At 42.3% G+C, this 72,089-nt stretch overlaps 1 protein-coding gene across 1 annotated transcript; it reads left to right on the forward strand.

Moving 5' to 3' along the window:
* Positions 1–9,746: 9,746 nt before the first annotated feature.
* REEP2 (receptor accessory protein 2) lies at positions 9,747–40,723 on the forward strand. The gene is made up of 8 exons (XM_061621971.1): positions 9,747–9,863; positions 10,496–10,568; positions 26,815–26,891; positions 27,951–28,071; positions 33,129–33,242; positions 33,530–33,677; positions 35,230–35,384; positions 39,443–40,723. The coding sequence occupies exons 1-8, from the start codon at positions 9,832–9,834 to the stop codon at positions 39,515–39,517; spliced, it is 795 nt and encodes a 264-aa protein (XP_061477955.1). The 5' UTR covers positions 9,747–9,831; the 3' UTR covers positions 39,518–40,723.
* Positions 40,724–72,089: the final 31,366 nt, after the last annotated feature.

Here is a 72,089-nt window from a genome sequence, read left to right on the forward strand (position 1 = left end):
TCCCCATCCCCCCTGACTTTGATGCCTATGTAGCAGAGATTTCAAAATTCTTGGGTTTTGAGATTGAAATATAAATGCCATCACTTTTTCTTTGCCATATTGTGAATTCAGGAAGGAGGATCCAGACTGGCAAAGTCTGGCAGAGGTATGTCAGCTTAGGCAGTGCCGTCATTTTGATTGCCGCTACACGGTCCATCAAGGACTTATTCAACTTTGCCCATCTGGTTAGATCACAACAGATCTGTTGCCATACTGGCCCATAATTTGCTAAAAAAGGACAGTTGAGGTTCTTAGTGACATTTATACCAAGGTATTGAAACGCTTTATGGCATCTGGGGATAGACAACTTCTCTGAGAGGGTTTTCTGAACTTTGGGGGGCATATGGATTCCCATGAATTCAGATTTTGTGAAATTCGCCTTTAGACCACTGTTGCTTGAAATGCTAATAGTTCAGCTTGCAAAGCTGAGACAGCATTTAGTGGGTTTGATAACATGAGTACTATGTCATCCACGTATAGACCAAGAAGGTATTCCTTTCCCCTCACAACTATGCCCTTGATCTGGGGGGTTGCCCTTAAGCGGCGTGCTAATGTTTCAATGCAAAGATGAAAACCAGTGGTAAGAGGGGGCATCCCTGTTTAATCCCCCTTTCCAAGGGGAATTGCATTGAGCCATATCCATTGAGCCTAACTTTGGCATGAGAAGCTTTATATATTTGATGCAAACTGCATTCAAGGTGCAGGCCAAGTTTCAAAGTTTTGAATAACTCTGCCAAGAAGTCCCACTCCGAACAACCAAAGGCCTTGATGATGTCTAAGGCCAGCACTGCTAAAGGAGACCCAGACAACTTACATTGCCTGAGAATGTTTAGGAGCTTACAAATAGGGTCCATTATCTGTCTATTGGGGAGGAAGCCAGCTTGGTCCTGGTGGATGTATTTGCCTATTGCACGTTTAAGTCAGGAAGTGAGAACAGCAGTAAACAGTTTATAATCTTGGTTCAATAAGGAGATTGGTCGATAAGATTCAACTAAAAGGGGGTCTTTGAAGGGTTTAGGAATAACGGTAATCCTATAACATCACCATGTTTCTGCAAGGGGGGAACCAAATAAAATATAATTATGAAGTTGGAGGAGGGGCAAGAGCAAAATATCACTATACTGTTTGCAAAAAATGCCTGTATACCCATCAGGACCAGGGCTTTGTTGCCTTTAACTTGCTTTATGGCCTCCAAAAATTCTTCCTGTAGTATTGGCTCATTTAAAAGCTGTCTTTCCTCATCAGTTATATGGATAACATGGGAATCAGCAAGATATTGTCGGACATGCCTGGAATCTGGTTGCTGAGACCTATACAGAGATGTATAAAACTACAAATTCCAAGCACACCCAAGATGCATCCCTAACTACCTCTCTGTTTTGTCTCTGAGTTCCAATTACTTTAGTGCCATCTCAATGCTTCTTCAATCGTCTTGCCAGCAGTCTAGAATTTTTGCCTCTGAACTCTTAAAAACACTGCTTAAGATACAATAGACATAATTGTTTTGTTAACCTCAAGTAAACCAAGTTCTCACCTTTTTACTTCTATCTCTTTATAAATTTGGGAGGAACCAGTAGATTTGTATTGCAGTAGTAAACTTTCCAGGTCAGTAGATAATTTAGCAGATTCTAATTTGCTTCTTTTTTTAATCCCCATTCCTCTTTCATGCAAATACCCCTAATAACTGCTTTTAGAGTTTCCCAGCGCAATGTACTAGAGATTTCAGGGGATTTATTTTCATTCAGATAATTAAAAATTGCTTCTTGAATCTTTCCCTTAATGTCAGTTTGAGTGATCAACACTGGGTTAAAATGCCAGGAGAAAGTGGAAGGAGAAGATTCCAATAAATTAAAAGAGGCCATGACAGGGGCGTGGTCGGTGATACAACTATCCCCCACATCCCCATATCAGAAGAAATGGCATGTTGCATGAGAACTGGGGACACAATGATGGAATCGAGTTTTGGATGTGATTGATGCCTGGAGGAGAAGAAGGTGTAACTAAAATCAGCTGGATGCACGTCTCCCCAGACATCAATCACTCCATGTTTTTGGAACAACTTATACAGCTTCAGTTTGGTTTGTATTTGATTCTTAATACCTGAATGATACAATTGGTACTCAGCTCCTTGTCCCTGTATGTCTTTCCACATGACCCCTCTGGTGTCCCAATTAAAATCCCCTCCCATTACCAATTCTCCTTTGGTAAAATGTCTTGCCTTTTGCAGGACTTTGTGTAAGAATTGTAATTTATTCTTATTCAGAGCATAGATTGAACAAAATGTTACTAGCTGTCTCCCTTCTAATGTGCCTTCCACAAAAATATACTGGCCATATCTGTCCTTCAAGACTCTGGTCACAGCAAATGCAAGATAGGCCTTAAGGACAATGGCTACCACATGAAATTTAGATGACCCTGGTGCAGTAAACTGCTTGCCAAACCACTTGTGATTCAGTAATACCTCTTTTTGAGAGGCCTTGTGCATTTCCTGGAGGAAAACTACACTAGGTTGCATGTCTCTGAAATACTTAGTAATACGCTGCCTCTTGACCACCTCCCGCAACCCCTTAATGTTTAGGGTAACTGCTTTAAATTCTGACAGTATAAAGCTGGGTACAGTTGTACAGGTCTCCCTGACTGCCTATACTTGCTTATTATGTTTAACATGCCCTTAGATTTGCCCAACCATAATAACAGAACATTACAATTATAAATCAATAACCCAAAACCATAAACATTGCCAGTATACTGGCTAAACTGCAGAACATAAAAACTCTGTGCACTACACCCGATTGCCACCCTATGGTGGCACATTCCCAAGCTATGGCGCCCAGGAGTCATGTAGTACTGTGACACCGGACTGTACAAGACACCCAGTGTGAGGGGAAGTAAGGTAAGTATATCAACATAAAGAGATACTCCTATTAAGAACGTTCATGTTGAGAAGTCAGGGCAAAGAATCCCGCTGGAATAAGCCAAGATTCTTTGTTTCTGAAGAGAGGGTGATACAGCTATGATATCAACGATGCTTCCATGAGGTGGAGCGAAATGCTCTGTCAGATGATTGGATTGGACCTCTTCTGAGTAACTGAGACGTCTGATGTTTCTGTTTCTTTCGATTCCTACTGATTTCCCAGCTGCCATCAGATGCTGTTTCCTCTTCACCATCAACCTCGGAACTCTGATCTGGATCCCGGGGGAGATTTGGGGGTTCAATGTTCTTTGCAGCTAAGAGCTCTGCAGCTTCATTTTTATTAGTGGCACTAAATAGGACATTGCCTCTTTGTACAATTAATCTAAAGGGAAAGCCCCATCAGTATTTCACTCCTGCATCCACCAGTTTATTGGTGAATGGTTTGAATTCCCTGTGTCGCCTTAAGGTTTCTGGTGATAGATTTTGTAATATCATCACAGGCTGGTTGTTGTATGTAATGTGCTCGAGGGCACGTAGTTGTTACCAGATAGCCTTTTTGGTAGCATATTGAGTAAAACAGAGAATAATATCCCATGGGGGGTGGGGGGTTCCCTTGGTCGAGTAACATAGTCCTGTGAGCACATTCTAAGTCTGTGGGAGAGATCTCTAAGCCAGGCAGCAATGTTTTAAACCATGCAGCTAGGAGTTCTTTCATATTGTCTCTTTCCTCCCCCTCATCAATTCCACAAACATGCAAATTCTGTTTACAGGTCCAATTTTCAATCTCCTCCTCCTTACTCTTGAGTAAATCATTGTCTTGTTTTAATCTCTTAAGTGCTTTGCTATGGTCCATACTTAAAGGCAGCAGTTGCTGTATCTGCAACTCCATCTACACATTTACTAACCTCATCCAGCTTAGCTTCTAGGGCCTGCATAACTTCTTTCCAGGTATCCGTGAGGACATTTTGCAAGGAGGTCAGTTGTAAATCAAATTCCTCATGGAGATTTACCCCATCAATGGTCAGGGGGAGGCCTGCAGACGCCATTGCAGAGGGCGGAGTCTGGGTAGCCGCCATTTGGTGTCCCATCAGCAGCTGCTGCTGCACGTCTCCATCACCCTGATCACGCAGGTGAAAAAATGCTGTTAGGCTTCTGTTTTTGGTTTTTCTGTGCCCTGCAAGCATTCCACCAACTTGGGGAGGAGAAAAACCATGAATATGGTCCCAAAAATAGGCCAGTGGGAAGGCCCTTGATCCACCCTAGCACGGAGCTCTCTTAGAAAGCGACCATTACCATTGCTCCCTGGCCACGCCCCCCAAGATAGTGTTTTTCTAAGATTTTTGCTTTAAGGGATTCCTTAAATCACGTACAACCCACTGAAAATAAATTTAGAATTTGCTGTATTTTATTGTAAATTTATATACTACAAACCCCTCAAAATCAGTCAGAGTATTTATCTGACTTTGTCCCAAAAAAGCTAGCTCCTACTCAATTGGCCCAGTTAAATGCCCGTGCTTCAGAAGAAGAAATCAGTTGGCTCAGTTATTTAATCTGATCTGGATTGGTGGCCGGTCCTAAACACATGGCATTTCCTGGATAATTGTTACCAGGAAAGGATAACATTCAAATGGGATCCTATTACTTTGTTGAACCAAGATAAAAAATCATTCACCTTGATCCATTTCAGTCGGGCTTCAGGCCTGGACATGGGACTTGGTCGCCTTGGTAGATGATATGAGGACGGCGTGGGATAGGGGCGAATGCACATTCCTTGTCCTCCTTGATCTCTCAGCGGCTTTCGATACCGTTGACCACGTTATCCTCCTGGACCGCCTGAAGAGGTTAGGCATGGGGGGCACTGTATTGCAGTGGTTCCATTCCTTTCTCTCTGGTAGGTACCAAAAAGTGGCATTGGAGGATGAGGTTTCGGATCCTTGGCCTCTCACTTGTGGGGTGCCACAGGGTTCCATCCTCTCCCCAATGCTGTTCAACATCTATATAAAGCCGCTGGGGGCAATCATCAGGAGATTTGGACTGCAATGTCATCAGTATGCGGATGACACGCAGCTCTATCTCTCATTTAAATCTTCACCGAGGTTGGCTGTAGAAACCCTGTCCAAGTGCCTGGAGTCGGTGAGTGGCTGGATGGGAAGGAATAAGCTGAAGCTGAACCCTGACAAAACCGAAGTACTGTTTGTGGGAGACAAGGGAAGGCTGGGGGATGTGGACCCGGTGTTCAATGGGGTACGTTTGCCCCTGAAAGACCAGGTCCGCAGCCTGGGGGTCATTCTTGACTCCCAGGTGACCATGGAGGCTCAAGTCTCGGCTGTGAGCCGGGCGGCGCTGTACCAACTCCATCTGATACGGAGGCTGCGCCCCTACCTTCCCAACCATCTGCTCCCACCGGTAGTACATGCCCTGGTCACCTCTCGCCTAGACTACTGTAATGCGCTCTACGTGGGGTTACCCTTGAAAACGGTCCGGAAGCTGCAACTGGTACAGAATGCGGCAGCTCGTCTGATTAAAGGCAGCCGCCGGCAAGATCACATCACTCCAGTGCTGAAGGAGTTGCACTGGCTACCGGTTGTTTACCAGGCCCAATTCAAGGTGTTGGTTTTGACCTTTAAAACCCTATGCGGTTTTAGCCCAGTCTATCTGAAGGAGCGCCTCCAGCATCATCAGGGATGCCGCTCAACAAGATCAGCCTCAGAAGACCTTCTCTCGATCCCACCGGTTAAAACAGCTAGACTGGTGAGGACTAGAGAGAGGGCTTTTTCAATAGTGGCCCCCACCCTGTGGAACTCTCTCCCAAATGATCTCCGCCATGCCCCTTCTATGATAAGCTTCCACCGGGCCTTGAAGACCTGGGTCTTCAGGCAGGCTTTTGGGGTGGGTTAGGTTTCTTACTGTTATGGTTTTAAATTTTAATGTTTTAATGTATTGTTTTATCTTGTACGTCGCCCAGAGTGGCTGGACAACCAGCCAGATGGGCGACTAATAAATTAAATAAATAATAATAATAAATAATCCTGGCTACCTGCTTAAATAAGGTGATTGTTGACATAGTGCATCTAGACCAAACAGGTTTCATCCCAGGATGGCATATATTGGACCCCATTCACAGGGTATTAAATGAGATCCATCATTCTGTACACTTTGGTCGATCATTCACTTCATTATCCTTAGACTTCTTTAAGGTGTTCGGTTGTTTAGAATGGTCTTATTTGTTGGAGGTTCTTCATCGTGGTCAGAATTTTATTTCAGCAGGTAATACGTTATATGCTCAGAATACTGTACGGCAATTGTCCAGACAAATAATTTAAATGCATCTCTGATCTCAATTGACAGAGGAATGAAGAAAGGTTGCCCATTGTCACCGCTGCTCTTCACCCTCTCCTTATTTTATTTAATATACTTCCATACTTTAAAAAAGTGTCGGGGGGGAGGTGCAAAATGATAGCTGGCCATGCCACCTCTCATGCTCTATTCCCTTCCCTGCTGGGCAAATTAAAAGAAAAATGTGGAGGTGGGCAGTTGCAAAAATGGTAGCTGCAGCTACCCTGCATCTCATGGTTCTCTCTGCTCATGGGGAAGGAGATCCTTCCTTTTCCCCACGAGCAGATTGTCTGGCTTCTCTGCCACACTGTGAGATAGGGGCTGCCTTTCTCACCACAATGCACATAAATGCTCCCCTCCCCAGTCTTTCTCCCTCTCCCAGCCCCTAGCCTCAGACTTTCTTCCTCCCTACTTGTCCGTTCATCCGTGTGTGTATGTGTGTGAAGGGTATGGAATTTTCTGTCCTGCCTGATCCTACTGCTCCACCTGATTAAATAGGCCTCAACTACCACTATGTAAGGATATTAACGGTGAAGTAAATGAAAGGAGATCAGAGTTCTTAGGAAGCATGTGGGTGTGCCAGGATACATGATTAACAATCTAGGGAAAGGCAAGGTTTTCAGTCCCTCTCATGAATGTCAAGAATTTATACTGTGGGAACCCTTTTAGTATGGTGTAATAGCAGATCACTGGAGAATGTGAGCAATCCACAGTGAAGAAAGCATAGGGAGATCACTGCAAGAGAAATGTGCCCATACAGGGCAAAATGCCTATTAATATTCCCTTGTCATTTTTCTTTATAGCCTTTGTATACCTTTTATACTGTCATTCCCTTTGTAAACCAGTCTATTGACTGGTTTGAGGCATTTAATATGTTCAAAGTTTGGTATGTTACCCTTTCCATAACTGTGATCTGTTTGATGGACCTGCAAAGATATATCTTAAAAAACACGATGACTATTGTAATCATAACAGTTGACAAAATGTCTAGCTATATATTACCTATACAGCCTGTTTTTCTTTTATTGGTCAAATTGATAGGGATAATACAAGATAAGTTTTAAAAAATGTTAGTATCAACTTATATGTTGTGGCTAAAAACAAGGCTAAAAACTGTTATTTTTTAAGTAACAGTTCTAGCTTTTGGACACCCAGTGGACACAAATGGAAACACAAAATGTAATAAATGAATTAAGTATCCAAGTCGCTCAAATGTGAATGCTTCATATTGTCAGTATCATGGGCTCCTGCTGGGAGGAAGAGCGGGATATAAATCAATCAATTAATTAATTAATTAAATTGTTTACATAACCTTACAAGCTATGGCACTGGATTCTTGGGAGAAAAGGAATGTTTGTTCCAGAGAGGGAGCTTGCAGTACCTCTTTCATCCATAGGGGCAGACTAGAGGCAAAATCTCTCTTTGCAGAGCACAATATTACTACTGCGGGGGAGCTCAGGGGAGAGACTTAATTTGCTAGTTGAGCAGCAGCACATTGAGCCTATAACTCACTTATGGCAGTGTTTCTCTTGGTCAGATATCTCTTTGATGGTAATCCTCCCAAATTGTAAAGGATTGTTTGTTTGACTAATGAGTTATTATCTAATCTGTGAAAAGAGGGCGGGAAAACACTATTCCACCCCATTCCCTATGCTGCTGCTTTTTCCTTTTGGGTTAGGGTTACTTTCTATGATATGGGAAGGGAATTTTGTATATGCTCAGAGGCCAGGCCTTAATTCCTAAGGAAAGTTTTAGAGCTCAAAAGTTTAACCTGCCTGAAGACCATTCCATCTGCCCTAGAACCCCAGCTCCTTAGATTGATCCAATGTATAAGTCTATGGCTATTTACCTGGGGGCAGGGGTGGTGTGGTGTGGGTGGGCGAGGACCTGCCCTCCAAAAATGCTTAGAAGGTCCAGATTTTATTTTATTATTAATGACTCTGCTTGGTATTTAAATCACGTTGCTCCAGGACTAAATTCCTGAAATTAGAGTTTTAGAGATGATGATGATGATGGTTTTGCTTTTTAATTTATATGTTTACTGGTGGGTGGGCAGGGTAGTGAGAATTTTGCTAGGCTAGTAACTTGTGTAAATGCATTTGTAAGGCTGTATTCGCTCCCTGTTGTTTTTAGTTTGAACCACTTTTGCCTCAATCCAAATGTCAGGGCTTGTACATGGTAGAGCGGTGTCCATGTGAGCGATTTGAGTGAAAAAAATGCACCCAGTAACAATTCCTTTAAAATGCCCTGGGAGAAAGAAACTACCAGCTTTAAGAGAATGGGACAGTAACACTTGGCAAAGGACTAACTAATAACATTTCATTACTTTTAAGATAATATGGGAAGGACAGGTTTAAAAAAGACCCAATGGGATAAGTATTAAATGTTGGAAGCAAAAGAATAGCAACATGTAAGAAAGGAGATGTCAGAAGTTATATAAAATAGTTGAATAGAAAAACCCAGTTTAAATTAATTTGATTTAATTACATGATATAATAAAATATGTACAGCAATATTCAGTTTGAATTATGATTGAAATGCTTCTGTTTGTTCATTTGGACTGTAGGCAGTTGCTGCTAATAACGTGGGGTGAAAAGGGCTTGGGTTTTGTTTGTTTCCTTTCTGGAAAGGACCAGAGAAGATGTAAAAACACCACAATCCCTTTACACTGTTTTAGGCGACAGGGGCTCCAGATAAGTCTGGAGTTGATGCTGAGAATAAGAAGAGAGCTGCAGGAGAACCAAGACTGGTGTTTCCCTATCCTTAATAGGGTTCTGAACAAGACTCTAGAATTTTAGGGATTCCAAACTGATAACAGTGGCAACGCTGTCAAAACCAACCCAAACCAACAGTATCTGCAAGAGATTTTTTTTTCTTTATTACAAACACTATTGGGTTCATATCTGTTATCAAGTGTTTAGGGAAGGGAGCTTTTCAGTTACTACCCCACCCCTGCCCTTTAATGGTTTCGACCATAACATATCTGGAGGCTTTTCTTGTGAAGAGCACTTGAGAGATGCGCTGACTGGGCCGGATGAATGGGGCCTTCATTCTATGCCAGGTTGAGTTGCCCAGGTTTGAGGGTGAAATCTGAACCCAGTTTACCCGAGAGTAAGCACCACACTGAATTCAACAGGGCTTACTTCTGAAGAGACATGGTTAGGATCGCCCTGTATAAAGTGCAGGGCCAGAGACAAGCGTTATTGCTGAGTTAGATCTCCTCTAGGACACACCCCACTCTGTTGGAAGAAGAATGCCCGTCACTTGACGTGATGCCTGGTGGTGGCCTGCCACTGAAAGGGAGGAATGGAAAGTCCGCCTATGTAAATGTACAACGTCCGCACCGGCGACGAGACCATTGTGATGTGGCCGCTGCTCTTTTCCCTCCGACAGCTGCCGGTGGCTCCTCCCCTTTAAGGAGCCGGGGCGGGGCCGCGCTTGCTGCAGAAACCTGCCCTTTAACAGCACTGTCTCTTTCCTCGCGGCTGCCGCTGCTGAAAACCAGGTCCCCAGTACCCACCGGCCGCTGGAGGAGCCTCGCCATGGTGTCCTGGATCATCTCCCGGCTGGTGGTGTAAGCGCGAGGCGGTGGAGGACGGGGAGGCCTTCTCCTTGTCCGTTGCTAGGCAACGGGAGGAAGATGGGGATGGGGGAGTCTGGTCGGGTGCTTCTCTCGAATTCCATCTTCGGACCTGCCCACCGCCTTGAGCCCTCTCCTGGGCTGTAGCGGCCTCTGAGGACTCGGCTCCACCACCCCTCTTCTCTGAGGCTTCTGGGTTATTGCAAGCGAGCGCCACGAGCCCCTGCTCCCCCCAGCTTAGCTTAGCCCTGACCCTGACAGGTGACAAGAACAGCCCCGGGGCGTTGCCTGAAGTGGATTCTTCTCCCTCCCTCCCCGCTGACCCCTTTGCTTATGTTGTTGCTCGCTTAACGGTCTCTGGGCTGGAGCAGTCTGGCTGGCCCTTGAGAGCGAGAAAGAGAAGTGTGGCTGTAGGTGGAGCGCAAAGCTCTTCCGATGCTGTGCCAGTTTAGCTGTAGCTGCTAGGCCTGCGTTGCGCTGGCAGCAGAAGGGAAAGAGGGTGGATGGGCGGGCTAGAAGTGACTAGGACTTTGCAGGTTTGGAACCGAGCCAAGATGAATGAAAAATCTCATGGCGTTTTCTTTGTTTTTTATTTTTTGTTTTTTTAAAAACCCACACAATTCCAGGCTGGTTTTTGGTACCCTGTACCCTGCATATTCTTCTTACAAAGCTGTGAAGACGAAAAATGTGAAGGAATATGTAAGTGCCAGGCGTTTACCATACCCTTACTTTAAAGTCCACCCTGTTTCCCTCAAGCACCACAGTTTGTCTCCTAGTGGTATAAAGATAGCAATGTAGTTTGGGCAAGAAATTGAAATTGTGCTTCACAAGAGTGTTGCAGTTCTAGCTATCTTTTTTACACAATGCTAAAAAGTGCATCTGAGCATCTTCTGTATTACTTGAGAGAATAATGGTAGAATAGAATAAAAAAACTCATTCTGCTCAATTTAGGTTTTTAAAATTGCATTATAGACTGATTTAAGCACCAAGTAATAAGTTTCACATGTGGAAATTCCTGAGGTGTCTTCACAATTGACTTGAAAAGCATTTCTTTATTACGTATGTATCCTTGATGCCACTTCACCACAGCTCCAACTGAATAGCATTACCTTCTTGTTTTTTTCTGCTACAAGGGTTACAGCTAGTGCAGTCCTCTTGCTTAGTCTGGAACAAGTGCTTCATAAACCACAAAATCCACCTTCCTGCCTTCAATCAACTTAAACTAGACTTTTGCACAAACTTTTTGTTTGTATCCCTTGCATGTTTGCCGAAAGCATAAAAGGTACTTTGCAGTGTCATTTGTGAAAACACAAATGTTCATTTCTGTTGGTACCTTCTGTTGACTCCAGTTAGCTTACCTAGCATTGCCATCTGGAATACTGAGACATTTTCATATGTGATACTAAAAATGCTTCTTAGTATGGGATGTACTGGTTGTGAAAATTATTGTGAAATTGAAAGTAGCAGAGAGAAATTTTTAAGCCAGTATGGGGTTTTTTTGGGGGGGGGGTTAAAATTCGAAGGCCATCCTTGGCCATTATTTGTGAAAATACTGATAGAATGAATTTAGGATACAATGTAGTTCAAGCAAAATTGTGTGTATTATGTATAATCAGTTGTGTAGTCATTGATTGAGGGAGATATATGGAACTGGAGCTGAAAGATGTGAGAGGGACTGAATCTAGTTGAGGGGCAATGCTTCTTTTACTTGTATACCTCATCTTTTGTTGCTCTGTGATGCACTTACAAAATGGATCAAATGTCTTTTTAAAGTTCTGTGATTGGGTCATTACGACAAATGTTCATAAAGTTTAGTTGTGGGGAAATCAACATATTGGTTGCATTTGAAACTACTTACGTCTGTTGCTGAAGCAGCTTCAGGAAGAAAAGCTCTTTTAGAGTTTTCAGGTTCCAATCTGCAGAATACTTCACTTAGAAGGCTTTTGAAAAGGATTAGAGAACATCCTGGAGGATAGTTGATCAGTGACTATTAGCCACGAAAACTGAATGGAACTTCCATGGCTCAGAATACCAGTTGCTTGGGAACAAATAGTGTGGAAGAGCTGGTGCCTTCATATTCTGCTTGTTGGCTTTCCAGAAGCATCCGGCAGTACTGTATTAGAAACAGGGTACTGGACTTAGAATGGACCCTTTGTCTGATCCGGTAAGGTGACTTACGATTGTTCCACCGCATTGGCCAAAAAGGGAGCTTTGACACAGACCTTCAGTTTCCCAACTCCCAGAGATCCATGGTGAGATTTTTCAGCAGAGATCTTGCTATTGCTTGTTTTAATGAAGTAGCTATTACAGACTTCCTCAATGAACATAACATACAGGCTTTGTAACCTATCTCAACATTTTACAGTTAACTGTGATGGATATGGGCTATGTGGGAAAATGGTAACATGGATAGTGTTGAGCTCCTTGTTTTTATCTTTGGATGTCAAAAGAAAATGTAATAAGAGCAAGTCCTGGATAACTGTTCTGTAAATTTAGTTTCAGTGGTAGCATTCAAGTCAGAATGAATGCAAGAAACGTTATCCACAAAAAAAAACTGTAACAGAACTGTTAAAGCAAGCAATGGCAAATTCTTATTCTCAGTGAAGAGTAGCCAGGTTGTAAGAGCCTCTTACCCTCTTGTAAAGGCTCAGCTAAATAAGATTCTGTGATGCAATGGTGGCAGAGATGCAGGATCATTTATCTGCCATCACTACCATAGAATAGACTTTCATATGAGTTCTTTTCCCCCCCCCCCACCTGTACTCCTGTGGTAGTTCAAACTGCTTGGAAGGGCCAAAAATCATTGGGAAGTCTATGGTGTTGCAAGAGGAAGACAGTTCCTAGAAGTTATTGTGTCAACCTACTGAGTAAACTCCCTATCCTAAAACCCATCTAGGGGTTTGGCAGACCAAGTGGCCAAAATCAGCTAAAGAATCCCCTAAGGCAGAGGTTCCCAAACTGTGGTCCATGAACTTCATTCTGGTGGTCCATGGCATGTCTGTATTAAATATTCATATTTATTTTTAATGGTATTTTTGTTTCTTTTATTTATTTTATATTGCATTTTATTGTATTACAGTTTGAATTCTATAGAATGCAAATTATAATACAATATAATATTTATTTATTTATTTATTAAATGTATTAGTCGCCCATCTGGCTGGCAATCCAGTCATTCTGGGCGATGTACAAAATTAAAACATATAGTTACATTAAAATATTTAAGCTACATTAACTATTTAAGTTACATTAAAATAATAAATCAGAGAAGCAATAAAAGTACAATTAAAAATCATATATTGCATCTAGCGCAGTGTATAACAGTTGCTGTCACAGGCAGAAGAACAATTAAGTGTTCCACCAAGACCATCAGCAATTTTCAAGTGGCCTGTGGGGAAAAAAAGTTTGGGAATTAGTGCCCTAAGGCAATTTGGAAACCTTCTAGTTCAGCCTTTCCCAACTAGTGGGCCACCAGATGTTGTTGGACCACAACTCCCATGAACCTCAGCCAGCATTGCCAATGGTCAGGAAAGATGGGAATTGTGATCCAACAACATCTGGTGGCCCACTAGTTGGGAAACGCTGTTCTATTTCCTTTATCCTTTGATGATGGACTATTCTGATGGATTAACCAATCATGTGGAGGCTAGAGTGGGGGTATCCAATGCTGTGCCCTCCTGATGTTGTTGGACTTCCATCTTCCATCACAGTAGCGTCACTAGGGTTGGTGTCACCGGGTGCGGTAACTCATGGTGTCACCCCTATGGACCTCCTCCCGTACCAGACCTAGGGTGCCTGGGGCGGGGCAGCTCTGGGTTAGGGTTGCCATAGTCCAGGATGTGGGCAAGGTGCTCTCGACTGTGAAGCCTACCACCTGTCTAAATGATCCTTGCCCATCGTGGCTCCTTGTGAGCTGCAAAGAGAAACTGGGCGAGGGGATCAAGGCGGTGGTCAATGCATCCTTGAAGGAGGGTGTAATGCCATTAGTACTCAAGGAGGCAATTGTAAAACCCATCTTAAAGAAGTCCTCCTTGGATCCCCAGGTTTTGAATAACTTTCGCCCAATTTCGAATTTACCATTTTTGGGCAAGGTCATTGAGCGAATGGTGGCTAATCAGTTGTCGACACACTTGGATGAAACGGATTATTTGGATCCATACCAATCGGGTTTCAGGACTGGACATGGAACTGAAACAGCCTTGGTCGCTCTGGTTGATGATATGAGGAGGGCATTAGATAGGGGAGAATTCACCTTTCTTGTCCTCCTCGATCTCTCAGCGGCTTTTGATACTGTTGACCACAGTATCCTTCTACAGCGCCTGGAGGGATTGGGAATAGGAGGCACTGTATTATGGTGGTTCCATTCCTTTCTCTCCGATAGACATCAACAAGTAGCATTGGGGGAGGAGGTTTCAGACCCTTGGCCTCTCAATTGTGGTGTGCCACAGGGCTCTATCCTCTCTCCCATGCTATTTAATATCTATATGAAGCCGCTGGGGACAATCATTAGGAGATTTGGGCTGCAGTGTCACCAATATGCAGATGACACTCAGCTCTATCTCTCATTTAAATCTTCACCAGAGTTGGCTGTGGAGACCATGTCCAAGTGCCTGGAATCCGTGAGTGGATGGATGGGAAGGAACAGTTTGAAGCTGAATCCCAATAAGACTGAGGTGCTACTTGTGGGTGACAAGGGAAGGTTGGGAGATGTTGACCTGATGTTCAATGGGGTGAGGTTACCCCTAAAGGACCAGGTCCGCAGCCTTGGGGTTGTTCTTGATTCCAAGCTGTCCATGGAGGCTCAGATTTCGGCAGTGAGCCGGGCAGCTTGGTATCAATTACACCTCATTCGTAGGCTGCAACCCTACCTGCCTGTTCATCAGCTCCCACTGGTAGTACATGCCCTGGTCACCTCTCGTTTAGACTACTGTAATGCGCTCTATGGGGGATTACCCTTGAAAATGGTCCGGAAATTGCAACTTATACAAAATGCTGTGGCTCGACTACTCACAAATTGTCGCCGCCGGGAACACATCACTCCAGTGTTGTTCGATCTGCACTGGCTTCCAGTTATTTTCCGGGCTCAATTCAAGGTGTTGGTATTAACCTTTAAATCCCTATACGGTTTCGGCCCAGTTTACCTGATGGAGCGCCTCCAGTGCCACCAATTATGCCACCTGACAAGATCAGCCACTCAGGACCTTCTCTCAGTCCCACCAACTAAAACAGCTAGGCTGGTGGGGACGAGAGAGAGGGCATTTTCAGTGGCGGCCCCCACTCTCTGGAACTCCCTCCCATACGATCTTTGGCATGCCCCTTCCCTGAACGTATTCCGCAAAGCCTTGAAGACCTGGCTCTTCAGACAGGCCTTTGGGACTTCCGGGGAGGGTTAATTTTTAGGACAAATTGCCTATTACTCTGAACTGTTACTATTTTACTGTCATGTTGTATTTTAATTGTATTTTATTGTGATGCATTATTGTAATTGAATTGTACATCGCCTAGAGTGGCCATCGGCCAGATAGGCGACACACAAATTAAATTATTATTATTATTATTATTATTATTATTACATTATTTGCATATTGTTTGCATATTAATATCTGGATTGTCCAGTTTTTTTGTTTTTGTGCCTAGGAATAACCACCAAAAACTGGGGAAAGATGTGAGAAATCTTTTTTAAACAAAACTTAACATTTTCAGCCTTAAATGCCTAGACTCTAGTTTCCAACACTATGGAATATTGATTGATTGATTAAGAGGATTTATATCCTGCCCTTCTGCTGTTAAAAACAGAGCTCAGCATAGCTTACAAATATAATAAAAACAATAAAAATGCACAATCAATATAAAAACATAATAAAAACACAAAATAGCAACAAACATAAAGTAAGTCAGGGCAGCAGTACGGTTAACCATTACATATACGATATATTTCAGAGATGTGGTGGGTATAGAAAAACAAGCCAAAATGTTAGGAAAAGGAGTCTTTCACGCCACATGCTCAGTTCTAAATACTGTTGCAGCAAGTTTTACAAGTTCCTCCAGTATTCCACTGGTGCAGACACTCAGACATTCAAAGTATCTGTATGTTTCTTAGGTTTTATAAAAGCAGAGCTTTGCTTAACTCAAAATTTCTTCTCCCTTTGATCAACCACATCTACACAGGTTCCACCTCCATACTCAAAATGAAACTGGGCCTGGAAGTGTGCAACAACCCCACACATACCTTGCTAATTAGATTACCAATGCCAGGATGTCTGTCTTATCGACTACTCTCCTGCTCCCTCTCCCCCGGGCATCATGAAAGACCCAGTCCTGGGCTCAGAAGGAAAATCAATATCTGGTCCTCTTCAAAGTACTGATAAGCCTCTTGTTTTAATTAAAATAATAATTATAAGTTCTTGCTCTTATCACTAATGGGAGTTAATTATCTTGCATATGCTGCTGTTGCTTCTATGGTTGTAACGGAGTGAGGTTAAAGATAAGTGAAATGCAAACAGGGGCAAAAACACAGAAGGCAGTAACACTTTCCTAAATGTAATACCATACCAACCACAACAAGATTCCTATGAGTAAGGCAGAAAACTAAGCATCTCACAACCAGTCAGGATTCCTAACCAAAAACCAAAAATATGTTAAATGAAGAAATATTTATATAAGCATGACTATCAAATATATTTATTATTTACACAAACTGTAAAGATATTTATAGTGCAATCCTAGGTTTATTTATTCAGAAGCAATCCCAGTGTATTCAGTGGAACTTACTCAAACAGGGACAGAACTGCAACCTCAAGTGATAAGCAACTTCATTCACACAACCTAAAATTCCGAATCATGCCACTTTACGCTGTTTTGCAACTGTTTATACTTGTTTTTATGGTTATTGGATTTTAAATGGCTTTATTTCTTGTTGTGAGCTGCCTTGGTTTCCAACCCTACCTCACAGGGTTGTTGGAAAGACTACACACAAACACACACTGCAGATGTATAAACACATATACAGCCCATATAATAGTTTATTGTCAAACCAGTTGGTCATTGCAGAAAAATCAGTATTAGTTTTAAAAAAATCAGTATTAGTTTCCTACAGAATAAAAACTGTAATACCTAAGTAAGCCCTGCCTACTTGCTTTAAAATAGGACTGGAGGGAGGGGGGGCAGAAAGAGAACACAAACACAATTCTTTTTTACATTCACTCCAAAGTCCCATTGATTTTCAGCACATTCATAACCATGTCTACTCCAAAGTAAATCCTGTTGAATTCAGTGGGATTTACTCTGGACATGTGGGATTAGCAATGCTTTTACCCCCACAAAAGCAAGTATTGGGAAGGTTTTCAAAACACTGCCCAGGATCTGACTCCTACACACAAGAGGGGAAAAAACTGAAATGTATATACTTACCAATTTATGAGATTTTCAGATAAACGGGGGGGGGGGGAACCACCATTTTCTGGCCTTGCAATGAGGTTTACTAGACACTGCCACAGGTCAACCAAACACTTCACTGATTGGCTTCAATCCTGAACGGGCGGGGTTAAAGCTACGAAGTGCTATACAGTAGTTTAAAAAAAGATTTAACGGGAGGGCTGACGTTTTTATGTATATCTCAAGAACTGGACCACCTAGAAACATAATTTTTTTAAAATTAAAGCTGAGAATCCGGGCCAGCTAAGGGGCTAAACAGGCGCCAAGTGGCATGCATAGAATCTGGGTAAAACCCGGCTAACCGGGCAATATGGCAACCCTACTCTGGGTGACACCCCCCTGTCATGGTGTCACCCTGGTGCGGTCCGCACTCCCCGCACCCGGCTAGTGATGCCGCTGTTCCATCAGTCCCAGCCAGCAGGGCCAGTGGTTACGGTCTTTGTAGTCCAACAACTTCGAGAGGGAATTGTGCTGGCTTACCCCTAGGCTGGAGAAATCTGAAAACCCAATTTTAATCTGGTGTTTTCTGATGTACTGCAAAAAAGTCACTAGTGAGTCCTCCATCCACTGTTTATCCTCAAGTTGCCCAGAATAAAAGATCAAATTCAGAGTGACCTGCTCTGTCTGTTGAGACATCCATTATTGCAGTGCAGGCCATGAAATGATAAACTATACTTGTTAAAGTGATATTTCCACATGAAACTGCTGAAATCTAGAGTTTTAGTGTTAATGAGACATGCTGCTGTTTCCCCTTTATATCTGCAGATGTGATGATGGATGTAATAGACTAGTGCCTAGCGTCTGTAATGGACTGGATGAGAGAGCCAATAAACTGAACTTTAATCCAGATAAGACTGAGGTGCTGTTAGTGGGTGTTTCCTTAGACCAGATGGGTGGGATTCAGCCTGTTCTACATGGGGTTGTACTATCCCATAAGTGCTAGGTGTGTGCCTGAGGGGTACTTCTGTATCCAATATTGTTACTCAAGACACAAATGGCCTTGGTGGCATGGAGTTCTTCCATCACATCTGGCTGGTTGCCCAACTGTGACCTTATCTGAACAGGAATAGCTTAATTTCAATGGTCTATGCTCTGATAACATCTGGTTTAGATTACTGCAACACATTGTCCATGGGGCTGCCTTTGAAGATGGTTTGGAAACTGCAGCTACACCTGAATTAGGTGCCAAATTGGTGATTTGGCTAAGGGCATCTGAGCACATAACACCAATTTTGGCACAACTACACTGGCTGCCAGTTAGTTTCTGGGCTCAATTCAGAGGGCTGGTTTTGACCTATAAAGCCTTATGTGGCTCAGGACCCCAAAACCTCAAGAAAATGCTCTCCCCATTTAAACCTACCTGGACAATATGTTCAGCAGAGGCCCTTCTTCTTGTGCCTCTGCCAAGGATGGCAACAGAAGAATGGGCCTTTTCAGTGGTAGCTCCCTGTTTGTGGAATGGGAGCCATGGAGAACTAGTGAAGAATGCCTGGTACCATCATTGTTTGCTTTTAGGCACCAGGCTAAAACATTTCTGTAGACCCAGGTCTTTGATTGTTAATCGGAAAAGTAGTGAGTTATGGGGTTTTTGGCCTTTTTAGTGCTCATCTTTTTGAAGGGTGGGTAGGATTTGTTCTTTTATACTGTATGAGCATGTTTTGATACTGTTTTATTTATTTTATTTTTTAGAGTTTTAATGTCTGGAACACTTCTATGTATGAAAAGTGATAAATATAATAAATAAATAATAAATAATAATCTTGACATGGAAATTGCCACCCTGGGCTCTTTTTAGAAGGAAAGGCGAGGTTAAATTTAATTACGTAATAAAATGTCACCCCGGATGTGGGGATTTCAACTCTATATCCACCAACTTAGAAAGTTTGTTATGTAACAGCATGGTTGGTACACCAGTTGACAACAGATATTCAAATGGATATGACCCAACATACAATCAATATTGGTCATATCTCAGGCCAGACTAGATGTGTGATGTTCAGTGTGTCTTTTCATTTAGTATGGTCTTTTTAAAAAAAAGAAAATTATATCCAGTGATGGGGCAGATAATTATTGGACCCGCAGCAGGTGTGGAGGGGGAAATTATCCTTTCGTTGTGCTCCTGAAGAAAGACCTTCCTCTGAAGCTTCTATTTGCTTCAAATTAGAGGTGAATCTGAGGAAATCCTGTATTGGGGCATCTGTTGATGATCTTAATGGATAGGTTCATATTGGAGAAAGCAGTCCCTCATGTATCCTGGTCCTAAATAATGTAAGACCTTAAAGGTTATACCAATACTTTGGATTTGGTCTGGAAACCAATTGGCAGCCAGTGCAGCTGTTTCAGCAATGATATAGCATGTGCCCGATATCCAACTCCAGTTAATAACCTAGCTTTCACCTTTTTGAACAAATTGGAAGCTTCTGAACACTCTTCAAAGGCAGCTGCACATGGAGCACATTGCAGTAGTCCAGATCTGATGTAAGCAAAAGGATACCATGGCTGATAGTTTTGAAAACTGCAGTGAAGTCCGTAGAACCAACAGGGATACACTCCCACATCCAATTCCCAGTGAAGAGCATCTACTGGGGCAACCAAGGCAATTTCTTTCTCATAATTAGGCCTGAACCTCAGTTGAAATAGATTCAGATAATATCCATTATACAGAAGACTCTAGAGCTGAGAAGCTACAGCATACTCAAATAATATTGCCCAAAAAGAGGAATATTAAAGACTGTCTGAAAATTATCAAATATGACACCAAGGAACAAGTTTTCCAAAAGTAGTTATACTAGTACGGCTTTTAAATTTTCTGGAATTACATCTTGACACATGTAGGCATTTATCATTCCCATCACCCACAGAGCTAGTTCATCTCTGGAGGCTTTGATTAGTAGAAAAGGCAAGAGCTAAGCATATAAGCAGTAGACCTCACCCCTCCAAGAATTCTGTTCAAATCCATAGATTGCACATGTAAGATACACCTGCCTCTGCCCTAACAATGACTAGTGTGCACCCCTGTTCTAGGGTGCATGGTTAGTTAATGTAGGGCAACACTGAGGGCCAAGAGTGTTGGCCACTGCCCTGCATAAGCAGTATGCACCTTAAAATACTTTCAGCATTTCAGTATAGCTGTGTATTAAAGGGGAAATTTGATAACAGTGAGCAAGCTGTTTTTTAGATTGTCTGCCATTACTGATAATCTTACTGAAGGACCCCTGGTGAGTTCATGAGGAATGCTAGGATTACTGGAGAACACTTTGGAGATAATTGCTTTAAAACAACAGCTGTACTTGCATTTGGTGTGTCTGGTGTTAATTGTATTGGTGCTGAAAGTGCACAAATGAATTATGTCAGTGTCAAGGAAAAGTCTGTTTGGATGTTCTCAAGTTTTAGTAAGACTAAAAGAAGAACATCAAATAATATTTTTCAAAGATCAATAAAGTGCAGACAGTATGAAATCCAGAAAGAAACATTGTTTTAACTATAATAAGAAGGGCTAAAAACTGGAACTGAAACTTCCTAATTTGATCATTGTGTAAGAATGAGAGTCACCCAGGCCTTCTGAAGGAGCTGCAAAACTGAAGTGGCTGTTCAGGAAGAAGCTGCTTTTCAACACCTTCTTCTAGCCATATTTGAAAACCAGCACCAACTTCAATGGCGAGATTTTTTAATATGATGCCTGGCATTTAATGGACAGCAGAGGGAGCTAGCCTCCCTTTCTTGTGCACAACAGATTGGTTAAATTGTTCAAACAAAGAGCATAACCTTGGCTACCAAAGTATTTGTACTAGTATTAAACTTTACTATAGCAAGTTTAACATGCTATTTTTGGTGTGGTGTTACATTGTATTACTTATTCGTTGTTGTTACATGCCTTCAAGTTGATTACAAGTTACAGCGACCCTATGAATCATCGACCTGCAATAGCATCTGTCGTGAACCACCCTGTTCAGATCTTGTAAGTTCAGGTCTGTGGCTTCATAAGAACATAAGAAGAGCCTGCTGGATCAGGCCAGTGGCCCATCTAGTCCAGCATCCTGTTCTCACAGTGGCCAACCAGGTGCCTGGGGGAAGCCCGCAAGCAGGACCCGAGTGCAAGAACACTCTCCCCTCCTGGGGCTTCCAGCAACTGGTTTTCAGAAGCATGCTGCCTCTGACTAGGGTGGCACAGCACAGCCATCATGGCTAGTAGCCATTGATAGCCCTGTCCTCCATGAATTTGTCTAATCTTCTTTTAAAGCCATCCAAGCTGGTGGCCATTACTGCATCTTGTGGGAGCAAATTCCATAGTTTAACTATGCGCTGAGTAAAGAAGTACTTCCTTTTGTCTGTCCTGAATCTTCCAACATTCAGCTTCTTTGAATGTCCACGAGTTCTAGTATTATGAGAGAGGGAGAAGAACTTTTCTCTATCCACTTTCTCAATGCCATGCATAATTTTATACACTTCTATCATGTCTCCTCTGACCCGCCTTTTCTCTAAACTAAAAAGCCCCAAATGCTGCAACCTTTCCTCGTAAGGGAGTCGCTCCATCCCCTTGATCATTCTGGTTGCCCTCTTCTGAACCTTTTCCAACTCTATAATATCCTTTTTGAGATGAGGCGACCAGAACTGTACACAGTATTCCAAATGCGGCCGCACCATAGATTTATACAATGGCATTATGATATCGGCTGTTTTATTTTCAATACCTTTCCTAGTTATCGCTAGCATGGAATTTGCCTTTTTCACAGCTGCCGCACACTGGGTCGACATTTTCATCGTGCTGTCCACTACAACCCCGAGGTCTCTCTCCTGGTCGGTCACTGCCAGTTCAGACCCCATGAGCGTATATGTGAAATTAAGATTTTTTGCTCCAATATGCATAATTTTACACTTGTTTATATTGAATTGCATTTGCCATTTTTCTGCCCATTTACTCAGTTTGGAGAGGTCTTTTTGGAGCTCTTCGCAATCCCTTTTTGTTTTAACAACCCTGAACAATTTCATGTCGTCAGCAAACTTGGCCACTTCACTGCTCACTCCTAATTCTAGGTCATTAATGAACAAGTTGAAAAGTACAGGTCCCAATACCGATCCTTGAGGGACTCCACTTTCTACAGCCCTCCATTGGGAGAACTGTCCGTTGATTCCTACTCTCTGCTTTCTGCTTCTTAACCAATTTCTTATCCACAAGAGGACCTCTCCTCTTATTCCATGACTGCTAAGCTTCCTCAGAAGCCTTTGGTGAGGTACCTTGTCAAACGCTTTTTGAAAGTCTAAGTACACTATGTCCACTGGATCACCTCTATCTATATGCTTGTTGACACTCTCAAAGAATTCTAATAGGTTACTGAGACAGGACTTTCCCTTGCTCTGCTTCAGCAAGGCTTGTTCTTCTATGTGCTTAGTTAATCTAGCTTTAATAATACTTTCTACCAGTTTTCCAGGGACAGAAGTTAAGCTAACTGGCCTGTAATTTCCGGGATCTCCTCTGGATCCCTTTTTGAAGATTGGCGTTACATCTGCCACTTTCCAGTCCTCAGGCATGGAGGAGGACCCAAGGGACAAGTTACATATTTTAGTTAGCAGATCAGCAATTTCACCTTTGAGTTCTTTGAGAACTCTCAGGTGGATGCCATCCGGGCCCGGTGATTTGTCAGTTTTTATATTGTCCATTAAGCTTAGAACTTCCTCTCTCGTTACCACTATTTGTCTCAGTTCCTCAGAATCCCTTCCTGCAAATGTTAGTTCAGGTTCAGGGATCTGCCCTATATCTTCCACTGTGAAGACAGATGCAAAGAATTCATTTAGCTTCTCTGCAATCTCCTTATCGTTCTTTAGTACACCTTTGACTCCCTTATCATCCAAGGGTCCAATCGTCTCCCTAGATGGTCTCCTGCTTTGAATGTATTTATAGAATTTTTTGTTGTTGGTTTTTATGTTCTTAGCAATGTGCTCCTCAAATTCTTTTTTAGCATCCCTTATTGTCTTCTTGCATTTCTTTTGCCAGAGTTTGTGTTCTTTTTTATTTTCTTCATTTGGACAAGACTTCCATTTTTTGAAGGAAGACTTTTTGCCTCTAAGAGCTTCCTTGACTTTGCTCGTTAACCATGCTGGCATCTTCTTGGCCCTGGCGGTACCTTTTCTGATCTGCGGTATGCACTCCAGTTGAGCTTCTAATATAGTGTTTTTAAACAACTTCCAAGCATTTTTGAGTGATGTGACCCTCTGGACTTTGTTTTTCAGCTTTCTTTTTACCAATCCCCTCATTTTTGTGAAGTTTCCTCTTTTGAAGTCAAATGTGACCGTGTTGGATTTTCTTGGCAATTGGCCAGTTACATGTATGTTTAATTTAATAGCACTGTGGTCACTGCTCCCAATCAGTTCAACAACACTTACATCTTGCACCAGGTCCCGGTCCCCACTGAGGATTAAGTCCAGGGTTGCCATCCCTCTGGTCGGTTCCATGACCAACTGGTCTAGGGAATAGTCATTTAGAATATCTAGAAACCTTGCTTCTTTGTCATGACTGGAACACATATGCAGCCAGTCTATGTCCGGGTAGTTGAAGTCACCCATTACTACCACATTTCCTAGTTTGGATGCTTCCTCAATTTCATATCTCATCTCAAGGTCTCCCTGAGCATTTTGATCAGGGGGACGATAGATCGTTCCCAGTATTAAGTCCCTCCTGGGGCATGGTATCACCACCCACAACGATTCTGTGGAGGAGTCTGCCTCTTTTGGGGTTTCGAGCTTGCTTGATTCAATGCCTTCTTTCACGTATAGAGCGACTCTGCCACCAATACGTCCTTCCCTGTCCTTCCGATATAGTTTATATCCAGGGATAACCATATCCCACTGGTTTTCTCCATTCCACCAGGTCTCCGTTATGCTCACTATATCAATGCTCTCCTCTAAGACCAAGCACTCCAGTTCTCCCATCTTGGTTCGCAGGCTCCTAGCATTAGCGTACAGGCACTTGTAAGCAGTGTCTCTCTTCAAGTGTCTTTGGCACTTGTGGTTAGGCCTGTGGTAATTTTGCTCTTCTGAATTTATATCCTGTGCCCCTGCTCTCACAATGCCTACTTCTAGGCCTACCCCTTTTAAAATTTCATCATTTCTTTGGTTTTTATACCAGGGGGGAGGTTTATTCCGAACCGGACCTTTCTCAGCTCCTGTCGGGTTTCCCCCCTCAGTCAGTTTAAAAGCTGCTCTGCCACCTTTTTAATTTTAAGTGCCAGCAGTCTGGTTCCATTCTGGTTCAAGTGGAGCCCGTCCCTTTTGTACAGGCCCGGCTTGTCCCAAAATGTTCCCCAGTGCCTAACAAATCCAAACCCTTCCACCCGACACCATCGTCTCATCCACGCATTGAGACTGCGAAGCTGGGCCTGTCTGGCTGGTCCTGCGCGTGGAACCGGTAGCATTTCAGAGAAAGCCACCTTGGAGGTCCTGGCTTTCAGCATCCTACCTAGCAACCTAAATTTTGCTTCCAGGACCTCACGGCTGCATTTCCCCATGTCGTTGGTGCCAACGTGCACCACGACCACTGACTCCTTCCCAGCACTGTCTACCAAACTATCTAAATGACGGGCGATATCCGCAACCTTCGCACCAGGCAGGCAAAACACCTTGCGGTCTACATGCCCATCACACACCCCACTGTCTATGTTCCTAATGATCGAATCACCCACTACAAGGATCCCTCCACCCCCTGGAGATATATCCTCGGCACGAGAGGATAGCTGTTCATCCCCCAAGGAATGGGTCCCTTCTAAGGGATCGTTTCCCTCTTCCTCAGCTGGATGCTCTCCTTCCCCGAGACCATCGTTGTCCATGATAGCAGGAGAGCTATCATCGTTGGAGTGGGACACAGCTATAACGTCCCTGAAGGCCTCCTCCACACACCTCTCTGCCTCTCTCAGCTTTTCCAGGTCCGCCACCTTGGCCTCAAGGAAATGAAGTCGTTCCCGGAGTGCCAGGAGCTCATTGCACCGAGAGCACACCCACGACTTCTGTCCAACAGGCAGATAGTCATACATGCTGCAGGCGGTGCAAAACACTGGAAAGCCCCCACACCCCTGCTGGCTTCTTACCTGCATAGTTTTGTTTAAGGTTTATTACGTCAATGGGTTGGAGACTGCGGTTTAGTTGAGGTCAGGGAACAGACGGGCAGAGTGGGGGGCCCTGACCTCCTCGCCCTGCTGCCGAACTCGCTCTGCTGCTTAACTCGCCTTGACGCTTTGTCAGCTGGGGCTCCCTCTAGCTCGTGGAGCTTCCTTTATGGAATCAATCCATCTCTTGTTTGGCATTACTTTTACTGCATGTCAATCAGGTGATCTGCTCTGATATTGGTAAGCCATCTTGTGTCAAAATTGCTTGTTTATTCTGGGCGAACTGGACAGTCTTTAAGGAAGCATAGACATGGTTTGGCTTTAGTCACTCCTGGGTTTTTCTTGCTGAGAACTGGGGGTTTGGAGTAGCAACATAATTTACTTATAAAAGACTTCTTTCTATTTCCTATGTTGTCTCTCATCATGGAAATTGTTGAGATATCCTAGTGAATATCAGAATTAAGCAGGAAACCCTTAAAGTTAAACGTTTAAAAGGGCAAGGGATAGGAAAATCAGACATGAAAGACTCTGGCCCAGGTCACACATCACAGTATAGCATAGTTAATGGCTTACTGTGAACATGCCAAGCTGGACTGTTTTGCTCCTCCTGGCTTATGTTTGGAGGAAACAAATCATGATTCTTGACAAACAAAGCAGGATCAATAAGCCATGAACAAAACATTAACTACAGATTGAGGGAAGTTTGAGAGTGAAACAAACCACAATCCCTGCTTCAGACTTAATGTAAAGCCTGGGATTGTGGTTTGTTTCCTCCTAGCATAAGTCAAGAGGAGGGGAATAAAGTGGGAGTGATTTCCTTCTCACAATAAGCCGTTACCGGGACATGTGAACAAGGTCTCTGTGTGCATAAGCACCAGTTGTAAATAGGATGCCCAAGATTTTTATATGTGCTGGTAGCGCAATCTGATAAAGAGGGGCAGTTATTCAGAATCTTTTGCAACTGCCCAGGTTCCTTGATGATTTCAGTGCAGTTGTTGGAGGTGCTAACTGTGCTCTATAGTGTGAACAAAACAGTTGAGCTATACGTTATAAGTATCTCAGATCTGCACAGATAGTTTATTAAGGATCAGTGCAAAGGTTCCAGCTCATTTGAATTGACAAAAAGTCTATTCATATAGCCAAGTAATGATAAGATTTAAGTGTAGAGAACAGGTATGGTTGTCTGAAATTCTTTATGAGAGAACACATGGCAGAATTTCTGCTTTGGGGACTTTTCTCTGAATTCTCTGCTAGTACACAGATCTGAGCAAGGCCAACTGTTTGCAACTCTGAATGGCTGATTCTTGGAGGTATAACTGTACTGAACTGCTTCAAAATGACTAGATTTGGTGCCAGTGAAGAATTTGTTTTAATCAGTGTTCAGTGGTGTTCTAATGGTGCTGGCTGTCTTGCAGGTCAAGTGGATGATGTATTGGATTGTGTTTGCCTTCTTCACCACAGCCGAGACACTCACAGACATCATCCTCTCTTGGTAAGTACCCTGCCACTGTTAAGAAGTAAGCAGGAAGCTTGCTGGATACCTCATTTCTTTTTCAGACACTCATCTAGAATTCAGTGTTGTGAGGGGATTCGGTAAGGTATTCAGCTTCCCATGGTTACCATATTCTTGAGAACTATGAACACTGTTTTGTTCAGGAGGCTAATTATTTGAAAAATTTATAGTAAACACTACATGCTATGACTGAATGTTGTGATGTTGCCAAAAATATATAGTCAATCTGCTTCTTGCCCCCAGCCTGGAAAGAGGTCCAGGGTCTTCCACAGAACAAAAAACAAATGAGGGATGGGATTCTAGTTTTAAGAATCTAATTTTTTTTTTAAGCTGAAACCTAATTAATGGAAACTACAGGAATAGTTGTGGAAGTCTTTATTCTAAGAGTAAACTATTGTGTACTGGGATTTTAATTCTGAATAAAATTTTAGCTTCTGGCATTGTTGCATGCCATGCATCCATATGTCTTGTGCTTTCCAAACAAATTTACAAAGATTTGTTCTCAACAGTGTCTTAGGAGAATACTGAGCCGTATTGTGCAGACTAATTTGTTTAGACTAGCACCAAGGACAGAGGTGATGTCCTAATCCTGCAGCCAATAGCTGCGCTGAAAACACCTAGCTGTCAATTTGTCTAAAAGTCTTAAATGGAGGTGGTAATCAGTCATTCTCAATCGGAGACATCAGTCATTCTTAGGCAGACTGTCAGTTCTGATGTAACTTCCCAATGTTACTTTATGGCTCTCTTAACGAATTCTTAAAGAGTGCAACTGCTGGGACATAACTCTGTGTTTGCAGAGTTGAGGGATAACCTTGGATATGGATTTATCAAGGATATGGAGAAAACTTAAAATGAGACTTCAGGAAGATACATCCCAGTAAGGGTATGCATGGTCTCATCAATAGCTGGCCTTGTCATGTTGATTCTGCATCTGTAGTTCTCTCTTCTTCCTTTTGCTTATCTTCTCTGTGCTGCTCTCTGGACTGTCATCCTTTGTTTCTAACCTGAGCTTGATTCTAGCTTTTCCATTTCTCTCAGGTTTCCCTTTTATTTCGAACTGAAAATCGCATTTGTGATCTGGCTGCTTTCTCCTTACACCAAGGGCTCCAGTGTGCTCTACAGGAAGTTTGTGCACCCAACGCTCTCCAGTAAGGAGAAGGTACTTCCTTCAGATTGCCCTGAATATCAGTCCTGAAAGTTGAGAGGCATTAGATCAAGTTAGACTGCAGAAAAGGTATTGATATTAGCCAAGCCTATACTTGGTATTAGTCATGCCTATGCCTGTTCATAACGGATACATGGCAACTGCTGCTTTTACAGAGGAAGGATGAAACCCTGCTTGGTAGCCTGATGAGAATTTGTTAACTCTAACCTGAATAGAATTGATTTGGAGTTCACAGCTCCTCACTGTGATCCAAAGGGCTGTGTATGGTGCTTGTGAGCCAAAGGATGGAGAGTTTGAAGGATGCTTTTGAACAACATTTGTTCAGGGTAGGGGGCTATAACCAGAAAGGAAACTAGAAACAGCTCCTGTGTGCATTCAGAGCCTCTTTTCATTTATGCATGAGGCAATTTGGATTCTGGCTAAGGTTTTCAGCAATTGTTGCTCCATTAATTGATTCTTTATTTTTCTGGAACTTTTACTCTGTGTAGGCCACACCGCAATTGGTGGTAGATGTGTAATCGCTCTCCGTCATCTCATGTAGGCACAATTGTTTGGTTTGAGCCTGTAGACAGGGGTGACTTTTTTTGTTACAACCCCCCTCCCCATTTTAAGTGGCTTATGTAGAGAGATGATGAGCATAGCCATAACAACCTTTGAGCCTTCTGAACAGTAGTATTCACTGGAGGTTGGAATATTGAATCTCTTCTTAAACCACTGTAACTCAGTGCTAGGCAACATGTTAGGAGGCTCAGACCACTTGCTTTGTACGTTCCATTCTCCTGTGCCATCTAATCTGTCATGATTTCCTGGATTTCTGTTTTTTTTTAGCAATAGTTTAGTATGTTTGGCATCATGGTGCTGGATGGACAAAGGGGTGAAGATTTTAGGTAGAAAGTGTCTCAAGAGTCAGAAAAATTATGTTGGATATATTGTTACAATGCTAGAAAACAGGAATGTGCTGGACAAGAAATGTGCTCTTGAAATTTCAATATACATGAAGTATACTTAATCCTTTCTTTGGAAATACCTCAGTGCTATAAAAGAAAGCTTGGCAGGCCATAGGAGTTCACAGGCCAAAGGCTGTCCAACTCTGTCTGAGGGCTACTGCTAATGATAACTTTTATAAACATATCAGTACATGTGCTTTGCATCCATTGTGAATGGTACATGTATGTTTAAACAATGTCTCTTCTTGGCAAAATAAATTAAGCTAATTCTCAAGGTTTTTGATAGGAATCATACTGGATTCCATTTAAGGCAAAAGGTATTCTGTCACCAAAATTCTCTCAGTATGTTTGTAGAAAAGCACTGTACAATCCTTACTTTTTCTGGGGCATGAATTGATGGTTTTCAATTACACTGGGTAGTATTTTACTAATGTGGCCCATCAGCACAAGGATAACTGCTAGTACAATGGGACTTTCATCATTCCTCCCACTGTGTGTGCCCCATGTCCTCCCCAAATCTACTCTGGAGGGTTGGAGAAACCTGATATTTTTTGAGAACCCAGGGCATGCACTTGGCAAGAATTCCTCTTAAATTTAACTCCCCATGTTTTTAACTACATGTTAGCTCTGTGCCAAGCAGGGGAACTCACTAGGATAGTCGGCAGTGGTCACTGGAAAGTATATGATGGATCTTCCACTAAATAATGTTGCATCCACCTGCTGGAGTGGAGAATGGACTATTCAGTTGCTACACCTCTAGGAACCATATTTGAATCTAAATTTTGAGCCTATTAAATTGTTATACAAATCCTTAGATGCTTGGAGGTGAAATGAAGAACTGTGAAAAAATCAAGGAGAGGGGACCATGTCTGTGTCCTCAGTATCTGGAGCAAGAGCTAAATGGTCATGATATATCAGCCTTCTCAAGAGTAGGAGAGGTCACTGTGTTGGTACTTCTAACAAACTGATGGGGAAATAATCTATTATACCTGCAACTATGCTGTCATGAAAGAAAATATATGGAGCATGTCATTTTTCAACTGTATGCTAAATTCCCATTTGGAAGCACTGAGAACAAGACTAAATAAATGCTTCTTTGCCCTATACTGAATGAAGAACTGGGTCCCGAATCCATCTGCTCTTAGAAGAGATTATATTCTTTGTCTCATTGTTAAAACAAAGAATAATAGTCCTGAAGTTTCTATTGTAATTGGGCAATATTTCATAAAATTTGGATATTTTAGGGCCAGATTAGGCATGACAGGGACAGCTATGTTTGCTTATTGACCTGCCTGCTCTGTTTATGTATGAAGTGGAGTGGGTGTGTGATTTTTTTTTTTCATCGACAGAGAGATGAGAGAAGCTGAAACCTCCCTTGCCTCACCTCCCTGGCTTCTGTCACTAACCTCAGGCCCATCCTGGCTCACTTCTGGTAGCTGAGCCAAACTGGAAGAAAAGCATCTGGAGTGACAGGGCACAGGGAGGTAAGGGGAGGAAGACTCCAACTCTTCTTACCTATGCACTCCTTTTGAAATAAAAATTAGACCTCTACCCTCTTTCACCACACACTTTATCATGCTAAAAATAAATGTGGGTACCCCCATCATATCTAGTTTGGCCTTTAATCGTGCATCTGCTGTGGACCAAATGTCAATAACTTAAATTAATTTGATGCACTTATATATCATTTGTTTCCTGTAGACAACCATACATCAGGGGGAAATAATGATGAACCGTCCAACCTAAATACCAAAGGTGAACAATGAGTTCCAAAATCCATAGAGATCAATAGAGTTAATGAAGATAGAGTGATCTGATAGCAATCAAATGACCACAAAACAGAAGCCACCTTGAACAATAGCTAGCCTATGCATTCAGCATCTATCAAGGCTTCATTCTTTCCAGTTTAGATGGACAAAAAAAACTCATTTAAATTAACCATAGACCAAAAAGCATATCAAATAGGGACACAATCTTCACCGGACTCATAATCCACATGACTTTAGTCCCTCCGATGTATACAAGTCATTGAAGCAGTGATGTGGGGTGGACAATTTTTCTGTGTGATTTTTGTTTGTGTATATGGTGTGTGTGAAAAAAATCCATTTCATAAGGTCATTAGTAACAATGAATAGATGCCAGTTTTAGGCAGGTTTGGAAGTTTAAAAGTTTTTGCTTCGTTTACTAAATACAAATAAAACAGAAAAATACCAGAAATTTTCCAATTCAGTCTTTACCAGGAATCCCACGTTGCTACTTACATTCAAGTTAACATCTACTCTTATGTCATGATTCCGTAAAACTGGCCTTTAGTATTTATGCCAGAACTAGTTTGTGAAATTCCTTTCTTCTATTCATGAAGAAAGTCACTGCTTGATCCTTGTCTTGCTTAAATATATTGTTCTTCCATGTGAATTATTTCTTAAACATGTGTTCCCCCAAGTTTTGCATCCTGTCCTATCAGGGTTACCTGTATTAAGATGTGTTGAGTTATTCTATAGTCATGATTCCCAAAAATGAGAGGTGTTGGTTTTTCTGTGACCTCGTCTTGCTGAATTATCTGTGTATTGAGTGAGCCAGAAGGCAGTATAGCTCATTGTTAATTAGTGCAGTTGTGTTTGTTTTGTTTTTATATATATGTCAATGATCCATACGTGCTTTTTTTCTCATTCTTGCATACAAACTACCCAGGGAAAGTGTAGTGTATTGGACCTTCAGGCTTGCCATATCAGGAACTGCTGAGTCTGCCCCAGGCTGTGGCAGTTTCAATTTCCAGTCCTGCCTTTTAAGCAGCACCATGTTATGGCCTTGTTCTCTTCATATCATTAGTCAGTAAAGTTCTTGTTGTTGTAGATCCTCTGTGTGGCCTTTTTCCTCATAATACTTTTCACTGGCGACGAAGGTGGGATATAAACCCACATGTGCAAAGCACAATGGATTAGCAAGTTTTGCTGGTGCTAGGAGGGCCTGGGCTAAGTCAAAGGTGTCTGCCCCACAGACACTGAGTAACACAGCACGCTTCTTCTCTGACTCTGTCATGTCATTTGCTGCCAAGTAAAACTCCAGCCTGGCTGCATAACTTTCCCACCTGCTGGGATATTCAGGGTTAAATTCTTCAAGATTCCCTTGGGTGGCCATATTCCACAAAAATACACACTGACCTGGAGTACTTTGTAGTGATTTCCACAAGGCCTAAACTGATGTCCTAATCCAGTCTAAAAAGAAATGTTCTCTCCCTTGAAGCCTCTAATCTATGAAGAAAAAACACTCTGTGCCTCACGACATCTCATCCTCGTCGCCAGTGAAAATATTATGAAGAAAAAGGCCACACAGAGGATCTACAACAACAAGAACTTTACTGACTAATGATATGAAGAGAACGAGGCCACAACAAAGAGAGGTTCACTATGATGAATTTGAGAACTTCTGTTTTATTGTTGTTGTTGTTGTTGTTATTATTATTATTATTATTATTATTTTATTTGTTAGGCACCTCATCGCTAGTGGTCTCTAGGCAACTTCCAACACATTTTAAAAACATACAATATGAAACAAATGTTAAAACTTAAAATATACAAAATTTAATCTCACCCCCAAAAAGGAGAAAAACAACATACCAAAGGCCTGAGTGAAAAGGAAGGTCTTTGACTGCCACCTAAAGATGGATAGTGCCTTTGGACAGCATTCCACAGCCGGGGTGCCACAACTGAAAAGGCCTATTCTCCCATGGAGGGGGCACATGAAGAAGGGGCTCAGATGATGAATGCAGGGTTAGCCATATCCTATTGATTTAATTTACTCTGGTTTAGGAACATAGGGTTATCTTATACCAGGTTGGGCCATAAGTCCATCTAGCTCAATATTGTGTACACTGACTGCCAGTGGCTTGCTAGGGTTTTAGACGGGGGACATTCCCAGCCTTACCTGCAGATGCTGGGAGTTGAACCTAGATATTCTGCATTCAAAGCAGATGCTCTACCACTGAGCTATGGCCCTTCCCCAGAAAGCTTCCCCTTAAAAGCTTTTGTGTGAGTGCATCTCATTCTCGAGGGCTGTAGTTATATGTTTTTTTTTAATGTGGCCTTCCCCCCAATTAAATCCTAGGAAATCGATGAGTATATCAGCCAGGCACGTGACAAGAGTTATGAAACTATGATGCGAGTTGGCAAGCGAGGATTAAATTTGGCAGCTAATGCAGCAGTTACTGCAGCTGCAAAGGTAACTCCTTATATACTTATGTCAACCCTATTCCCTTCTGCTGGACAGACATTTGGTGTCGTGCCTCCACCCCACTCACCCCTTCTTCCCTGCAGACATCTGCTATGTTGTTCCTTCAGGTTACACATAAGACAGGTTCATTTTCTTGCCTGGCCAAGCTATGTCCCTCTTGTTTTCCTACCATTGTGTTTTCTTTTCCATTGGAGGCTCTTCCAGTATGTTCTTGTAATGTGATCTGAATGGTGCAATGTTTGTGGATAGTTGTAAGCAGCTATTGTGTCTTAAAGGGCCAAGGAGTTTTGTCTGAAAAACTGCGGAGTTTCAGCATGCAAGACTTGACTTTGATTCGGGATGATGACACTGTACATTTGCGGAGCCCTGAGCCACACAAACGTACCTCTGCTACTGGCCTTCTTGAAACTGTTGACAATTCAGGTAACAGCAATCCACCTCTTCTATGGGGGCAGTTATCTAGGAATTGTGGGCTTGGGACCAAAGTTTAAGTGTCTAACCTCAGTGGTGGATAGCAATGCTTATGTTTTGCACTTGGAGTGCATGTCTTAACATTTTTTTCAAAATGACACAGAGTAGGAAAGCTTGTAAGTATCACTAGGAACACTGCAGATAACTTGCTAGCAGCTTACACTTTCATAACCACATTTCTTGTATTACAATTGCAATGGGTGTGCTGCTTAAATTCACATTTTCCCAACAACAAAATATTTGTTTGTTTGTTTGTTTTATTTAAAATATTTCTATCCCTCCCTTCTACCCTATAATAGGGCACTCAGGGCGGCTTACAATAAAATCAGGCACATACATAATAAAATTGTACACAATAAAGATCACAAAAACATAAAATACAATTAAAATGCATAAATTAGATAGAGAGATAGAGACAGAGATAGATATGGGAGTGGTACTGAAGGGACTAAAGAGGTAAAATTAAAATAGAAGGCTAAAATCAGTTCAGGTTCTACCTTCAGTCCCTCCCAAAGGCTCTCTGGAACAAGTTGGTTTTCAGAAGTCTCTGGAAAACCATCAGGGAGGGAGCAGAGTGGGCTTCTTGGGGTAGGGTATTCCAAATCTTGGGGGCCACAGCTGAAAAGGCTCTGTCCTGCGTACCTGTCAGTCTAACATCTTTCATTCCAGGCACACAGAGGAAACCAGAGGCAGATGATCTTAAATCCCAGGCAGGTACATATGGGCGTAAGTGGTCCCTCACTACATTCATGCAAGGCCATTTAGGGCTTTAAAAGTCAGAACCAGCACTTTGAATTGGGCCAGGAAACAAATTGGGAGCCTGTGGATTCGATAAAGCACGGGTGATATGTTCCCTGCGCTGTGCTCCAGTTAACATAATATTGTAGTTCAGGCCATGCTACATATGATAGCAGGAGACCCATGTGTTTAAATATGGGTTTTCCCCAGTCATATATCAATCAGGGAGTAGAAGCAGAAAAAGGGGCATTCCTGTTCGCATATACACAATTGCTTCTTCTGTTTTTCTGTTCTGTCCCTCTAGGTGATTTTCATCCAACCAGTGAACCTAGCTGGAAGATAAGCTCTTAGAGGCATGGAGTGGGAGATGGGACTGTGGACAGAGGAAGGGTTTGACCTACCCTGCAGATGGGCACCCCTTTTGCACTTTAAATTGAACCCCACCACCAAAATGGTTTGGGCAGAAGGGTTAAATTCCCTCTCCTCCTCACGATAATATCCTATAATCCCAGTCTAGATTGGGAGGTGAGTGGGATGCAACTTCTGTATATTACAAAAAAAGGAGATGAATCCAAGAATGGGATTCACAGAGGCATTTAACATCATGCCTGGTCTCAACTTGAAAGTTTAATTCTCTACTTGTGTAGAGAGAAGGCTCTAATTTCTCCTTGTCTTCAAAGCCTTGGCATCAGAGATAGCATTTTCATTTTCTGCTCCTCATTATTTCAAACTAAGAGACAGTCTTGCTGTTGGGTTTTCTCCTCAGGTACATCCTGTTATTCAGAGGAGATGACTGTGTCTCAAAGACATAATGGGGCCCATTCTGATGCCAGAACAGACCCACTGGATGACGATACAGGGGACAAAGTTCCCAAACGGACCCAGAGCCTTAAAGCTCCTAAGAAAGTCACAAAGACTGAGGTGAGGTGGATGTAATTGTTTGAAAGGGTTACAGTTGGATCCTGTAGCTCTTACAATGCCTTATATGCAACTTGTGTGCTTCGGTTTGGTACATAATCCCTTTTAATCGCTGCCCCTCCCTTCTGAGTGTGCTTTGCCCGCAAGCCAGCCTGCCAGTTAAGTTGCCTTTTGCCACCTTTTGAAGTATTGTTTCACATTCCCTCATCTATTCTGTCAACAATTTAAACGCATGTGCAGTAAGAACTTGAGGCATTACTAAGGGCAGAATGTAGATGTGGTGGCAGCAGCCACTTGGCTGTTCATTATCTGTTCCATTCATATGTCAAGCACAGGGGCGAGGTGGGTCTAATTTTTTAACATCAAAAGGAGAACAACAGGTATGGGCAAATGAACACTTATTCATTTGTTTCCTTACCTTTCCATGCTCTATTTTCTGAACACCACCCCCTGGAAGTGAGCTGATCTGTAAGAAAAGTGCCTGGGGTGATGGAACATGGGAAGGGAAGGCAGAGAAGAGATTCAGCTTCTTTCTCCTATGTATCTCTTTTGATGCCAAAATTGAACTGCTTTATTCGTGAACGAGTAGGCACATGAATGAACAAACAAATGTGGCTACCCTTGTCTCATCTTATTTGGCCCCCAGGATGCATCCAGGTAGCAGTCTTTCCATGATCTGTTGCTGACACAAGGAGGGGCATGGCCTGCAGGCATTCCTGTGAGCTGTCACTCTTTGAGCGCCCTTCTTGACTTTTCCCAGTACAAAATCTATTGCTTTTTGTCCCAGACCTCTGTGCTGTTGTTTTGTTTGGGGTGTGTGTGTCCCAGTGGATGTACAGCAATTGCATTCTCCAAGGTAATCCCTCACAGGTATTGAGATCTTGAAAGAATACTTCCTCCAAACTGGGTTGCTGATATTCCAGTATGCCTTCAGCATACAGCAATCAGTAGAAATAGGCACAGTTGTATAGATTTGACCATCAGAAATAAAATGGCTAGGTTGTGCTCAGATGAAAAAAATATGGATGTGGTGATGGAGACTGTGATGTTCCTATATTAATGTATATATGGTAAGTGTTGTTGTTTAGAAGATACATGGTAAGTGGAGTGAAAGAGGGGGAGTGAATGGGCAGTAGAATGCGAGATGATTGGCTGAGTGTTTAAAATGGCTGAATGTATAAAAGGAAGAGTGAGAGTGGAATCTGGGGGGGAGAAGAGAACTGAGTGGGTTGCTTGGTGGGGTTTAGAGAGTTGTTTGCCAGGAGGGAGGTGGAGTTCGGATTAGTATTGAGTAAAATCATATGCTTATGTGCCTTAAGAAGAAATCTTGTTAATCTTGTTAGCTTTGTTATCTGTAATAAATACTTAATTTGGTTTACCAAAGGCCTGATCCTTGGCTGGGGTTTCACAGACCAGAAGGGAGGGTAAGGTAATGACCAAGGCTGAAGGGGAACTGTAACAAATGGTGGCAGCGGTGAAGAGAATAACAATACCAGTATTCAGAGTCTCTGGGAATACTAGTATTGGGACGTTACTGGTGGTTGCCTAGCAGGGAGATCTGTTGAGATCTGTGCTAGAGCGGGGAGAGAAACAATAAAAAAGGACAGTCTGGACTGGTGGAGTCCCTGGTGGTGCCTAGTGACAGGCAGTAGCCACGCGCAGGTAGGAACCTGACAGGGAGAGCCAGGGAAGGACGCCTCACAGAGACCATCCACCCAAATGTCACCATACATATTACAAAACATCCCCTCAAAGATACACTAATGAGCTTCCACACCAGTGATGATCGTGGATATACAATGGGTTATTTTTATATAATGTATTTTTGACAGTAAGAGGAAATCTGGATTAAATGTTTTAAAGTACAGGCTGGTATTTTGACGATGACAATGTCATGCAGACTGTGCAAAAACTAGGGCTGTGCACCAGATTCAGCTGATGCCTAGGTACTGAGCCAAATTGGGCCCATTCGGGTGTTTTGGGGCATCAACCAAGTTAGGTTCTGACAGCCATGGATCACAGCTGGTTGGATTGGACTACCCAGAGCAACCTGGAGCTGTCGGGGTGGAGCATTAGGCAGGAAGAAGAGGCAGCTGTAGCTTTGCTCCCTGCCTGAGCTCAGCCCCACAGAATTGCTGCTTTTGCTCATCAGTTGATGAGCAGAGGCAGCAATCCTCCAGGGGTGCAGGTGCTGTTTTGCAAGGGGCTTTCCTGCAAGGGGCTTTCCTGCAGGAAAGCCCCTTGCAAACTGGCATCATGCAATATTGCTCTTTCTGCTCATCAGCTGTTGAGCTGAGGGAACAATCCTGTGGGTTTCATGGTGGTGTTTTGCAAGGGGCTTTCCTGCAGGAAAAGCCCTTGCAAAACCAACATTGCACAGGATCGCTCCCTTGGCTCAACAGCTGATGAACAGGGGAGCAGTCCTGTGCAGAACTAACCTTGCTTGCGGGAGGGAGGGAGGGAGGGAGGGAAAGGATATGCAGCTTCTCATTCCTCTGCCCCCACTGCCAGCCATATATTTAATTAGGGCTTTTTAACCCTAATTAAATATTAGCCCTGCCCCAAACTTATTCTGGCTTTGAGCTAGGATGGATGGTCCCTGGTTGACCCAGGGTGGTTGACCCCCCTGGTTTATTTTATTTATTTATTTTATTTGTTAAATTTTTATACCGCCCGACTAGCATAGCTCTCTGGGTGGTGTACAACAAAAAGTATATACAATAAAATCAAATAAATCAGTACAAAAACATATAAATAGAAATCCACAAATCTAAAACCAATTTAGACATATTTATACTAAAACGCCTGAGAAAATAGGAAGGTTTTAACTTGGCGCCGAAAAGATAGCAATGTCGGCGCCAAGCGCACCTCATCGGGAAGACTATTCCACAGTTCGGGGGCCACCACTGAGAAGGCCCTAGTTCTTGTAATCATCTTCCGAGCCTCTCTGTGAGTTGGAACTCGGAGGAGGCCCTTCGATGATGAACGTAGTGTACGGGCAGGTTCATATCGGGAGAGGCGTTCCAGAAGGTATTGTGGTCCCGCGCCGTATAAGGCTTTATAGGTTAAAACCAACACTTTGAATCTGGCCCGGAAGCATATAGGTAGCCAGTGCAAGCGGGCCAGAACAGGTGTTATATGTTCGGACCGCCTGGTCCTCGTTATCAGTCTGGCCGCCGCATTTTGCACGAGCTGTAGCTTCCGAACCGTCTTCAAAGGCAGACCTACGTAGAGCGCATTGCAGTAATCCAATCGAGAGGTTACCAGAGCATGGACATGGTTTGGAGCCATGGGGCAGATTGGGGAGGTCTGTACACAGCCCTAGCAAAATTTGTGTGTGAACAGTGCTAATTTCACAGTAAACATCTGGAAGCACTCCTTGTTAAAGAGGTAGAAGGTTTCGTGCAATTGGCATTGACTGACATTTTATGGTAGTCTTCTTGCTGGCCACATTCAGCACATCTGATCAGTTAGTGCTGGAAGCTTTTGCTGTCCTGGTCCGCTGCTAGATCATAGCTGATGACACACATCATTGGGTGACAAGAGTGAGTTAAGGCTGGCTTCCTACAGGACGTTTTGGGTTGTTCCTTGGACAAAGGTTTTCTACGCATCTGGACATGCCCTCAAGAGTAGCTGAAATGATGCTTATTATTCAGTATGATGGATTTAAAATGTTGTCATATGTTCAATATTTCTCAAAGTCTGTTTCTGGAAACTAAGTTTTGAAGAAGTTGGGAAAGAGGCAGGAAAACCTATTTTATCTGAGTGCCCTTTGCTGGCTGTTTTTATAGTTAATTCTTTTTTATTTGGCATTTTCTGTTACTGCTGCTGTAGTGGACTTTCTCATTCCAAGGTTACTAATTGTTGATTCAGTAATAAGAGTAATTGAAGTAAGAGAGCTTAAAAATCAGGTAGCAATCAATCAGTTTCCTCAGTTCTGGAAGCAGTAGCTCAGTGGGTGGTCTGAGAACTTCTGCTCTCAGCAAAGCCCTTTAAAAAAAAAAAACACCTCTTGTCCTGCCAGTACTTTCATGTTGCTTCTCTCTTCTCTTGCTTTGCAGCCCGCACAAAAGACTGTGAAAGCCCGTCCTAAGAAGAAAGTTGCAGGTTCCAGTGCTGCTGGCGAGTCAGCCTAAGGGCATCCCAGCCTGCCTGTCCCAGGGCTCTTCTGACACATTGAGGAGAACTCTCCAAGGAAAGGGAGCTGAGATCATGTACATAACAGCTGCTGCTTTGTAGAGCTCATTCCAAGGCAAGAGGGTGACTGAACTTTGGTACACGGAGTAGAGGATGGCCATCCTCAGGAATTATTTACTCTACATCTCTGTGATGGAGAGAATGCTAATCTGTCTGTACATAGCCTGTTGCTTTGGGATTCCCTCTCTGTGTGTAACCCTAACAGGGAAACTCTTTGCTGGAACAACTCTTATTAGGGTTAGAGCCATCTTGGCACAGAGGCTGAGGCGAAAAATCAAGACTGGTGCCACTGAAATTCTAATTAGAGGTGGGGAGCTCCCCCATAGTATTTCAGCATTTCACTGGTTGTCATGCTGAAGCTGCTGTGGGGGATTGTTAGAAAGTGCCTGGAACTGAAAACTGTTATCCAAACTCATTTGGGCAGAAGCAACAGACAGAAACAATGGCTTGCTTGGTGCTTTGCTACATGGGCAACTGCTTAGTTGTGGAGGGATTGGGGAAGGTCTTGTTTTGCAGGGAGACTGCAGTTCTTTAGGGGAGGGGTGCAATGTGGGAATGAAATTGGCTAGCTTCTTTACCAGTATCTGGTGTCTGTTTATAAGCAGCCTCTTTTGCTTGGTTGGAAGTGTTGTAACCCTGCTCATGGTAGATGTTGGGAAGGTAGAACTGTTTGCATGGTTTTTTTTTCAGTAGAATAAGGTATGGAGGAAGGTGAAGAAGCCAAGACGACTGTGGCTGGAGCAGAATGTATGGGGATGCCTTGACACAAATCAGTATTTTTCCAAAGAGCTGGAGTCCTGAATAGCCATTGTCTAGCAACCAAACATTTTGGCCCCTACTTCAGACTTGCCTTTATATTTTACAGGTCAGTCTGTTTTCTGTAAGAGTTGTTTGGAGAAGGCATGTGTATGGAAGAAGCTCAAGGATAGATGGGTGGTACCTTAGGTTTCTGCTGTGTTCTTAATTATGCTTTAGTTGCACTGGAAACAGAAGTTTGGAGCTTGAGCAGTGCAGCCTGATGAGTAGGCAAAAAATAGCAACTCTTTTTGGAGCTTTTCTGGCACTAGGTGGACAAGGGATAGAGTTACTTAGCTCTTTCATCACTACTGGCTTCCATCACTCCCTGCTAACACTGGTTACCTTTTAGAGGCAATATTATGCAGTTTTTGAGGCCATCTAGTGGCCTGTGAAAATCAGTGTAATGCTCCAGTCAAATGGATGAACAAATCCTGAATAACTTTTCTGTTCCAGACAGTTTAACATATGACTGTCCTGATCTAGGACTATAGCGCAAGGCACAGTATATTATATATAGTTTAAACCTGCTGTTCTGTTGGCTAGCCCTTTGATAAATTCTCCATTTTCTGAACACATGCCAAATGCACTAGTCCTTTAAATAGTGGAGCAAATATATGAGATTTGGACAGTGCTGGAACTAAATTTCAGTAGCCCTCGCTTACAATAGATTCATTTGCAAGTTCTGGAAAAGAATGGCAGCTTGGGCTGATTTCAGATGTGTAACAACATGGTCATGCAGATGCTTCACTGTGTGGTTTGAATCTTGATTTTTCATGGCAGACTAACATTTAAATGGAAGTGGACTGCCTTCAAGTCAGTTCCAACATATGGCGACCCTATGAATAGGGTTTTCATGGTAAGCGGTATTCAGAGGGGGTTAACCATTTCCTTCCTCTGAGGCTGAGAGGCAGTGACTGGCCCAAGGTCACCCAGTGAGCTTCATGGCTGTGTGGGGATTCGAACCCTGGTCTCCCAGGTCATAGTCCAACACTCTAACCACTACATTTACAGCTTCCTAAAGATGTTTTCTCAGAAGTTAAGCTCCACTGAGTTCAGTGGGAGTACTTCCTAATAAGTGTACTACAAGATTGCACTTTCAGGCGCATTTGTATAGTTTCAGAGTAGAGAAGGCTTATAATTAAGATTACATAGTTGAAGATACTGTCTTCATTCCCTTGTAAATCAGAACACCTGGCAATTCAGCCTCTGCAAGAACAAAGAATGGTTTGCAATATTTTTGCCATTCTTTTTTTTTTTTTAGCAGCTGTTTAATGCCAAAGACTTGGCAAGCGATAGAAGACATTTTGTAATTTGTCAAGGATGCAGACCTTAAATCTCAGATTAAGTTTTTGCTAGTTGGAAAATATTTTGGTTTGCCGAATGTAAGAATGTAGAAATATATTGTACTTTTTACAGAGTTGATCGCTCTCTCCTAGTGCAATTAGTCCTGAGAGGTTCTGTTTGAATTGGGGATGGACTTACATATGAAATGGATCCATTTGGATGCTAGTTTGGCTGTAAATGAGGCCATTATATTTCTGCAGTATGAGAGAGGGAAGAAAGAAATCCAGAAAGAAATCAGCATTACTTTTATCCACTTGCTGTTTGTTTTTACACAACACAATGTGGTTTTTGCTTGTAGATGCTGCTTTGCATTTTTCACATAACATACATTAGACTCTTCCCAAAATCCTTTGTGACTCCTGGTGTAAGGCAGTGATTTTGCATAGAAGTTGATGAGTTGAGTTCAGTGTTAGCAGTTCTCCTAAAAGTATGTACAATTTTGCAGCAGTGCTTCCAGAGAGGTGTAAGCCCCCACAGGAGGCATAACTCAACCCCAGTCCCAGAAAGGCTTAAATCCTGAGACAGTTTGTATGGTGTCAGATTAGCCTAGTCTGGATATGCTTGTCATTTACAAGGGTGTCCATCTTCCCACTTCATCCTATTTGGTCAATTTCAATTGTTGCCCAAATAGTTTTTATTTATTTTTATTTAATTTATGAGAGTGTTTCTAAGCTGCCAATTTATAAGAAAATATCATGGTGGTGTTTAATAAAGACTTCAAACATCACAAATTATAAAACCATAAAGTACAGAACAAATGACCGACACTGAATCAAATCAATCCTCTGAAAACAATTGCCATAACAAATATTTTCAGCAGGTGATGAATTGTATGTGCCTCTTTTTTCTTTTTCTTTTTTTTAATGTAATACTACTTGGTCTTTTTATATTTGTGTCCCTTTTACTTTTTAGATTTTCTATCTGTTTTCTTTTTAAGAACATAATTCTCTTACACCTGGGCTGCATATTCAACTTGATTGTCAGATATATATGGCAACCTACCAGAGGTTCAATAAACCTATTTTTGCTGCCTGCCTCAGGCTGCAAACCTGGAGGCTGGAGTTGTCAAGTATCTAGCAGGCAGTAATATATGGCTGCTGGGTTGCATTAGGCTTGGTGGCGTATGTTGCACACATCCTCATAGGGGATATGACATTCCATATGTTTCCTTGTGAGTTGTTCTTCATAGGATAGTTTCCAAGATCATGATCACTTTCTTTACTGTGTGACATATGGGAAGAAATATAATGACTTGAGATACTGCACATGGCTGTCTTCTTCCTATCCCCTTTTACCACACCATGCATAATTTTATACACTTCTATCATGTATGGACCCCTTCCCCCTCTCCTTTTTTCTAAACTTAAAAATCTCCAAATGTTGTAACTGTAGTGACCTGTGGGCGGTGCTCCCCCTGCCTTTCACCGTCCCAGGAGCCAATTCCCAACCCCGGGCAATTGATCCTGGCAAAATATCCTTCTCTGCCAAGGCTGTGCACGCTCACAACAACCTGGCAGGGTAGACACTGCCACCACCCCTATACTGGTTAGCCACTCTGAGCCAAGGGGAAAACTCAGAGCCCAGAAAACCTGCCAGAAATTCTGAAAGGCAAGGGCCAAGGTAACACTCCTCTCCCCAGAGCCTCAGGCAAACACCCCAATTTACACAGTAGCTGTGGGAAATGGTTAGCACCAGTTTCGGAACCGACCTTCTCCTGAAATGAACACACGCTGGTAAATAGAAATAAGTTTATTAAAGAGTAAAAGAGGTGCACAATTATAGCAGCAAAATGGTTCCTTAATATCCACACCCATCGGGGCACGGTAAAACATAAAACATGAGAGAGTTCAATCACAAACAGAAAATAACAAAGACTAACTAGTCTGAGCTATACTTACAAACAAGACTTGTAGCCTTCCCTCCTCAGAGAGATAACAGACAGGATAGCTGATGGTAAGTTGGAACCTTACCGGGTCACATCAAGCAGGCATGATGGAACCCAGAGAGGAACAACTCTTAGAATTTTCTGCCCATACTTATAGCAAAATCCCCCCAGCCACAGGCCAGAGACAATTAACCAATCAGGAGCCAAATTGTACATCCTCCCTGAAGCCTGCCAGAGGTCACGTCTTCCATGGAGCCAGTCCTCTGCTGACAAGAAAGTGTTAAGTTGGGCCTCTGATTACACATCTTCCCTAAAACTTCCCAGACTTTAGATCTTGTTGGAGCCAGACCGATGCTGATAAAAAGGTGTTAGGTTGGGCCTCTGATTACACATCCTCCCTGAAGGTGGGCAGACAACTGCCACTCATGGCCTCATTGCAAAAACCAAATGTTAACCTATGAAGATCTCACACTATCCAAAGGATATCAAAAAGAAACCCCACAATTCCCTGCTCTGTAGCCATCTTAATTGCAGGCTGGCATGACAGTAACCTTTCCTCATTGCTCCTTCATCATTTGGTTGCCCTTTTCTGCACCTCTCTTAGCTTCTATGCTAGTCTCAACAAAATATACCCCACCCTGCTGCTGTTTGGCATGGGAGGAAAGCTTCCATTGGTACCAATGGGAACTCCCCTCATACATCAAGCAGCAGTTTGGGTGCGGGCATTTTCATCAGGACTGCAGTGTGGAAGAAAAGGGTTAAACCCCCTCCTTGTGCACTATGGTTCTGATCCTGATTGGGGGCCCCCAGTGACTGCTATTTACAGGTTGGGGAGGGGAAAGAGATATACAGAATGTTAAACCATGTAGTTGGCACTCAAATAATCTGTTTCAGGGGATGATAGATCTTTTCTCTGTTGGTTGCTATTACCTGTAAAATACTTTATCAGAATTAGGCCACAATCCTGTGCACACTTACTTGGGAGCAAGTCCCATTAAACACAGTAAGGCTTTCTTCTATGTAAACATGTATTGGGTTGTGCCCATTACTCTGTGATGAAAGCTTCTGATATTGAGTCTATCATGGGCCAGTTCATCATATAAATAACATGGTAATCTGAATTCATACTTTAAAAAAAACCTTATTTGTTTGTACCTCTAACTTGCTAGAGGTTCATGGTGGAAGAATTTGAAACTTGTTTTTAGTCAGGTAGTTCAGGTAGTTTCCAGTGCAAACACTACTGGATCTTCTTGGTCAACTTCACTGGAATATGGAGCACCTCTTGATTTCAGAGTGTGGAGAGAAACTCCTCCTGCATGCTTACCACAGCCTGACTCCACTGCTGTGTTTTGGGATAGCAGAAGAGGCATAACAAGAGAACCAATGCAACCAGCAGAAGGTTCTAATGTGGCTATTATTATTATTATTATTATTATTGCCCACCCTTCATCAATAGGTCTTAGGGTGGCTTACAAAATCTAAAATACAATGTTAAAAAGAGTTAAAACACATTTCAATCACAAGAATAGGATGGCTTCTGAAAACCTACATCTCAGGAGCTGAAGGCTAAGGTAAAGAGTTGTGTCTTTAGCATTCGCTGAAAACTGTATAGTGAAGGTGGCAGATGCACCTCTGTAGGGAGGGAATTGAAGGGCTGCCACAGAGAAAGCTCTCTCCTGGGCCACCATCTCCCACACTTTTAAGGATGATGGAACTACCAAGAAGGCCCTCTCTGCTGATCTTAACACCTGAGAGGGTCTGTAGGGAAGGAGACAGTCTCTGAGGTATTGGAGCCTAAGTCATTTAGGGTTTTAAACACTAATGTGAGCACCTTGAATTGGGCCCAGAAATGAACAGGCAACCCATGCAACTGTTTTAGAACAGGAGTTATATGAGTTCTAAAAGGAACCCCAGCCAGTAGTCTGGCTACTGCATTTTGGACCACTTGAAGTTTCCAAGTCATCTTCAAGGGCAGCCCTATGTAGAGCACATTGCAATAATCTGATCTGGAAGTTACCAGAGCATGGGGTACTGTTGCCAAGTCATCTCTGTGTAAAAGGGGCCAGGGCTGGAAATAGGCACTCCTAGCCACCAATGCCATCTGAGCCTCCCGTGGCAATGCTGGATCAAGGAGTACCCCCAGGCTATGAACCTTCTCCTTCCAGGGGAGTACAACCCCATCCAGATCTCCTGGACACAAGAACTTGGAACACATAACACCTCTGTGTTTTCAAGATTCAGTTTCAGTTTGTTGGCCCACATCCAGCCTATTACTGTCCAGACACCTGTCCAGCACCTCAACTGCCTCTCCTGATTCAGATGGCACAGAGAGATAGAGCTGAGTGTCATCTGCATATTGGTGACACTTTACTCCAAAACTCCTGATGGCCCCTTCCAGTGCTTCATAGCCAGCTACTGTGAAATATTTACTGGAGAATTGGATCTCTCCTACATTTTTTTGAGCCACTGCTGTGCTTCAGAGACAGAATATATCTACAAAAGGCTTTCAGCATGAAATCTCTGCTGTTCCCCATTCCAGGCAATAGTATCTTCTAACACTGCTTAGAGCTGAAATACTTCTTACTACTCCAGGGGCAGCCCCCATTTTTTCTCTTGTTTTCCTTTTCTTGTGTTGTCATGTTGGACATAGCAATTAGGACTTCTTAGGGATATTGTTCGTGCACCAGGGCAACAGCTGATGTTATGTTCATATCTTGGAATCCAGTGGGTTTCATGTCTTGGTATCTGCTTAGTTTTCAACTGACTTCTACTATGTTGAACCGTTCTCTCCTGATGTATGCAGATACAAGCCTTGGAGTTTCACAGAGCCTTTCAGTTGGGAACAGCTTGTTGATTGACAAGTCACTCTTCCTCCACTGTTGATAGATAGATCCAGTGCTCCAGCAGCAACAGCCTGTGCTTCCTTTCTTCCTTTCACTTTCATGTAATCTAAGCTAGTTTTAATACTTGCTGTGTAAAAGGGACAATGCTACTGCTGTCCTTTTGCAAACATTCACAATGACTTGTTTGAATTTGCATGGCAGGTCTGGACTCTGGAGCAGAGCCAAGAATGGAGGCTCATTATATTGAATGCCGTAAACATGTTCCGTGTTGGTTGGACAGGCAGCATCAGAAGTGACAAGGGTAGGATACTGTAGCTGTAATACTCCACTACCCTGTAAAGAAACAGCAAGAAGTGGATGATAATATTGAGTGAAGCAAACATAAGAACATAAGAAGAGCCTGCTGGATCAGGCCAGTTGCCCATCTAGTCCAGCATCCTGTTCTCACAGTGGCCAACCAGGTGCCTGGGGGAAGCCCGCAAGCAGGACCCGAGTGCAAGAACACTCTCCCCTCCTGAGGCTTCCGGCAACTGGTTTTCAGAAGCATGCTGCCTCTGACTAGGGTGGCACAGCACAGCCATCATGGCTAGTAGCCATTGATAGCCCTGTCCTCCATGAATTTGTCTAATCTTCTTTTAAAGCCATCCAAACTGGTGGCCATTACTGCATCCTGTGGGAGCAAATTCCATAGTTTAACTATGCGCTGAGTAAAGAAGTACTTCCTTTTGTCTGTCCTGAATCTTTCAACATTCAGCTTCTTTGAATGTCCACAAGTTCTAGTATTATGAGAGAGGGAGAAGAACTTTTCTCTATCCACTTTTTCAATGCCATGCATAATTTTATACACTTCTATCATGTCTCCTCAGATCTGCCTTTTCTCTAAACTAAAAAGCCCCAAATGCTGCAACCTTTCCTCGTAAGGGAGTCGCTCCATCCCCTTGATCATTCTGGTTGCCCTCTTCTGAACCTTTTCCAACTCTATAATATCCTTTCTGAGATGAGGCGACCAGAACTCTACACAGTATTCCAAATGCGGCCGCACCATAGATTTATACAATGGCATTATGATACCGGCTGTTTTATTTTCAATACCTTTCCTAATTATCCCTAGCATGGAATTTGCCTTTTTCACAGCTGCCGCACACTGGGTCGACATTTTCATCGTGCTGTCCACTACAACCCTGAGGTCTCTCTCCTGGTCGGTCACCGCCAGTTCAGACCCCATGAGCGTATATGTGAAATTAAGATTTTTTGCTCCAATATGCATAATTTTACACTTGTTTATATTGAATTGCATTTGCCATTTTCCCGCCCATTCCCTCAGTTTGGAGAGGTCTTTTTGGAGCTCTTCGCAATCCCTTTTTGTTTTAACAACCCTGAACAATTTAGTGTCGTCAGCAAACTTGTCCACTTCACTGCTCACTCCTAATTCTAGGTCATTAATGAACAAGTTGAAAAGTACAGGTCCCAATACCGATCCTTGAGGGACTCCACTTTCTACAGCCCTCCATTGGGAGAACTGTCCGTTTATTCCTACTCTCTGCTTTCTGCTTCTTAACCAATTCCTTATCCACAGGAGGACCTCTCCTCTTATTCCATGACTGCTAAGCTTCCTCAGAAGTCTTTGGTGAGGTACCTTATCAAATGCTTTTTGAAAGTCTAAGTACACTATGTCCACTGGATCACCTCTATCTATATGCTTGTTGACACTCTCAAAGAATTCTAATAGGTTACTGAGACAGGACTTTCCCTTGCAGAAGCCATGCTGGCTCTGCTTCAGCAAAGCTTGTTCTTCTATGTGCTTAGTTAATCTAGCTTTAATAATACTTTCTACCAGTTTTCCAGGGACAGAAGTTAAGCAAACTGGCCTGTAATTTCTGGGATCCCCTCTGAATCCCTTTTTGAATATTGGTGTTACATTTGCCACTTTCCAGTCCTCAAGCACGGAGGAGGACTCGAGGGACAAGTTACATATTTTAGTTAGCAGATCAGCAATTTCACATTTGAGTTCTTTGTTTTTTTTTATCATTAATTTTTATTCAAAGTTTCAAAAAAACAAAAAAAAAACAAAAAAACCAAATTAATAACTAATACAATAAAATAAAATGTTGACTTCCGATTTGTCACAGATCAGTTATAGGTCTATAATATATAACAAACCTGTCTCTTAATATATTACAAAATCACTTTCCTCCAGTAGTTATCTTAATTAATCATCAAATCTCATTAACATCACTTTATTCTTTCCGCAAAAAGTCAAATAGAGGTTTCCACTCCTTGAGAAATATATCCATCGATTTTTCTCCAAATAAACATGTCGATTAATCCATCTCATCAAGTCTGCTAGGTCCAGTAATTTCAATAGCCATTCTTCCATTATCAGTATTAATTCCATCTTCCATCCTTGCATCCATAATAATCTTGCTGTCATAGTCATAATCATATAATAAGAGTCTGATGGGAATTTCCTTCCTCACAAATATTTCCTTGCCATCAATTCTGAATGTGTTACTGAAATGTTGTTGTAAAGTCATATCTCTGTTCCTCTTTTTTACGAAATGTACTAGCACATCTCTTGAGAGTTTTTCCATTGTCACATATCTGTAATTAATTCTATAAATTTTCTGTTTCAAGCTCCATCACATCATTCCAGTCCAGAAATTTTTTTGAAACATTGATAGCTTTATCTCTGATATCTTCATCAATTTCTTCAGGGACAACGCTGAATTCCAAGCAGTAATCTTTATCTCTAAGGTCCATAAACTCCAAATCTTTTTCCAGTTCCACATTTGATGTATCTGTTCCAATCTCCAGGACTTGCATCTTCCCTTTAATTTTTCTTTCTTCTTCTATTGCTTGTCTAGTTATATCTTTGATCTCATCAACCTCCTCTCTCATAAAATCCCCTATTTCTTTCAGCTCCTGCTTCATTTTGCCAAATTCAATTTTCATCTCTTGTTTGCCATGTCTCAGTTCTTGTTTCGTTATCTCAATCTCATCCATTATTTTCTGAAACATATTTACATCCAGGATCTCAGCCACTTTCTTCATTGTCATTTTTAAAACCAAGAAGAAAAAAACCCCTTCAATTTCCAATATAGCACTATTCCCAAGCAAAGAGCAATTTATTTCTTTTTCCAGCAACAAAGGAGTTAATATTCCAAACCTGATGACATCATAATGTAGACAGCACAAACTGTCTTATCTCTTATGTGTCCAAGAATGCAAAACAAATTTAGTTCACAGCATCCAAATAGTTAGTGGCATAAAGAACAAGCAGATTCGTCAAAATGAAGTAGACCAGAAAAAATAGTCCCAGACATATAATACTCAAAAGTTCATATAAATCAAAAATTTTCTCCTCAGATTGGATATCTCTCATCCGTTTGTATCTTTATAATGCTCAATTCCAGGCCAGCTTTTTGCAATAAAAACAAAGATAAGCTATTTCGATTTCCTTCCGCCTTAATTCCGTGTATAAAAGAGAAAAGTTATAACTCACCCAGGGATTCTTTACTGCTGATTCTTTTAACAAATCTCTTTTACTGCAACAATTTAAGCCAAATGATAAACACATTTGAGTTCTTTGACAACTCTTGGGTGGATGCCATCCGGGCCTGGTGATTTGTCAGTTTTTATATTGTCCATTAAGCCTAGAACTTCCTCTCTCATTACCACTATTTGTCTCAGTTCCTCAGAATCCCTTCCTGCAAATGTTAGTTCAGGTTCAGGGATCTGCCCTATATCTTCCACTGTGAAGACAGATGCAAAGAATTCATTTAGCTTCTCTGCAATCTCCTTATCATTCTTTAGTACACCTTTGACTCCCTTATCATCCAAGGGTCCAGTCGCCTCCCTAGATGGTCTCCTGCTTTGAATGTATTTATAGAATTTTTTGTTGTTGGTTTTTATGTTCTTAGCAATGTGCTCCTCAAATTCTTTTTTAGCATCCCTTATTGTCTTCTTGCATTTCTTTTGCCAGAGTTTGTGTTCATTTTTATTTTCTTCATTCAGACAAGACTTCCATTTTCTGAAGGAAGACTTTTTGCCTCTAAGAGCTTCCTTGACTTTGCTCGTTAACCATGCTGGCATCTTCTTGGCCCTGGTGGTACCTTTTCTGATCTGCGGTATGCACTCCAGTTGAGCTTCTAATATAGTGTTTTTAAACAACTTCCAAGCATTTTTGAGTGATGTGACCCTCTGGACTTTGTTTTTCAGCTTTCTTTTTACCAATCCCCTCATTCTTGTGAAGTTTCCTCTTTTGAAGTCAAATGTGACTGTGTTGGATTTTCTTGGCAATTGGCCATTTACATGTATGTTTAATTTAATAGCACTATGGTGACTGCTCCCAATCGGTTCAACAACACTCTCGCACCAGGTCCCGGTCTCCACTGAGGATTAAGTCCAGGGTTGCCATCCCTCTGGTCGGTTCCATGACCAACTGGTCTAGGGGATAGTCATTTAGAATATCTAGAAATTTTGCTTCTTTGTCATGACTGGAACACATATGCGGCCAGTCTATGTCTGGGTAGTTGAAGTCGCCCATTACTACCACATTTCCTAGTTTGGATGCTTCCTCAATTTCATATCTCATCTCCAGGTCTCCCTGAGCATTTTGATCAGGGGGACGATAGATCGTTCCCAGTATTAAATCCCTCCTGGGGCATGGTATCACCACCCACAACGATTATGTGGAGGAGTCTGCCTCTTTTGGGGTTTCGAGCTTGCTGGATTCAATATCTTCTTTCACGTATAGAGCGACTCTGCCACCAATATGTCCTTCCCTGTCCTTCCGATATAGTTTATATCCAGGGATAACCGTATCCCACTGGTTTTCTCCATTCCACCAGGTCTCCGTTATGCTCACTATATCAATGCTCTTCTCTAAGACCAAGCACTTCAGTTCTCCCATCTTGGTTCGGAGGCTCCTAGCATTAGTGTACACGCACTTGTAAACAGTGTCTCTCTTCAAGTGTCTTTGGCACTTGTGGTTTGGCCTGTGGTAATTTTGCTCTTCTGAATTTATATCCTGTGCCCCTGCTCTCACAATGCCTACTTCTAGGCCTACCCCTTTTAAAATTTCATCATTTCTTTGGTCTTTATCCCAGGGGGGAGGTTTATTCCGAACCGGACCTTCCTCAGCTCCTGTTGGGTTTCCCCCCTCATTCAGTTTAAAAGCCGCTCTGCCACCTTTTTAATTTTAAGTGCCAGCAGTCTGGTTCCATTCTGGTTCAAGTGGAGCCCGTCCCTTTTGTACAGGCCCGGCTTGTCCCAAAATGTTCCCCAGTGCCTAACAAATCCAAACCTTTCCACCCGACATCATCGTCTCATCCACGCATTGAGACTGCAAAGCTGTGCCTGTCTGGCTGGTCCTGCGCGTGGAACTGGCAGCATTTCAGAGAAAGCCACTTATTTAAAAGTCTTAGTCCTGTTGCCTGGTCAGTCAGGCCTCTGTCCTGATAGTTCAGTTACACCTGTCTTTGGCCACGATGTCAAGTCTTCAGCAAACATATTGGCTGAACACAGCCAATAGCTTTTCAGATAACTGGAATCAGTATTATGTAGCCAATGACAACTGTATTACACACACTTCTCCCCACCACCATCTCTGTACTGGTCTAACTAGTTTTTCAGATTTTGTAGCATTTCAAGCAGTATAAAGGGGGTCAAAACAAACAGAAACAGCACTGACAGCCACCTTTTTATGTTACTACTGTAGATATAATGTCCTTTATAAGTAATTTACACTATTTCATTTAGGTGCTTGTTGGATTTTCTGTCTCTGGTGAAAAAATAGCTTGCTCAGCCTTGGTTACTATACACTTTGTTTTGTGGAGGAGGACATTTGCTGTTCCACCCCAGGCACCAAACTGTCTTGTGCTGAGAATTTTTTTAAATTCTTATAAAAATAAAACATCCCTTAGAAATAAAAGATTTTTTTAAAATTCTTATAAAAATAAAGCGTCCCTTAGGAGTAAAATGGACTAGAGCAGAAGTTGCTTGAGATCTGGCCTTGTCAATTGTACTCCTACTTAGATTTGTATGGGACTGTGGGAAGCTGCTTCTGTTAAGAGTTAGACTAGGAATTGAATAAACAGCCATTTCCCTACTTGGCAGAGCTACCCCTCTCCCCATATATTGTTTGATGCAGTTGTCAGACTACCAGTGTTAGATGGGGCTGGTTCCACAGTATTATTTTAAAAAGGGGTACACTGATTGCATTGCTTCAGAGAAATAATATGTTCACAGCAACTGTCTACACTGGTAGAAAGATGAAGAGTGTCTTGACTTCTGAACACGGCAGGACAGGACAGGGAGCTCTTAAACAACTACTAGAGGACGTCCTCCCACAGGATTTATGTGACTGAACTGAGAAATGAAAATGGGATTTCCAAGGAGATGGGATAACAGCCAGTTATTCTCAGGATCTGTTTAGACTTGGATGAGTCAGCTACATGAACTAATAGAAATATACTGGTAGGCAGCCTGAGCAAAGCCATTTCCTGCTCTTATTGAGAGATGAACCCAGCTGCTGTACACCCTCCCACCTATGCCTTTCATCTTAATGGGCAATGGGATGCTCCTCCATCATATTCCATTTATCACTGTATTATGTATGTATACTAACCATGCTAACCCTGCCTGTTGCATTCACCTGTTCAGGAAACAACATACCCCTGATGCCGCACCATTCTTTGTACCCTTTGCACTGACAGCTGGTACTTTCAGACTTGAATGGATACCTGCATTTTTCATCTTGCAGTGAGCTCTTCAGGGTACTGCTCTGCCCAGCACAAATTATTTTACTATCCCAGGAAAGATTGTGCCATGATCTCTTCCTTCCCTATGAGCCCATGTTCTGTCTCACTGAAATTTCTCCTGGAACATGCATCTCCCCACCATCAGCACACACACACAAATAGGGGATGTTCACAATCATAGACATCACCTGAGAAGGAAGCTATGTACCTCAGCCTAAAGAAAAACCATGTCCTGCTGCCTTGCAGGAAAAACTATCTCCTGTGGAGAGAACACACAGTTCTCATTTATTGTTGTATATTAAGATGCTGCATTACAGGGAAAAAACCTTACCCCTGCTTTGTAGGAAACCACTCTTATCTCAGTTCTCTCTTTTAAGTAGTGATTTTGTTACCTGGTGAAGCTGTACAATGCGACATCTGATTTGTTCAAAAATATGATGTGGATGGTGGAGGAAAGTTTAAAAGAATCTTGTAGCCATTGTGCAAATGCTCTGGAGTCTGTGCTTACAGATCAGACACATGTATCAGAATCTCAGAGTCTGAGTATGTCTGTCTAATATCAGTGTAAGTGTCCCAGAGCCTCTGTGCACATGCACTTATCAGTATGACTTTTTGAACCATTAGTAGTATTTTCTCTGGCTTTTGCAGGCTCTTAGCGACTGGTAATGGCTCCTGTTAGAATATCTTGTATGATTTTATTCTACAAGAACACACTGTTTATAATGTTGTTATTCCTACCTAAGCCCTTTATAAAGTTGTGATCCAATAAGAAGAGGTATTTAAAATATATTTGGAAACAGTTTGCATGGTTACAGGTGATTTTACACTTTATGTATTAAGCAAAATCATATCACATGAAGGGGAAGAAGTAACATCAAATGTATTAAAGGTTGGTTTGAAGGCCACCGAATGTATTTCAATCAATTGGCCTCTAGCACAGCTTCTGCACTGTATGTCATTAAGGAGATCATGACTAGATTCTGTGTCTCTTCCTGTTTTTCACCCCAAGCAGCCTTTGAATTCTCTTCATTTGAATATTTGTCACTTTAGGACAATGGTGGCTGAATTTCCCCCTTCCTCAACAGAGTGTCTCAACTGTAGAGAGGTTGCAATCTGGGACCAGTATTGGGACCATTGGGACCAAATGTGTAGTAGGATTCCAGAGGAGAAAATGTTTACAGCAGCCACCTGAGACTGTGAAATTGACCTTTCCTGGAAACTCTGTAGGCCTGAAGGATAAACTTTGATGTTAGACCTTTGAGTCTCTGAGGATGACAGATATTTGAACAAGAGTTTGTAGCAAAGTCCAGTATCAAAGCTGCTACTGTTTTGTTTGCAATGAAAAATTGGAATCAGAAATAATATTGAATGTAGACAAATTTATATTGGCCTCTTGTCTTTTTAATATTGTAAGTATTGTAAACATGAATCTGTCACCATTCTTGGAAGGGCTGATCATAACTTCCTTCTGCCAATTACTATATTGCTTGCATTGTGATTTCAGATTTTGAGTTATTTCTTTCAGGAAACTAATTCCAAACAGGAAATATGCCAAAGACAGGTTGTTAAAACTAGTAACCAACATTGATCTAGGAATGGATCTGCCCTTTTACACTGAAAATAGGGATACATGAGCAACCACTTCAGACTATCTTCTCCTACCGCTAGTTTCCAGAGAGACAAAGTTGTTTGTAGAGGTTTCATCAAGATTTTAAACAAAAGCTCTCTTCTGATGCCACATCTATGGGGAAATTTCCAAATTCTATAGATCTTATGCTGATAAAAAGGGAAACTTGAGATATGGTATGAATATTATAATTTATGGGCTTTGTCTTTGACAATCTTTATATGTTTGTCAATTCAACAGAAAGGCAAGAGCTAGTATGTCTAACTGTGTTGTTCTTATATTCCAATGTTGGCTAATCTTTTTTGGCCCAAGGGCCACATTGAGGATTAGCCAATGTTCTAAGGGTTGCATGCCAGTGGTAGGTGTGACCAAAGTACTCTTTGCACATGCACTCACCCCACATACAAACCACACACATAGTACATTCTGGAAAGTGTTTCATATGTTGCATCATTGCTTTTTACAAATATACTTTCCTGGTTTACAGGAGCCTTCAGGATTGTTGTACCTCAGTCTGGTATCTGAATGTTGCTCTTTGTACATCTGCCACAGGCAAAAAAATTGCAGCAGCATCATTCTCTCTTGTATATCCACCCTGAGCTGGGGCCCAGTCAAAGTGATTTTCCATACTAGTCTCATGCCTGTAATGAAAACAGTCAAGAAATCTCCAGGAAAGATCTTCAAGGTTGTCAAATACTCCAAATACGGAACTTGATTTTTATTATGTTGTATGTCACGTTTAAGCCCTTGCCTTAGTGTGCAAATGTGACAACTTCTGTAAATAAAAACAGTAGTGAAACCTCACAAGGTGAGGCAAATTGTTAACATAATACTACATGCACTTCAATATAGGTAAGTGCTAGGTGGAATATACTAAGGAACAAAACTTCAGATGTTCAGAATCTAAGGTAGCCATAATTCTTCCCAAGAAAGACCTGAGCACCACTCAGAACAGCCTCACCAAAGGTTCTACTCAGTAATTCCCGAATTTATTTTCCAAGGATGCCTAATCTGTGGAATTTTGCTTTACAAACAATCATTATGATCCTGTATTCAGCCCTTCCACCGATTTAATTAGTAACAGTGTTTATAGGTGCCCCGTAACAAAATTATATGGGCAGCTCAAACAAGAAACAAAACAATCTGAAATTCAGCACCAGTAAAAACATTCAGTGTCATTAAAACAAAAAGGATATCTCCAAACTGATTGAATGGGCAGTAAAATGGCAAATACCAGTCCGTATAAATAAATGTAAAGTGATGCATGTTGGGGCAAAAAAAATCTTCATTGCACATATACGCTTATGGGTGAGTCTGAATTGATGGTGACTGACTAGGAACAAGATCTTGGGGTTGTAGTGGATAGCTCAATAAAGATGTTGAGCCAGCATGTGGAAACTATGAAAAAGGCAGATTCCACGCTAGGAATCGGAGAGAAATTGAAAATAAAATTGCCGATATAATGCTGTTATACATATCTATGGTGCAATTGCATTTGAAATAGTGTGTATAGTTCTGGTGCTTCACCTAAAAAATATATTGTAGAATTGAAAAAGGTTCAGAAAATGGCAAGCACAATTATCAAGGGGGTGGAGCAACTCCCCTATGAGGAAAGGGTACACCATTTGAGGCTTTTTGGTTTAGAAAAAAGGCAAGTAAGAGGATTTTTGGTTTAGAGAAAAGGCAAGTAAGAGGTGACAGGATAGATGTGTATGAAATTATGCATGGCATGGAGAAAGTGAAAAAATCCATATCAGTGGGCATCCAATGAAGCTGAATGTTGGAAGATTCAGGACACACACAAAAAAGTACTACTTCGCACCACACATAGTTAAACTATGGAATTTGCTCCTGCAGGAGGCAGTAATGGCCACCAACTTGGATGGCTTTCAAAGGGCATTACAGAAATACATGGAGGATAAGGCTATTGGCTACTAGCCATGATGGCTATGCTCTGCCTCCATTGTTGGAAGCAGTATTCTTCTCAATACCAGTTGCTAGAAACCGCAGCAGGAGAGAGTGCTCTCATGCTGAAGTCCTGCTTGCAGGCTTCTCATAGGCATCCGGTTGGCCACTGTGAGAACAGGATGCTGGACTGGATGGGCCATTGGCCTGATCCATCTAACTTTTCTTATGTTCGTACATAATACACCATAGAAACACCAGTTGCAGAGGGGAAACACAGCTTAAATCCAAAACAGAGTCAAAGTCCTTGGAAAATAAAAGTGGTGTGATATACTGTTGGTTCTTTAGGGATTAAAATGTGAACAGAAAGGAGAAAGGAGTTCAATAAAGGAGGGGCTATCTCCTGGAGGAAAGGCACTTCAATTCAGTATGGCTGCTGGCATGTCATATAACATAGTTTCGACAGTGGGACTCGAACCCATCCCTCCATAACTGGAAGTTTTTATCACTGCAGTTCACAACCTGGCCACACACTGTAATTATGGAGCAATAAAAGTTGTTGGACTACAACCTGGGAGACCAGGGTTCAAATCCCCACATAGCCATGAAGCTCACTGGGTGACCTTGGGCCAGTCACTGCCTCTTAGCCTCATGAAAACCCTATTCATAGGGCCGCCGTAAGTCGGAATTTACTTGAAGGCAGTACATTTACATTTTAATAAGAGATAGGATAATTGCGTGCATCAAAGATGCAAAATTGTCAGCACAACTTCAGTTGGATTCTGATCTCACATTAGCCACTGTAGTAGCAAATGTGAAAATGCATGAAATGATAACTAAACAACAGGTAGACTTACAGGCTGCTAGCCCCTCAAGCACAAATGCTCCAGATAATGTGGACCCTGTAAAAGTCAAGAATAAAGCTATAGAAAAGGCAGATCAAAAGTGCAGCACACACCCACATCACAATCTGAGAATGTGAGACCTAGAGAGTTTACCAGAATGTCTGTGGAGAACATGCGCATAAGATGTGGCCAGAAACCTACTAATAATTGGTAGCAATGGCCTGCAAAGGAAGTAGAATGTAGTTGATGCCACAGAATAGGACATTTTGCAGCAGAATGCAGAATGCCTACAACTATAGTGAAGATACAAGAACAAATACTGATGGCCAATGATGAAGACCCAGGTGAACCATATATTTAGAAACTATATCCTCAGTAGAACAGGTGCCATCTTGGTATACAAGCATAAATGGAAAGCCTTTTCACTTTAAAATTGGTACAAGAGCTGCTGTCATTGTAATTCCCATGAATGAATGGGACCCACGTTGAGACTGACACTTGCAACCACTGAGTAGAATTCTTTGTGAATGTGGTAATGCCACATTGAAAATGTGGGACTAGTTTCAGGCAAAATTGGAAGAGGAGGGGAAGGCACTTCATCAACCTGTATATGTAGAACAAGACCACATGCATCTATATTGGGATTACCCACAATACAACAGCTGCATCTGATACAGAGACTTGACAGCATCACAAAAAAATAGATTAAATGTGCCAGAAACGTTCCCGAGTGTTTTCAGGTTTGGGCAAAATATCAAGAGATTATAAAATAAAAATGATACTATCAGCTACTCCCTTTGCCTTGACAGCACCACTCTGAGTCCTTATCCCTTTGCAAGCGGAGGTGAAAGAAAAATTAGAATGAAAAAAGTGTGCAGGAATGGTCACTGTGCCAAAGACCAATGGGAGAATCTGCATTTGTGTTGACCTAACAGGGAAAGACATATGCTTCCAGCGGTTGGCCAGACATTGGCTCAGTTATTAGGAGCTACTGTAAAATATTCACAAAGCTTGATGCAACAGCTGGCTTTGGTAAATTTCCCTTGCTGAGGATTTTAGACCATTGACTGCTTTCATTACTCCCTTTGGAAGATATTGTTTCAGTTGGCTCCCATTTGGTATTTCCTCTGTCCCGGAACACTTTTAAAAGGATCTCTCAAATTTTGACTTGCTTACCAGGGGTTCTCTGCCATGCAGATCCTGTCCTAGTTTATGGCAAAGATATGCAGGAGCATGATGAGAAATTGCAAACAGTTTTCAGACACTTAGAACGAGTGGGATTCACACTAAATAAGAAATGTGAATTTGGAAAAGAAAATTTGTGGGACATATCAGGCATTCACACTGATCCTGAAAATGGTAATGCCCTTTTGAACCTTCCTGAACCGCAAGATGTATCTGCTGTAAGACTGTTCTTAGACATGGCAAATTATTTTGGAATTTTTTAAATCAAGCTTAGCTCATGTCACAAGACCTCTGTGCGAACTCCTTCATGGAGACACTTTGTGGACCTGGAGCCATGCACAACAAAAGGCATTTGCAGCAATCAAGAATATGCTCCTCTTTTCATGTTTTAGCATAATATTCAGAAACCTGTCCAACAATGGTAGCTACAGATGGATCCTCTTATGGCTTAGGAGCTGTGCTTACCAAGATATAGCCAGGAGGAGAGAGGCATCCATCCAGTTGCATTTATATCTAGATGTCTTACTGACACAGAACAACACTATGCTCAAGTGCAGAAGGAGGCTTTAACAGTCACATGGGCATGTGAACATCTCAGTTCTTATTTGGTGGGGTTGCAATTAATCATACAGACTGACCAGAAACTTCTGGTGGGCTTGTTGGGGACAAAGCCCTTGGATGAGCTTCCTCTTAGAATTCAGAGATTTAGGCTTTGCTTGCTGGGATTTTTCTTTAATCCTGAACACATACCAGGCAAATATCTTATTGCAGCAGGCCCCATTCAGTCACCCGTCATGAAGGAAGAAAAGGCCCTAGATGTGAAAGTGCATGTTGACTGTTTGAACTATGATACCTGCATTAACAGAGCGACTGCAGCAAATTAGGACAGAATAGCAAAGGAATGCAATGTGTGAGAGAATAGTTCATCTCTGTCAACATAGGTGGGGCTCCAGGACACAACTCCCACAGGATGTGAGGCCTTTTTCACCAGACAGAAATGCTCTCCGCATAGTGGATGGTTTGCTCTTAAAATGGTATCCCCAAGAAGCTCCAGACAGAAATGCTTCCAAAGGTTCAGGATGGCCATCAAGGTACTACTAAGTGTAAAGCAAGGGCACAGCAGTCCATTGGATGGCCAGTACTTAGCAAGCAAATAAAAAGCTTAGTTGAACACTACATATAGAATGTATCAAAATTGAGAAGCAGGGCCTTGAGCCTTACTGCGTACAAAACTGCCTGCTAGGCCTTGGCAACAAATAGCAACAGATTTGTTTGTTTGGAAGGGATATACATGTGTTGCAATCATTGATTATTTTTCCAAATATATTGACCTTGCTTTACTTTCTCAGCTTTCACTGTATGAAATCTTCCAAAAATTAAAAGCCGTATTTTCCAGACACAAAGTTCCCAAGATTCTCATCTCCAATAATGGACCTCAGTATATCTCAAGCAAGTTTAAAGAGTTGCAAATAAGTATAATTTTGACCGCCATGGGAGCAGTCCGCATTACCCTCAAAGCAATTGAGAAGTTAACTCTTTAAAAAACATTTGAAAAAGACAGAGGATCCTTATCTTGCAGTCCTAGCATGTAGCCGTTTGGCTTCAGGACACCCTTCTGCAGTACTACTAATGGGACGTCAACTGCAAAGCCCTTTACCGATGACACCGTCTCAGCTAAGACCTCAGTGGCCTGATTTGAACAAATTTCAAAGGTGGGACAAGGAACGGAAGAGACAACAGATAGATAATTTAAATATTAGACACAAAGCAAAACCTACTGTAATAATATTTGAGGGCAAAGGAGATGGAATATAGTAATATATTTCATATATAGATTCAGTAGAGTAAGATAGTTTAAAGTTAATTTGTTAGTAAAGAAAGAGATGTGGTGTGATATTCCACAGTTGAGATGCCACCACAGAAAAGCCCCTATTTCCTGTATCCACTGCACCATACTCAGCAGGGGCCTCCCAAGAAGGTGTGGAGAGAGGTGATTCTTCAGCTATGAAGGGTCTTAAAGGCCAAATTGAATTGAGCCTGGAAATGGACCATTCTTAGTGCCACAGCACTGCTGAAACCTCTGAAGATGGCATGCAAAATCCTGAGCCATTATTTGATAACTGGGGGCTTTTTGGAGGAAGGGAGAGGGAAGAAAAAGTCTGCACGCCAATTCAAGATTATTGAGTATGATACTGAAAACCATAGTTTTAGTATTTAGTGATCTGATAATTATTTCCTCTCAAAAAGGGCCTTGAAAAAAACAGAGCCTGGATGTGGAAAAATGAAAATAATTAGGAGCCTTAAAATGCTTTGTGTGGGAAAAACATACTATTTACCAAATGAAAATAGAGTGAATGATGCTGTCCTAATACAAAATACAGAATTATGGATTGGAAAATTATCAATTTAAATCATTTTACAGGCCAGTCAATCTCTGAGATTTAAGATTAAAATCTATACCTACCACAGGAATCTGTGTGTTTTGTTTAAGGTTTGGGACAGATCTGGGTATAGTATTTGTTTTATTTATTATTTATTTGATTTATATCCCTCCCTTTCTCCCAGTAGGAGCCCAGGGCGGCAAACAAAAGCACTAAAAACACTTTAAAACATCATAAAAACAGACTTTAAAATATATTAAAACACAACAAGCATTAAAAACATTAAAACAAAACATCTTTAAAAACATGTTTAAAAACGTTTTTAAAACATTTTCTAAAAGAAAGTTAAAAAATATAATAAGAATTCCAACACAGATGCAGACTGGGATAAGGTCTCTACTTAAAAGGCTTCTTGAAAGAGGAAGGTCTTCAGTAGGCACCGAACAGATAACAGATATGGTGCCTGTCTATTATTTAAGGGGAGGGAATTCCAAAGCATTGGTGCCACTACACTAAATATCTGTTTTCTATGTTGTGTGGAACAGGCCTCCTGATAAGATGGTATCTGCAGTGGGCCCTCATCTGCAGAGCGCAGTGATTGACTGAGTATATAAGAGATAGCAGAGCTTGGAAAAGTTACTTTTTTGAACTACAACTCCTATCAGCCCAATCCAGTGGCCATGCTGGCTGGGGCTGATGGGAGTTGTAGTTCAAAAAAGTAACTTTTCCAAGCTATGGAGATAAGATGGTCTTTCAGGTATCCTGGTCCTGATCTGAACTAGAACCTTGAACCTAGCCTGTTAGCTTATAGGTAGTCAGTGCAATTCTTTCAGTAGCAGAGTGACATGTTGGCTATAACCTGCTCCACATGTCCCGCTGCCACATTTTGCACCAGCTGCAGCTTCTGGACCAACCTTAAGGATAGCCCCATATATAGCGCTTTACAGTAATCCAACCTGGAGGTTACCAGTGCATGCACAACAGTGGTCAGGCTATCCCTGTCCAGAAACGGCTGCAGCTGTCTTACCATCTGAAGCTGGTGAAAGGCACTGCTAGCCACAGAGGTTACCTGGGCCTCTAGTGACAAAGATGGATCCAGGAACACCCCCAGACTATGAACCTGCTCTTTCAGAGGGTGTACAACCCCATCCAAAGCAGGCAATTGACCAATTATCCAAACTCAGGAACCACCAACCCACACCACCTCCATCTTGCTAGGATTGAGAGTCAGTTTTATTGGCCCTCAACCATCCGACCACCGAGTCCAGGCACTGGTCCAGGGCTTGCACAGCCTCTCCTGATTGAGATGTTACAGAGAAATACAGCTCGGTATCATCAGCGTATTGCTGACACCTTGCCCCAAATCTGATGACCACTCCCAAGGGCTTCATATAGATGTTGAATAGCATGGGGGACAAGGTGGTACCCTGTGGAACCACACAGCACAACTGCCAGGAGGCCAAAATACAATTGCCCAATGCTATTCTCTGAAAACGAGCCTGGAGATAGGATTAGAACCACTGTAAAACAGTGCCTCCAATACACATCTCACCAATTCGGCCAAGAAGGATACCATGATCAATGGTATCAAATGCCGCCGAGAGTTCAAGTAAGAATAACAGTCATACTCTCTCTGTCCTTCTCCTGATAAAAGTCATCCATCAGGGCAACCAAGGCCAATTCAGTCCTATAACCAGGCCTGAACCCAGACTGGAATGGGTGAAGATAAGCTGTTTCATCCAAGAGTACTTGCAATTGCTGTGCCACAACCCTGTCAATCACCTTCCCTAAGGGGTATTTGTGACTGGGGGGTAGTTGTCGCAAACAAATGGGTCCAGGGTAGGCTTTTTCAGGAGCAGTCAAATCACTGCCTCTTTCAGGGTGGCTGGAACCACTCCCTCTGCAATGATGCATTGACCACACCCTGGATCCACTTGGTCAAATCCCCTCAGCAAGCTTTAATGAGCCAAGAAGGGCAGGGGTCAAGAGGACACATTGCTGTCTGCATTGTTGCAAGCACCTTGTCCACGTCATCAGGCGACATCAATGGAAACCGATCCCAAGAAGTTGCAGCAGACGTTGCACTGGACACCTCATTGGGGACTACAGTAGATGTGGATGAGACATCAAGATTTCTACAGAGGCGAGCAACTTTACCCTCAAAGTGCCTTGCAAACAATTCACAGTGGGCCTCCGAAAGGTCTAAAACTCCATTCCCTGGAGGTGATGTCAGCAGACCCCTAACAATATGGAAAAGCTCCATTGGGCAGCTACTTGAGCATGCGATGGTGGCAGAGAAGTGGGCCTTCTTTGCCACCCTCATCACCACACAGTAGACATGGTTATGATGTTTTACTCGTGCTCAACCAACCTCACAGCACGTCTTTCACCACTTGTGTTCTAGCCGTCATTCAGCCTGTTTCATTGCCCTGATGTACCAGGGTGCAAACCAGGCTCCACAATGTCAGAGAGGGCACTCGGGAACAACTGTGTCAAGAGCCCAATGCACCTTGCTGTTCCACAGCATGACAAGGGCTTCTACAGGGTCAACTGCCCTATCTACTGGGAAATCCCCCAAGGCATTCAGGAATCCAGTGGATTCCATTAATCTCCAGGGGTGGACCATCTTAATCTGTCCATCACTCCTGCAGGGGAAAATCAGAGCCATAAGCCTAAACTTCATCAGGAAGTGATCTGACCATGACAATGGGGTGACATCCACCACCACCCCATCTCCAGACCACCCCTTCCTCCATCTGGAGCAAAAACAAAGTTGAGGGTGTGCCCTGCGCTATGCTTTAGGCCAGTGACAACTTGCGACAGCACCATGGACATCACGGAGGCCATGAAGTCCTGAGCCAGAACACTAGAGGCAGCCTCAGCATGGACACTGAAATCACCCAGGACTATTGTTCCGGGCTCCTCCAATACCACAGCCAAGACAGCCTCTGCCAGCTCGGTCAGAAAAGCTGCTGGGCAACAGGTTGAACGGTACAGCAGCAGTAACCCTAGTTTACTGTCTCCTTGGCCTGACACAAGGTGCAGGCCCTCGCAGCCAGCTCATAGACAGAGTGGTTTCCTGGTGACAGAGATGAAAGTTCTATAGCAACTCCTCCCTCTCCTATCCCTGAAGCCTGTGCTGGTGCTGCACTGAGTATTCAGATGGGCAAAGATGGGTCAGATCAACTCCTCCCAGCTCACCCACCCAGGTCTCGGTAATGCATACCAAATTGGCACCTTCATCCATGATCAAATCATGGATGAGTGTGGTCTTATTGTGTACTGATCTGGTGTTAAACAACAGCACACACAGGCCAGTGGGCACAGCAGATGAGCAATAAGGAACTCATCCATGAGAAAAGTGGGAGCGAGGAACAAGGTGTAGATAGCCTTGCCCTTGTCTTCTATGGTAATTCACACACACACCCCATGGCTATACCTCCCTCTACCCATGATCACTGAAATTGGAGTGGCTTCACCCATTTTCCTCCTTACTAAGACTCCTTCTAAATACCCAATATGAGCCCAACAAGAGTCCACCAACAAAACCTACTTACTCCCAGTAGGCCTCTTGAGAGAATTGGGAACAGTCAGACCCACTCAATATCTTTCACACAGGGCACATCTACTCTCCCCGTCTCACACCCAGGGAGAGCCAGCCTTCTGCCAGTTACAGACCCTCTGAAGGCATCTGGCAACTTTCTCCTATCGTTCAGTTCACTGCACAGGCTCTCACCTTGCGCAAGAACTACACATGTGCCATACACCCTCCTCACTACCAACCTCCTCCAGATTGTTTTTTTTAAAAATAGGAGGTAGCGCCCTCGCAACTCCCTAAGGGGCGACTCCCTTTGGTGTCGCCCCTTCAGTGGTGACCCTGCTGGTGGCAGACCCACTCCCCAAGGGCAGCCAGGCTATTATGCCCCCTGACCTAGCCAGGAACTGATGCAAGAGGCTGTAAGATTGACTGCAGCCTCTCTCTGGAGTCAGGGTCAGGCAGGGGGTCCCAGTCCTTGCAGCACTTACCAGCACCTACCAGGGACTTCAGCTGTCCCTAGAGTCAGCAATCCAGAGGAGCGAGCAAGCACCCAGATGTACAAGCCACATTTAATTTTCTCAGAAATGGGGTGAGCTGCCATAAAATCCTAGAAGTGTAACCTGGTATCTATAGGAGGAACTTAGTCAGCAGTCATCATATTGGAACTGAGTGTGTAAACCAGCCTCATGGCTACAACATCAGCCATTTGTACTCCTGTTTTATTATATTTCCTTATACCCCCTGCATTGTGTGATATCTTGCCTGATGAAAAATTCTAGAGAACTTGAAAGTTTGCTACACTTTTGTGACACTTGGTCCCAATAAAGGTATTGCCCAACTGTCGAAGGTAACATTTGTCATCTGTGAGACAAGCAGTTGTATCCTGGCAACAGAACACAGAGCTTTTATTAGTCTAGAAGAAAATAACAGCTTGGAGAACTGGCTTTAAACATTTTGAGAACCCATTCTATAAAATTAGAGCTGGTGTTTTGAATAAGTCCTTCATTTACTCTTAGGTTTTTCTCTTTCACCACTGAAATGGAATAATAATTAATAATAATAATAATAATAATAGGACAAACTTTAGTAAATAATTGTATTAAATTGAATAAATTTGCATGGGAAAATAGTTGTACAGAAAGCAAACTTGTTTTTAGATTATGCACAAATGTATTGCAGTAGACATCACAGAAGACATTCCCTATTCTCACACATCAGAGAAATGCATTTTTTAAGATGGTGCTTGCCACCTGTCATTGATAGTACTTGCAGCATATACATGCTGCCTTTCCTCCACACAAGCGGCCCTCAAAAGTATCTTGCAACCAAACACTGCATAAATAGTAACAGTAAAGTAAAATGAAATAAACAATACATAATGTTCAAAAGAGGACAGCAACATCTAAAACCTTCATAATTACACCCCAATCCTACACATGTATGCACCAAAGTCCATTGAGTTTGATGGGACTTATTCCTGAGTAAGTGCATACAGAACTGTACCCTTCATCAGTTGAAACAGAAAACCATTCACTATCAAATGCTCACCTTAAAAAGAGCTTTCTTTGTACCCCTTTGAGAAGTTGAAAGGGAAAGAAGATTAAATGGGACTCCTGGGGAAGAGGAAAGGGAGTTGCACAGCTTAGGTGCCAGAGAAGGTTTTGTCCCATGTGTTCACCAATTCAAACTTTGATTGAGGTAGAACATTTGAGCACAGCCTGCCCCTGAAGAACTCAACAGGCTAACAAGATCAAGTGAGAGCCATTTCTACAAATACTTGTATTTAAATAATATTTTAACAGCTGTCTGAATTAAGCAGGGACATTTATTTTATATATATATATAAATGACTCCACAACAATAATAGATCTCACTGCAGGCAAAATGTCACCTAATGAAATTAGGCTTCTATCCAAAGGTCTCAACTTCTGCCCAACACCTAGAGAGCACAATATAGCACAGATGAAATGTGACATCAAAGCATTTGAAAGGAGATGTAGATTGGCTGAATTTTTTTATGATGACTCTAAGAACAACATAGACCTCTACAATAGAGATCCTCTGCTACAGTTTCTGCCACCTAAAACTTGGACACCGAACATTAACAGGAATCCAGTCCTAGAAACCTTTCTCTTATCAATAAACAGAGTCATCAACAACCACACACCAACTCCTACTCAGGACAACCTTTCAAAAGAAGAAAGAATAGCCCTGAGGAACCTTCAGATGAGAAGGGATATTGTCATCAAGCCTGCAGATAAGGGTGGTGCTGTTGTGGTACTTAACACTACAGACTATATAGCAGAAGGTCAAAGACAACTAAAGGATGAAACAACACATAAATTTCTTGACAAAGACATCACCACAGATCTCAATACTTGTATCATTACATCTATACAAAACCTTACAAGTAGGAAACTTCTTAAAGAGGAAACTGCTGATCTCCTTGTTAATCCAAATCCCACCCCTGGAAGGTTTTACATGCTGCCTAAAATCCACAAAGCCAACAATCCTGGTCGCCCAATTGTCTCAGGTAACAACACAGCTACTGAAAGGATTTCTCTGTACATTGACTTAAATTTACAAAACATGGTGCAAAACCTCCCATCGTATATCAAAGACACCAAGGACTTCTTGCTTAAAATTGAGTCTTTAAACAAGCAGTATCAATTCCACAACAATACTATACTAGCTACTTTAGATGTCACATCTCTTTACACCAATATACCATAATGATGGGATTTAGGCTTTAAATGAGTTCCTTAACACCAGAGATATGAACAATCCTCCAACAGAGGTTCTCACAACTTTAGCTACGCTAGTCCTGACTTGTAACAACTTTACATTCAATGGAGAACACTACCTGCAACTACAAGGCACAGCTATGGGGACTCGCATGGCTCCATCATATGCGAATCTCTTTATGGGTAAACTGGAACAGGAGATCCTCAAAAAGGCCATCAACAAACCACTTATATGGTGGCGATACATTGACGACATCTTTATGGTCTGGACGAATGGTAAAGAGAGTTTGGAACAATTTAAAAATTACATCAACTCTATCCATCCCTCTATTAAGTTTACATTTAATAGTACAAATGACAATCCGCACATCCCTTTTTTGGATGTCCTTCTTACCATTGAAAACAACAAAATAGCCACTGATCTCTACAGCAAACCCACTGATGCCCACACCTATTTAAACTGGAAATCCTGCCATCCTAGGCATATAAAGAAGAACATTGTGTATAGCTTAGCTCTGAGAATCAAACTTATTTGCAACACTGAAGATAAATACCAGAGAAGGATCAGTGAACTTAAAGAACACCATCTTCTAAGAGGATATTCTCCACATATTATCAATTGCAACATCCACCGAGACTCCATTCTGTCCAGAGAAAACCTCCTCCATCATACTGAGGTGTCAAAGAGCAGAGAGCAATGGATTCCGTTTGTGGTAGATTTCCATCCAGCATCTCCTAACTATCACCGAGCAATCAGGGAGAGCTACCCATTGCTGGCAAACTCTGAACATCTTGCTAGAGCCATCAGCAGGCCTTCTGTTGTAGCATTTCACCAACCTCCTAATTTGCGCAGACTGTTGGTGAGAGCTGTGCTTAAGCCACCTATCACCAATTCAGGGTCTCATCCTTGTCACTCCAAACACTGTATCACTTGTGTGTACCTCAGGGAGACAGCCACTTTTACAAGCACTAGGACAGGCAGGACATAATACATCAAACAGAACATCACCTGCAGGTCCTGCAATATAGTTTACATCACTGAGTGCAAAAGACTAGGATGTCATATCCAATACGTGGGAAAGACCACAACTGACCTACGCATGCGCTTCAGGAACCACAAGTCAGCAATTTTGACCAAAAAAGTGGAGCAACCAGTTGCAAAGCATTTTAACATCGAGGGTCACAGCCTGTTGGACTTTTCCATTACAGCGATAGAGATGCCAGCAGATCCAGCAGCATTGACCAAAAGGGAGAACTTTTGGATTTACTCTCTGGACACATTGGCACCATATGGCCTGAACCTGGAGGACAGTACCACCACTACTTAGCTTCTGCAAATGAAGCCCCTCTGAGCATTCCATCCTCAAAGCTCTATAACTGCCACCTTGGTAACAGCATTTGTATGTCAGCAGCTGATGAAGGCGGAAGCTGAAACGTTTTGTTAATATAATAAAAACCTCTGTTTGGTTAATCACAATTACGTTTATATATATATATATTAGGTGATTAACGGAATCCTTAAAGGGATCCAGAGCAAGCTTGAGTGAAGTTCTGTTTGTTGCTTTCTAAACTGTCTTATATATATATATATATATATATATAAATAATCACGTAACCACCTAATTGACTAAATGTTATAGCTTTACTATTATTTACTGAACACCTATAAGAATTAGGTATTGTTTAAAAAACACCAAGACCAACAAAAATATCACAAAATAGTGTGCAAGCTTTCAACGTCCACAGAACTCATCAAGCTAGATGTTACATAAAGCAAGGGTTGAGGGGGAAAACTCCCCCTCAGAAAAACCCTGCAAAATTAGGTTAGATGTTGAAGTCTTCAAGCTTTTGGACTCAGTCTGAAGAGGGAGATTGCAGACTGAACTAGGATTCTGGGATAAAGAACCAATGGCGAATCCCTACCTTGGAAAACAATGAAGCCTGCCTTTTACCCAGATCTGTCTCATACCTAGTCTAGCCTAATGAAGGGTTCTGGAGAACTTGCAAGCTTATGCGCTATTATGTGACATTTTGGTGGTTCTAATAAAGGGATGACCTAACTGTGGCTCTTTAAGTTTTTTTCTTGACTAGCATGGTTGCCTTGGGCCTTTTTGTTTTTGTGTAAAAGCAGGGAGTCCTGTCTAAAAGTGACTACTGTTCTGTCTTTTGTCAATTATTTTCCCATGGATTAATTAAGGTAATGTCTGAACACTGAGCTGAAATCGTAAGTGATGGTCCTGACAAAGCCTGAGTAGGGAAATAAACTGAAGCAAAATAAAAGAGATGCTGTCTGTTCTAAAATTTAGTGACTCCCCAGTAGAGTTGCCAGGTCCATGGCCTAAGACTGATCCTGTATCTTTAGGAGAAGAGAAAGTCAGCCAAGTGCAGGTGTTCTTGCAACTCTGTAATGGGAAAAACCACAAGGTGGAATTCTCCCTTCCCCCTGCTCAACTTTTAGATACAGAAGACCTCTTGGTTGCCAAGCCCAGCCTCCAAGAGGTCTTCTGTATCTTTAAAAGTGGTGCAGGGGGAAGGGAGAATTCCACCTTGTGGTTCTTCCTATTACAGGGTTGCAAGAACACCTGCACTTGGCTGACTTTCTCTTCTCCTAAAGATACAGGATCAGTCTCAGGCCAAGAACCTGGCAACCCTACTCCCCAGTATGATTAGTATACATGGTTATTCTTTATGTTGACAGGGAGGAATTAAGATTTAAAAACTGTTTATTGCACCTTAATAGCTGGTCTGTTGTGATTCAACCATTTAAGTCACCTAAAAGTAAAGCATGAAAACTCAGGAGTATTATTATTGTTTTGTCCACCAGAGGGAGTAAGTATCACACCTGCTGAAACTTTGCTCAAGTGCATAACTGCTAAGAAGTACTGTAGATGAGAGTGATTTGGATAATGATGCAGGCTGAGAATCTGAAATAGCTTTTATGTAAAGACTGTATCTTTATGTGTAAAATTACTGGTTCGAAAGTCATGGAGGGACTCTAGAATGAAGTTAGTTTTAGCCTTGGGCTACAAAAGCCTTTCCAGCGTTATCGGTGCTGTTAATGAAAGACTCACCAGTTAAGCATAGTTAGAGTTTTTCATTCCCATTATTCCACATGTTTTATTCCAGCAGTATCCAATCAGCCTTTTGGATGCCATCTCTACAGGGAAGGGCTTCATGCACAGATTTGTTTGTCTTGCAAGCCTACTTATAAACATTACTAGCACTTGTAGCTGTGCTGTCTTTGTGTGCCCCTCCAGTACCCCTACCCCTGCCCCAAAAGATTCCCTGGGACAGGGTGGGAGGGCAATGCCTTTAACTATATCCATCCCCTGTGGGGAAAAAATCAATTGTGAAATTCTAAAAATATAGAAGTATCTAATGGTTTCCAGGGTAATAGGTGACCATGGTAACTAAATGCTAGCTTTGTGATCTGATGGAGGACAGTTTTTTTAAAAAAAGACATTGCCAATTAATTGTGCAGAAATGTTTCTGAGGAAAATATTTTGTATTAACCCTGCAGGTACTAGAGAGATGCATAATTTCTCAAATGTACAGATTGAAAGATTGTGACCTGGGGGCTTTAAATTAGTGTCGGTGTGTGATGGCAGGCTGTTTGCTGCAACATTGGCTGAAGAGATTTCTTCTCTTGGAGCATATTACCCATTTAAAGCTCACTGTTGCTTGTCAAACTTTTGTGTTGATGATATATACATAGGGTTGCCAGGTTCTTGGCCTAAGACTGATCCTGTATCTTTAGGAGAAGAGAAAGTCAGCCAAGTGCAGGTGTTCTTGCAACTCTGTAATGGAAAAAACCACAAGGTGGAATTTTCCCTTCTTCCCCCTCCACAACTTTGCCAGGCCCAGCCTCCAAGAGGTGTTCTGTATCTTTAAAAGTTGTGGAGGGGGAAGGGAGAATTCCACCTTGTGGTTTTTCCCATTACAGAGTTGCAAGAACACTTGCACTTGGCTGACTCTCTGTTCTCCTAAAGATACAGGATCAGTCTCAGGTCATGGACCTGGCAACTCTATATATACATGATTTGTACCCACATTTCCAAGCTAAGTTCAGAGCCTGGATTTCTTACTTCAAGGACCAAGTAACAGAGGAAGTTAGTTCCAATGTAAATTCTCTAATGAGATAATTGCATTGTCGCTTCTTCCCTTTCTGACCTAGCTATTTATTGAGAATAAGAAAAAGAAAATTCCAAACCATAATTAGGAGATGGAGCTAGAACAGTTTGCTATAACTTCCTGCACCACCAGAAATGTTTGTATAAATGGCACTGTTTCTTTGAAAGATTTTGGGCAGGAAAGCAAAGATCAGATTTTTAAAAATAGGAATTTTAAACAGTAAGTTTTGCTCTCTTGTCTCATTTCTCAAACCGATGCTGTAGTACAGGGCTGGGCTGGCACACACCTAATGCGGCCATGAAGCTGCCCTTGGGAATCATTCAAAAGTGACACCACTGCCCACCCACTGGTAAAATGGCCATCTGGGGGCAGGGTGGGAAGAGGTAACATAGGTGAGGTTAATGAGGGGCCCTTCTGAACCCCGGGGGCCCTCAGCCAGTGGCCAGCCTGGCTGAGTGCTAATGCTGGGCCTGCTGTAGTAAAACATGCTGATAAACTACTCCATGAATCTGAAAACAAATTAT

This window comes from Rhineura floridana, chromosome 3 (genome assembly GCF_030035675.1).
Source record: "Rhineura floridana isolate rRhiFlo1 chromosome 3, rRhiFlo1.hap2, whole genome shotgun sequence".
Classification (NCBI taxonomy): domain Eukaryota; kingdom Metazoa; phylum Chordata; class Lepidosauria; order Squamata; family Rhineuridae; genus Rhineura; species Rhineura floridana.

Coding starts and splice junctions, on each gene's coding strand:
- REEP2 (XM_061621971.1), top strand. CDS start 9,832: ATGGTGTCCTGGATCATCTCCCGGCTGGTGGT. Junction 9,864..10,495: donor ATCATCTCCCGGCTGGTGGT/GTAAGCGCGAGG, acceptor ACACAATTCCAG/GCTGGTTTTTGGTACCCTGT. Junction 10,569..26,814: donor CGAAAAATGTGAAGGAATAT/GTAAGTGCCAGG, acceptor GCTGTCTTGCAG/GTCAAGTGGATGATGTATTG.